This window comes from Salmo salar, chromosome 20 (genome assembly GCF_965601325.2).
Source record: "Salmo salar chromosome 20, fSalSal1, whole genome shotgun sequence".
NCBI classification, from domain to species: Eukaryota; Metazoa; Chordata; class Actinopteri; order Salmoniformes; family Salmonidae; genus Salmo; species Salmo salar.
In genome coordinates, this window is record NC_138310.1 from 86542140 (window position 1) to 86614228 (window position 72089).

Genomic DNA, 72089 nt, shown 5'->3' on the forward strand with positions numbered 1-72089 from the left:
GATGCAAATTTCTGTTTGAAAAAGCTAGCCTTTGCTTTCCTAACTGCCTGTGTATATTGGTTCCTAACTTCCCTGAAAAGTTAAATATCACAGGGGCTATTCAATGCTAATGCAGTACGCCACAGGTTGTTTTTGTGCTGGTCAAGGGCAGTCAGGTCTGGAGAGAACCAAAGGCTATATCTGTTCCTGGTGCTTAATGGATAGCATGAGAATTTAGAACATGCTTAATAGATAGCAATGAGAATGTAGAACATGCTTAATTGATATTATGAGAATTTACAACATGCTTAATAGGAAGCACTGAGAATTTAGAACATGCTTAATTGATATTATGAGAATTTACAACATGCTTAACAGATTGCACTGAGAATTTAGAACATGCTTAATTGATATTATGAGAATTTACAACCTGCTTAATAAATAGCACTGAGAATTTAGAACATGCTTAATATATAGCACTGAGAATTTAGAACATGCTTAATAAATAGCACTGAGAATTTAGAACATGCTTAATAGATAGCACTGAGAATTTAGAACATGCTTAATAGATATTATGAGAATTTAGAACATGCTTAATAAATAGCACTGATAGTTTAGTACATGCTTAATAGATAGCACTGATAATTTAGAACATGCTTAATATATAGCACTGATAATTTAGAACATGCTTAATAGATAGCACTGAGAATTTAGAACATGCTTAAAATAGATAGCACTGAGAATTTAGAACATGTCTAATATGTAGCAAGGAGAAGTTACAACATGCTTAATAGATAGCACTGAGAATTTAGAACATGCTTAATACATACAGTTGAAGACGTAGTTTACATCACCTTAGCCAAACACATTTAAACTCAGGTTTTCATAATTCCTGACATTTAATCCTAGTAAATATTCCCTGTTTTAGGTCAGTTAGGATCACCACTTTATTTTAGGAATCTGAAATGTCAGAATAATAGTAGAGAGAATGATTTATTTCAGCTTTTATTTCTTTCAACACATTCCATTTACATTTAACCTCTTGGGGCTAGGTGGGACGCTAGCGTGCCACCCGTGGTGCACTCCATCAACAGCAGGTGCATTTCAAGAGCGGCAAATTTGAATCCAAATAAATGTCAAAATTCAAATTTTTCAAAAATACAACTATGTTACACCATTTGAAAGATAAACATCTCCTTAATCTAACCACGTTTTACGATTTCAAAAAGGTTTTACGGCGAAAGCATAAATTTAGAGTATGTTAGGACAGTACATTTACAAGAGTTGTGTGTAATGTTTTGTCAAGTCAAAGACAGGGTCACCAAAACCATAAAACCAGCTAAAATGATACACTAACCTTTTACAATCTCCATCAGATGACACTCCTAGGACATTATGTTAGACAATGCATGCATTTTTAGTTCTATCAAGTTGATATTTATATCCAAAAACAGCGTTTTACTATGGCATTGATGTTGAGGAAATCGTTTCCCTCCAATAACCGGCAGTCAAGTCAGCGTCACAAATTAAATAATTAAAATTAGAAAACATTGGTAAAATATTATATTGTCATTTAAAGAATTATAGATTTACATCTTTTGAACGCAATCAACTTGCCAGATTTAAAAATAACCTTACTGGGAAATCACACTTTGCAATAATCTGAGCACTGTGCCCAGAAAAATACGCGTTGCGATACAGACTAGACGTCATGTTGGGGAGATCTAAAATCGAAAATACTATGTAAATAATCCATTACCTTTGATTCTCTTCATCAGATGTCACTTCCAGGTATCACAGGTCCATAACGAATGTAGTTTTGTTCAAAAAAGCTCATCATTTATGTCCAAAAATCTCCGTCTCGTTAGCACATGATGTAAGCCAGCCGGACTTCTCGTCATGAACGAGGGGAAAAAATATATTTCCGTTCGTTCAAACATGTCAAACGTTGTATAGCATAAATCATTAGGGCCTTTTTTAACCAGAACATGAATAATATTCAAGGTGGACGAATGCATACTCTTTTATAACGTATTGGAACGAGGGTACCCAACATGAAGTAGCGCGCCAGGTGTCTAATGGGACATCACCGTTCCATGGCTCTTGTTCGGTCAGATCTCCCTCCAGAAGACTCAAAACACTTTGTAAAGGCTGGTGACATCTAGTGGAAGCAATAGGAAGTGCCAAAATATTCCTAAACCCCTGTGTTTTTCAATGGGATACGTTTAAAGTCAATACAACACATCAGGTATCCACTTCCTGTCAGAAAATGTCTCAGGGTTTTGCCTGCCAAATGAGTTCTGTTATACTCACAGACACCATTCAAACAGTTTTGGAAACTTTAGAGTGTTTTCTATCCATATATAATAAGTATATGCATATTCTAGTTACTGGGTAGGATTAGTAACCAGATTAAATCGGGTACATTTTTTTTATCCAGACGTGCAAATGCTGCCCCCTAGACCCAACAGGTTAAGTCATTTAGCAGACGCTCTTATCCAGAGCGACTTATAAATTGGTGCATTCACCTTATAATATCCAGTGGAACAACCACTTTACAATAGTGCATCTAAATCTTTTAAGGGGGGGTTAGAAGGATTACTTTATCCTATCCCAGGTATTCCTTAAAGAGGTGGGGTTTCAGGTGTCTCCGGAAGGTGGTGATTGACTCCGCTGTCCTGGCGTCGTGAGGGAGCTTGTTCCACCATTGGGGTGCCAGAGCAGCGAACAGTTTTGACTGGGCTGAGCGGGAACTGTGCTTCCTCAGAGGTAGGGAGGCGAGCAGGCCAGAGGTGGATGAACGCAGTGCCCTTGTTTGGGTGTAGGGCCTGATCAGAGCCTGAAGGTAGGGAGGTGCCGTTCCCCTCACAGCTCCGTAGGCAAGCACCATGGTCTTGTAGCGGATGCGAGCTTCGACTGGAAGCCAGTGGAGAGAGCGGAGGAGCGGGGTGACGTGAGAGAACTTGGGAAGGTTGAACACCAGATGGGCTGCGGCATTCTGGATGAGTTGTAGGGGTTTAATGGCACAAGCAGGGAGCCCAGCCAACAACGAGTTGCAGTAATCCAGACGGGAGATGACAAGTGCCTGGATTAGGACCTGCGCCGCTTCCTGTGTGAGGCAGGGTCGTACTCTGCGAATGTTGTAGAGCATGAACCTACAAGATCGGGTCACCGCCTTGATGTTAGTGGAGAACGACAGGGTGTTGTCCAGGGTCACGCCGAGGCTCTTAGCACTCTGGGAGGAGGACACAAGGGAGTTGTCAACCGTGATGGCGAGATCATGGAACGGGCAGTCCTTCCCCGGGAGGAAGAGCAGCTCCGTCTTGCCGAGGTTCAGCTTGAGGTGGTGATCCGTCATCCACACTGATATGTCTGCCAGACATGCAGAGATGTGATTCGCCACCTGGTTGTCAGAAGGGGGAAAGGAGAAGATTAATTGTGTGTCATCTGCATAGCAATGATATGAGAGACCATGTGAGGATATGACAGAGCCAAGTGACTTGGTGTATAGCGAGAATAGGAGAGGGCCTAGAACAGAGCCCTGGGGGACACCAGTGGTGAGAGCACGTGGTGCGGAGACAGATTCTCGCCACGCCACCTGGTAGGAGCGACCTGTCAGGTAGGACGCAATCCAAGCGTGGGCCGCGCCGGAGATGCCCAGCTCGGAGAGGGTGGAGAGGAGGATCTGATGGTTCACAGTATCAAAGGCAGCAGATAGGTCTAGAACATGGGTGTCAAACTCTGGGGTAATTATATTTGGCCCGCGAGACAATACCAAATTACTATTAGAGCTGGCCCGCCGGTATTATACAGCGCATTCACCGCTAATACTACGAATCCCATAATGCTCTCCTGTTGTTTTCGCGCGCCAATCAGGACAGGACCCAGAAACGCCCTCTCCTCTGTGACAGTAGTCATAGCAACATAGACGCTACAACTGTCAGCGCGCTATCCCTTCCCAAAAATGGTGAAAAGAAAGGCAGAAAACAGGAGCTTTCTGGACAAGTGGGAGGCAGAATATCTGTTTACATATGTAAAAGACAAACCTGTTTGTCTTGTTTGTGGAGTCAACGTGGCTGTAAGTAAGGAGTACAACATTAGACGACACTATGAAACGAAACACCATGACAAATACAAGGACCTGGACATGACTCAAAGGAGCCAGAAAGTAGAGAAGATGAAAATAAGTTTGGTTTCACAACAGAATAGTTTAGCCGGCGATTTGCCGACTTCGATGTCCAGAAATGTAGGTTTGAACTGCTTAGTAATCCCTTCGCAGTTGATGTGGAAAATGCACCAACCAACATCCAAATGGAGCTGATTGAACTCCAGGGCAACGACACGCTGAAGTCAAAGTATGATGCTGTGGGCGCCGCACAGTTTCCACGGTTCATCCCTGACACAATGCCTCAGCTCCGCACGCAAGCTGCTCAGATGCTCTCCATGTTCGGCAGCACTTATCTATGCGAGCAACTTTTCTCCTCGATGAAGATGACCAAAACAACTCACAGGAGACGTCTAACTGATGAACACCTTCGCTCGATACTGAGGATTTCTTCAGCTCAGAGCCTGAGCCCAGACATTGATGAACTAGCATCCAAGAAGAGATGCCAGGTATCTGGCTTGGGCACATCAGATTAGATCAGTGTGCAATAATTAACGTTTTCTTTGTGCACTTTTTCTTGCTACAAGGCATGGGCTTGAATGGTTGATTGATTTATTATCATTTTATTTGTAAAATTATTAGCCAGTGGAAAAAGTTTATTTTGGTATTTAAATCAGAAGGCTGCAAATAGAAAAGAGGCATACGATTTTTATTTAAATTTTATTTATTTAATAAATGAATGCCATTGATGTGTTTTTTCATTTGAAATTCGATTTTGCATGTCTCCACTATTAAATGATATATTGTATGGTAATAAGCGATGCTTGTTCCATATTCAATGTTAAAGCAAAACTTGTTTGGGTCCATATTAAAAGGTTCATTTGTTCAATGTTGGCCCGCGACTTTGTTCAGGTTTTACATTTTGGCCCACTGGGTATTTGAGTTTGACACCCCTGGTCTAGAAGGATGAGAGCAGAGGAGAGAGAGTTAGCTTTAGCAGTGCGGAGAGCCTCCGTGACACAGAGAAGAGCAGTCTCAGTTGAATGCCCAGTCTTGAAACCTGACTGATTAGGATCAAGAAGGTCATTCTGAGAGAGATAGCAAGAGAGCTGGCCAAGGACGGCACGTTCAAGAGTTTTGGAGAGAAAGGAAAGAAGGGATACTGGTCTGTAGTTGTTGACATCGGAGGGATCGAGTGTAGGTTTTTTCAGAAGGGGTGCAACTCTCGCTCTCTTGAAGACGGAAGGGACGTAGCCAGCGGTCAAGGATGAGTTGATGAGCGAGGTGAGGTAGGGGAGAAGGTCTCCGGAAATGGTCTGGAGAAGAGAGGAGGGGATAGGGTCAAGTGGGCAGGTTGTTGGGCGGCCGGCCGTCACAAGACGCGAGATTTCATCTGGAGAGAGAGGGGAGAAAGAGGTCAAAGCACAGGGTAGGGCAGTGTGAGCAGGACCAGCGGTGTCGTTTGACTTAGCAAACGAGGATCGGATGTCGTCAACCTTCTTTTCAAAATGGTTGACGAAGTAATCCGCAGAGAGGGAGGAGGGGGGGGGGGGGGGGGAGGAGGATTCAGGAGGGAGGAGAAGGTAGCAAAGAACTTCCTAGGGTTAGAGGCAGATGCTTGGAGTTTAGAGTGGTAGAAAGTGGCTTTAGCAGCAGAGACAGAAGAGGAAAATGTAGACAGGAGGGAGTGAAAGGATGCCAGGTCCGCAGGGAGGCGAGTTTTCCTCCATTTCCGCTCGGCTGCCCGGAGCCCTGTTCTGTGAGCTCGCAGTGAGTCGTCGAGCCACGGAGCAGGAGGGGAGGACCGAGCCGGCTTGGAGGATAGGGGACAGAGGAAATCAAAGGATGCAGAGAGGGAGGAGAGGAGGGTTGAGGAGGCAGAATCAGGAGATAGGTTGGAGAAGGTTTGAGCAGAGGGAAGAGATGATAGGATGGAAGAGGAGAGAGTAGCGGGAGAGAGAGAGCGAAGGTTGGGACGGCGCAATACCATCCGAGTAGGGGCAGAGTGAGAAGTGTTGGATGAGAGCGAGAGGGAAAAGGATACAAGGTAGTGGTCGGAGACTTGGAGGGGAGTTGCAATGAGATTAGTGGAAGAACAGCATCTAGTAAAGATGAGGTCAAGCGTATTGCCTGCCTTGTGAGTAGGGGGGGAAGGTGAGAGGGTGAGGTCAAAAGAGGAGAGGAGTGGAAAGAAGGAGGCAGAGAGGAATGAGTCAAAGGTAGACGTGGGGAGGTTAAAGTCACCCAGAACTGTGAGAGGTGAGCCATCCTCAGGAAAGGAACTTATCAAGGCGTCAAGCTCATTGATGAACTCTCCAAGGGAACCTGGAGGGTGATAAATGATAAGGATGTTAACCTCTATGGGCTAGGTGGGACGCTAGCGTGCCACCCGTGGTGCACTCCAACAACAGCAGGTGCATTTCAAGAGCGGCAAATTTGAATCCAAATAAATGTCAAAATTCAAATTTTTCAAAAATACAACTATTTTACACCATATGAAAGATAAACATCTCCTTAATCTAACCACGTTTTACGATTTCAAAAAGGTTTTACGGCGAAAGCATAAATTTAGAGTATGTTAGGACAGTACATTTACAAGAGTTGTGTGTAATGTTTTGTCAAGTCAAAGACAGGGTCACCAAAACCATAAAACCAGCTAAAATGATGCACTAACCTTTTACAATCTCCATCAGATGACACTCCTAGGACATTATGTTAGACAATGCATGCATTTTTAGTTCTATCAAGTTCATATTTATATCCAAAAACAGCGTTTTACTATGGCATTGATGTTGAGGAAATCGTTTCCCTCCAATAACCGGCAGTCAAGTCAGCGTCACAAATTAAATAATTAAAATTAGAAAACATTGGTAAAATATTATATTGTCATTTAAAGAATTATAGATTTACATCTCTTGAACGCAATCAACTTGCCAGATTTAAAAATAACCTTACTGGGAAATCACACTTTGCAATAATCTGAGCACTGCGCCGAGAAAAATACGCGTTGCGATACAGACTAGACGTCATGTTGGGGAGATCTAAAATCGAAAATACTATGTAAATAATCCATTACCTTTGATTCTCTTCATCAGATGTCACTTCCAGGTATCACAGGTCCATAAAGAATGTAGTTTTGTTCAAAAAAGCTCATCATTTATGTCCAAAAATCTCCGTCTTGTTAGCACATGATCTAAGCCAGCCGGACTTCTCGTCATGAACGAGGGGAAAAAATATATTTACGTTCGTTCAAACATGTCAAACGTTGTATAGCATAAATCATTAGGGCCTTTTTTAACCAGAACATGAATAATATTCAAGGTGGACGAATGCATACTCTTTTATAACGTATTGGAACGAGGGTACCCAACATGAACTCGCGCGCCAGGTGTCTAATGGGACATCATCGTTCCATGGCTCTTGTTCGGTCAGATCTCCCTCCAGAAGACTCAAAACACTTTGTAAAGGCTGGTGACATCTAGTGGAAGCAATAGGAAGTGCCAAAATATTCCTCAGCCCCTGTGTTTTTCAATGGGATAGGTTTAAAGTCAATACAACACATCAGGTATCCACTTCCTGTCAGAAAAAGTCTCAGGGTTTTGCCTGCCAAATGAGTTCTGTTATACTCACAGACACCATTCAAACAGTTTTAGAAACTTTAGAGTGTTTTCTATCCATATATAATAAGTATATGCATATTCTAGTTACTGGGTAGGATTAGTAACCAGATTAAATCGGGTACATTTTTTTTATCCAGACGTGCAAATGCTGCCCCCTAGCCCTAACAGGTTAAGCTTGAAACGGCTGGTAACTGTGACAGCATGGAATTCAAATGAGGAGATAGACAGATGGGTCAGGGGAGAAAGAGAGAATGTCCACTTGGGAGAGATGAGGATTCCAGTGCCACCACCCCGCTGGCTCGATGCTCTAGGGGTATGCGAGAACACGTAGGCAGACGAGGAGAGAGCAGTAGGAGTAGCAGTGTTCTCTGTGGTAATCCATGTTTCCGTCAGCGCCAGGAAGTCTAGGGACTGGAGGGTAGCATAGGCTGAGATGAACTCAGCCTTGTTGGCCGCAGACCGGCAGTTCCAGAGGCTGCAGGAGACCTGGAACTCCACGTGGGTCGTGCGCGCTGGGACCACCAGGTTAGAGTGGCAGCGGCCACGCGGTGTGGAGCGTTTGTATGGCCTGTGCAGAGGGGAGAGAACAGGGATAGACAGACACATAGTAGACAAGCTACAGAAGAGGCTACGCTAATGCAAAGGAGATTGGAATGACAAGTGGACTACACGTCTCGAATGTTCAGAAAGTTAAGCTTACGTTGCAAAAATCTTATTGACTAAAATTACGAAAATGATACAGTACTGCTGGCTGGTGGAGTAGGCTAGCTAGCAGTGGCTGCGTTGTTGACTTTGAACGTGTAGCTGGCTAGGTAACCTCGATAGTTTCAGTACTACCCCTTGTCATGATACAAAGCAACTTTGTAGCTAGCTAGCTAACATAACACTAATCAAGACGTTCCTTGTAATGTATTTAGTTTCTACAATGCTGCTCGCGGTAATAGTTGGCTGGGTTAGGAAAAATGGCGTCGCGGGGGACGGAAATAGCTGGCTAGCTGACCTCGATGGCTGGCTAGCTAACCTCGGTAATTACTAAACTACACAATTATCAAGCTATGACAAAGACAACTAAGTAGCTAGCTAGCTAACACTGCACTAGTCAAATCGTTCCGTTGTAAAGTATTAGTATCTACAGCGCTGCTAGTCGGTAACGGTTGGCTAGCTAGCAGTGGGTTAACCTCTCTGGGCTAGGCGGGCCGAATTCGTCCCACCTACGTAACAGCCACTTTAAGCCTGTGGCGCGATTTTCAAAACCTTAAAAATCCTATTACTTCAATTTCTCAAACATATGACTATTTTACAGCTATTTAAAGACAAGACTCTCGTTAATCTAACCACACTGTCCGATTTCAAAAAGGCTTTACAACGAAAGCAAAACATTAGATTATGTCAGAAGTGTACCAAGCCAGAAATAATCAGACACCCATTTTTCAAGCCAGCATATAATGTCACCAAAACCCAGAAGACAGCTAAATGCAGCACTCACCTTTGATGATCTTCATCAGATGACAACCCTAGGACATTTTGTTATACAATACATGCATGTTTTGTTCAATCAAGTTCATATTTATATCAAAAACCAGCTTTTTACATTAGCATGTGACGTTCAGAACTAGCATAACCCCCGCAAACTTCCGGGGAATTCGCTAACATTTTACTAAATTACTCACGATAAACGTTCACAAAAAGCATAACAATTATTTTAAGAATTATAGATACAGACCTCCTCTATGCACTCGATATGTCCGATTTTAAAATAGCTTTTTGGTGAAAGCACATTTTGCAATATTCTAAGTACATAGCCCAGGCATCACGGGCTAGCTATTTAGACACCCGGCAAGTTTAGCACTCACCATAATCATATTTACTATTATAAAAGTTTGATTACCTTTTGTTGTCTTCGTCAGAATGCACTCCCAGAACTGCTACTTCAATAACAAATGTTGGTTTGGTCCAAAATAATCCATCGTTATATCCGAATAGCGGCGTTTTGTTCGTGCGTTCCAGACACTATCCGAAATGGTAAAGAAGGGTCGTGCGCATGGCGCAATTCGTGACAAAAAAATTCTAAATATTCCATTACCGTACTTCGAAGCATGTCAACCGCTGTTTAAAATCAATTTTTACACCATTTTTCTCGTAGAAAAGCGATAATATTCCGACAGGGAATCTCCTTTTCGGCAAACAGAGGAAAAAAATCACAAAGGCGGGGGCGGTCGGGTCACGCGCCTAAGCCCAGTGTCCCTTGATCGGCCACTTGAGAAAGGCGATAATGTGTTTCAGCCTGGGGCTGGGATGACGACATTCTGTTTTTTCCCGGGCTCTGAGCGCCTATGGACGACGTAGGAAGTGTCACGTTAGAGCAGAGATCCTTAGTAAAAGATAGAGATGGAAAAGAAGTTCAAGAAATGGTCAGACAGGCCACTTCCTGTAAAGGAATCTCTCAGGTTTTGACCTGCCATTTGAGTTCTGTTATACTCACAGACACCATTCAAACAGTTTTAGAAACTTTAGGGTGTTTTCTATCCATATGTAATAAGTATATGCATATTCTAGTTACTGGGTAGGAGTGGTAACCAGATTAAATCGGGTATGTTTTTTATCCAGCCGTGTCAATACTGCCCCCTAGCCCTAACAGGTTAATGATGACTAGGTGTGTTGACTAAGTCTGGCGCCGCGTCGCGGCTGGCTACACTCAAACTACACAATTATCTTAGATACAGAGACAGCAAAGACAACTATGTAGCTGGCTAACTAACACTAACACCACACTAATCAAGTCGTTACATTGTAATGTAATAGTTTCTGCAGTGCTGCTAGTCGGTAGAAGTTGGCTAGCTAGCAGTGATGACTAGCTAGCTAGCAGCTAGCAGTGTTGACTACGTTAGGAGGATGAAGATAGCTAGCCTCGATATTTACTCTAATTACTCTAAACTACACAATTATCTTTGATACAAAGACGGCTATGTAGCTAGCTAAGAAGAATTGCTCAGATCAAACAAATCAAGCCGTTGTAATGTAGTGAAGTGTAATATTACCTGTGGAGCGAAGCGTAGTGCGACTGCTCGCTCCAAACCACATTCCCAGTGGGTCAGAAGTTTACATACACTCAATTAGTATTTGGAAGCATTTAATTGAAATTATTTAACTTGGGTCAAATGTTTCGGGTAGCCTTCCATCCGCTTCCCACAATAAGTTGGGTGAATTTTGGCCCATTCCTCCTGACAGAGCTGGTGTAATTGATACAGTTTTGTAGTCCTCCTTGCTCGCACAAACTTTTTCAGTTCTGCTCACAAATTTTCTATAGGCTTGAGGTCAGGGCTTTCTGATGGCAACTCCAATACCTTGACTTTGTTGTCCTTAAGCCATTTTGACACAACCTTGGAAGTATGCTTGGTGTCATTGTTCATTTGGAAGACCCATTTGTGACCAAGCTTTAACTTCCTGACTGATGTCTTGAGATGTTGCTTTAATATATCCACCTAATTGTCCTTCCTCATGAAGCCATCTATTTTGTGAAGTGCACTAGTCCCTCCTGCAGCAAAGCACCCCCACAACATGATGCTGCCCTGCCGTGCTTCACGGCTGGGATGGTGTTCTTCGGCTTGCAAGCGTCCCCCTTTTTCCTCCAAACATAACGATGGTCATTATGGCCAAACAGTTCTATTTTTGTTTCATCAGACCAGAGGACATTTCTCCAAAAAGTATGATCTTTGTCTCCATGTGCAGTAGCAAACCGTCGTCTGGCTTTTTTATGGAGGTTTTGGAGCAGTGGCTTCTTCCTTGCTGAGTCCATATAAGACTCGTTTTACTGTGGATATAGATACTTCTGTACCTGTTTCCTCTAGCGTCCTTTGATCTTGCTCTGGGATTGATTTGCACTTTTCGCACCAAAGTACGTTCATCTCTAGGAGACAGAATGCGTCTCCTTCCTGTGCGGCGTTTCGGCTGCGTGGTCCCGTGGTGTTTATACTTGTGTACTATTATTTGTACAGATGAACGGAGTACCTTCAGTCATTTGGAAATTGCTCCCAAGGATGAACCAGACTTGTGGAAGTCTTGGTTGATTTCTTTTGATTTTCCCATGATGTCAAGCAAAGAGGCACTGAGTTTGAAGGTAGGCCTTGAAATACATGCACAGGTACACCTCCAATTGACTCAAATGATGTCAATTAGCCTATCAGAAGCTTCTAAAGCCATGACATCATTTTCTGGAATTTTCCAAGCTGTTTAAAGGCACAGTCAACTTAGTGTATGTAAACTTCTGACCCACTGGAATTGTGATAAGTGAAATAATCTGTCTGTCAACAATTGTTGGAAAAATGACTTGTGTCCTGCACAAAGTAAATGTCCTAACCAACTTGCCAAAACTATAGTTTGTTAACAAGACATTTGTGGAGGGGTTGAAAAACGGGTTTTACTGATCACAACCTAAGTGTATTTAAACTTCAGACTTCAACTGTAGCACTGATAATTTAGAACATGCTTAATATGTAGCACTGAGAATTTAGAACATGCTTAATATGTATCCCTGAGAATTTAGAACATGCTTTATAGATAATGATAATTAATGATAATTTAGAACACGCATAAGATTTCACACTTAAATGATTGAACACAGTACTTGTGAATAGGATGGCACAGCAAATATATTTCAAAACGTGAACACAGCAAATGTGAGAGGAAAAAGGAAGCTCTTTGGCACCAGGACACACAAACACAAACACACACACAAACACACAAACACACATACACATTCTGTACACGCACACTAATAGCGACATCGTCAGCACAATTAAAGTGATTAACTTCATTGTCACAGCCACTCTTTAATTACATGCAATTATATTCCACAACAACCTGCTGTCAATGGTACAGCTCAGAAAACACAAAGCTTAAAGGAAAAAAATGTCTCTCTCTTTCTTCTATTTCTTCTCTCTCTCTTTCTCTCTCTCTCTATTTTTCTTCCTTCCTTCCTTCCCTCCCTCCCTCCCTCCCTCCCTCCCTCCCTCTCTCTCTGTCTCTCTCTTTCTCTCTGTCTGTCGTCTGTCTTTTTTTTTCTTTCTTTCTTTCTTTCTTTAATTCTTTCTTTCTCTCTTTCTCTCTCTCTCTCTCTCTCTCTCTCTCTCTCTCTCTCTCTCTCTTTCTCTCTCTCGTTCTGTCTCTCTCTCACTTTTTCTCTCTCACTCTCTAACCATCTCGCCAATCCATTTAGCCACAATTAATAAAATAATTTATAGTACAGTATGATGTAATATCTGTCTGAATGGGTCCATCAGATGTTGTTGAAGAACAGATACTGTATCTCCTGTACTACACATTACCTTCAATAACATCACCCTCATAGGCTTTCTCAGCAATTACCCCCAATTACCTGCTCCCCAAGTTATCCTCCAATAACAAGTCCCAATTAACCCCTCCTGCCCCTTCCTCCCTACAAGCACCCCCTGGTGGCTGTGTGCTTGTTTTTTAGCCGGGGGCTCATTTCTCCCTATATCAGCAGCTCCCCTTCTCTCCTCTTCCTCTCCCTCTTTCACTCTCACTCTCTGCAGGAGATGCCAGACTGACAGACACTCATCCTCTCTCTCTCTGTCTGTCTGTCTGTCTGTCTCACCAGGATAAGGTTTACTGTTGCCAGGTAGAGCAGAGGTAGAACAAGGTTTTGTGTTTATATCACTGTTGTTTCAAATGTCTGCTTACAGGTGGCTGTGGTGTATGGTGTACATTTTCATTGATAGCACTTTTTGATCATGTCATTCTGTCTACAGAGTGTTCTGTCTGCAAGGTCTTGGTTTGGTCTCTCTCCAACAGGTGACGGAACTCTCCCAGTCTTCGGCCTTGTCTCTCTCCAGGTGATGAGCCTGTGTGGCTGGCTTTGGCTGCTCTACTGTCTCCATGTCCCTAGGTGTGTCTGGGGTCTGGATGGAGGTGGAGAGGGGGCTTGTCGGCTGGTAGCTAAGCCCGTCTCCGGCAGTGTTTATCGGGCAGGAGATGTGGTCATTGGGGGCCTGTTCCCCATCCATGTGGAAGCCCCTCCACCAGAGCAGGAGTTCAGGAGCATTAAGGGAAATTCTACCTGTACAATGTATGCAGCTTGTGTGATAACAGCTTTTTGTCATTGTGTTTTCACTTGAAGGTAATGTGTATTCAGTTACCATCTATCTCTCCATTTCTTCCTTTCTTCCATCTGTCAGTTTCTACCAGCGTGCTTACCGTTGGCTCCAGACTATGATCTTTGCTGTGGAGGAGATTAACCGTGACCCAGCCCTCCTGCCTAACCTCACCCTGGGGTTCCTGGCTGCTGACACATGCCTGTCAGAGGGCACCACCCTGGGGGCAGCCCTAGCCATGGTGACCGGCAAGGAGGCCTCCGTGGTGGGCACAGAGTGTGTCACAACCCCCGAGGTTCCTGTCATCATCGGGGATGCCCGCTCCTCAGCTTCCATCGTGGTGGCACAGACCCTCGGGCCGTTTGATTTACCCATGGTGAGGCAGGGGTTGGACAACAGACTGGGTTGGGATGAGATGGTGACTCTCTTACACAGTACAATTCAATATTTATCTCGATTACACGCACATTTACTTAACATTTACTTACCATGTCTGTCTCTTTTTTAAATTCTAATTCTCTCTGACTCTCTCTGTCTCTCTCTCTGTTCTCTCCCAGGTGAGTTACTTTGCCTCCTGTGCGTGTTTGAGTGACACCTGGAGATACCCCTCATTCTTCCGTACAGTACCCAGCGATGCCTTCCAGGCTCGAGGCATGGCCAGGCTGCTTTATCAGCTGGGCTGGGTGTGGGTGGGGCTGGTGGCAGGGGATGATGACTATGGCAAGTTTGGGGTTCAGCTGCTTCTCCAAGAGCTCCAGGGATCTGGGGTGTGTGTCGCTTACTCTGAGGTCATCCCAAAGGTACGACCTCACTCTGATGATCTGACAGTATACTCTCTCTATTGCTCTGTCTTTCTCTCTGTGTTTTACTCTGACTTCCCCTCTCTTCTAATCTAACAGAAACTCTCTCTCTGATTTTCTCTGACACCCTTCCCTCTCTCTCACTGATGGTCATCACCGTAGGTAGCGTCTCAGAGACGTATCAGGTACATCGTAGACACCATCAGAGGATCTACTGCCAGAGTGGTGGTGACATTTGCTATCACAAAGGATGCACATGTGAGCAGCTACTGGTCAGAGTGTTGTTAATGATTTGTTACAAAGATGAAGCAGTGACCTTGTGTCTTACCATGTCTTGATGCCCTTTATAGACACATGCATTTCCAAATTGATAATCATGCATTTCAGCTTGAGTATCTTGATCTTTTTAACAATTTCTTTCTCCAGGCACTGATGGAAGAGGTTGTCCGTCAGAATATTACAGATAAGCAGTGGATTGCCTCAGAGGCCTGGGTCACTGACTCTACTCTCTCCTCCCCTGAAAACCTGCCCTCTCTTGCTGGGACCATTGGATTTGCCCTGAAGAAAGCCAACATTCCCGGCTTGGGACCTTTCCTAACACGCCTCCATCCAGATGGGAACTACCAGAAGTCCGACCCCTTCCTGAGGTTATTGTGGGAGGAGATGTTTGGGTGTTCTCTGGGGGTTGACCTCAGCATGACCCAGTCGTCAAGGCGACAGTGTACTGGGTCAGAGGTCATAGGTGAGGGAGACTTTACACCTACATTTCAGTTTTATGTCCAGATTCCCAATGTTATCTCAGTTAAATATTGTGTCAATCCTAGGTGAGGGGGAGAGCCAGTATGCTGACGTGTCTCAGCTGAGAGCCAGCTATAATGTGTACAAGGCTGTGTACGCCATCGCCTACGCCATACAGGATATGGTGGCCTGTCAACCAGGGGACGGAGTCTTTAATGGTGGACAGTGCCCTGATATCAGGAAGCTTCAGCCCAGCCAGGTGAGAATAACATGTTGATCTGTTTTCAAGTTAACAACACTAATGTTTCCAGTCAGGATACAGTGAAAACACTTTGTAAGGTTTGAGTTCTAAAGAACCAAAGCCACAACTGGTTCTAACTCTTCATCCTGTTCCAATGCCCTTTTCTCTTTGAGATTGTTCGTTATCTGAGGGGAGTGAACTTCAGTACTCCTGTGGGGGAATCTTTCCACTTCGACATGAATGGAGATCCGCCTGCCTCTTATGACATCATCAACTGGCATGTGACCCCCGAGGGGACGGCAGAGTTTGTCCAGGTCGGACATTTTCTGTCCTCTGAGGGATCAGGCGGCCAGATTCACATCGACATGGATAAAGTGGTGTGGGGTGGGGGCAGCGGAGAGGAGGTGAGAACTGTTCAGTTTGGAGTGTGTGTAATGATGATGTTAATAGCAATGATTATGATGATGATGACGAATTTGTCCTCTCCCCCCTCTGGTAGGTCCCTGTGTCTGTATGCAGTGCTGACTGTCCCCCTGGTACCAGGCATGCAGTACAGAAGGGGAAGCCTGTGTGCTGCTTTGACTGTCTGTCCTGTGCTGAGGGAGAGATCAGCAACACAACAGGTAGTCTATCTAGGGTTCTGATTCCAATTCATATTTTTCCTCAATCCTGACTGGTCCTGATTTGGACACCTCATTCTTCTTCCTTCTCTATCAGGGTCAGATGAGTGTATTAGGTGTCCAGAGCGGTTCTGGTCCAACCCTGATCGTACAGCCTGCATCCCCCAGCTGGTGGACTTCCTCTCCTACAGCGACACCATGGGTGTCATCCTGTCTGTCATCTCAGTTTCTGGGGCAACACTCACAGCCGGTGCCCTGGCCACCTTCCTCTACCACCGTCACACGGCCCTGGTGAGTTGAATCATATGATCATATATAGAGGTACTGGACAGAGATGAGATTGTGTCATATAAAGATGTGATTTCTGACATCCCTCAGTCTAATTTATCTTTCTCTGTCTCGTTCCAGGTGAAAGCCAACAACTCTGAGCTCAGCTTCCTGCTACTGCTGTCGCTCAACCTCTGCTTCCTGTGTGCGCTGGTTTTCATTGGCCAGCCGAAGCCATGGACGTGCATGCTGAGACACACCCTGTTTGGTATAAGCTTTGTGTTCTGCATCTCCTGTCTGCTCAGCAGGACTGTGGTGGTGCTGGTGGCCTTCAGGGCCACTCTGCCTGGAGAGAACCTGATGAGATACTTCAGCCCCACCCAGCAGAGGATGGGTATCTCACTCTGCACACTCATCCAGGTGAACATCTAGTTTTTACTATATTCTATGGGATTTGAAATGCCCAGTGCATTCAAAAACTTGATTTTCCTTTGTTTTATATATTCTTCCACACTATGAGTTTGGAATAATACTGTGAAATTGTGTGAATGATGATAATGCCCTTTTAGTGTAAGCGTTGGTGGAAAAAGTACTCACTAGTCATACTTGAGTAAAAGTGAAGATACCTTAATAGAAAATGACTCAAGTAAAAGCGAAAGTCACCCAGTAAAATACCATTTGAGTGAAAGTCTAAAAGTATTTGGCTTTAAATGTACTTAAGTATCAAAAGTAACTGGAATTGATGAAATGTACTTAAGTGTCAAAAGTAAAAATAAAAGTAAAAATCATTTTAATTTTCCTTATATTAAGCAAACCAGACGGCACAATTAAAAAACAGATATATTCACGGTTTGCCAGTGGCACACTCCAACACTCAGACACAATTTACAAACTAAGCATTTGTGTTTAGTGAGTCCACCAGATCAGAGGCAGTAGGGATGACCATGGATGTTCTCTGTTTAGTGAGTCCTCCAGGATCAGAGGCAGTAGGGATGATGTGTGTCAATTTGACAATTTCCCTGTCAAAATGTAATGAGTACTTTTGGGTGTCAGGGAAAATGTATGGAGTAAAAAGTACATTATTTTCTTTAGGAATAAAGTGAATTAAATATGAATAGTAAAGTAAAGTACAGATACTCCAAAAAACTACTTGAGTAGTACTTTAAAGTATTTTAACTTAAGTACTTTACCCCACTGAGTGTAAGTGATGTTTGAAAAGAAGGCTGAAATTCCAGTCTGTTTTGGTAGGATGGAGTTTTGGACTGCCTGGTGACATCACCAGATGGTAAATTAGTTCATCATTGAAAGGGAAAGAGGGATACCTAGTCAGTTGTACAAAGAAATTCCTTCAACTGAAATGTGTCTTCCGCATTTAACCCAACTTCTCTGAATCAGAGAGGTGCGGGGCACTACCATAATCGACATCCACGTCTTCGGTGCCCGGGGAACTGACAGTGTTTTAACTACTTCGCAGATATGAAACAAACAGACAATCATAATATCAGTCACAAATGTCAAATTCCCAGTTTATGCTTCAAAACCATCTTAGGTTCTATTTTACAAAAAATTCCATTACATAATGTAAGGCATTGTGGGCAGAATAGACGGATGCAGTTCAATGTATGATTCATTTAATTCAACAATATATTTCTTGGTAGTCCAAAAATATTGCTATCAGCTTGTAATTCGCAGCTGGCCTGGTACATTGTTTGCTGCCTCTCCACCCATTCGGGATGCACTGTTTCTGTTTCAATGACTCAATATTTTTTACAAAAACGGAGGACTGTAAGTAAGGCTGGGAATGTCAATACAATCAAACTAGCAAGGGCAATGATCACAAGTCAGTCATAACGTAGCTAATAGACTAGCGTACGTATTAAACACAATACCTGCTGAACGAATGGGACACACAAGCCAGTCATCTACTTTCTGAAGTTACAGCCTGATTCGCTCCCATCGGTGAATTCAACTTCAATTTGGCTGCTTTTGTTTGTCAGGTTTACAGCACGCAGCGGAGGGAAAGTGTACAGACACATTCTACCGTCCTAGCTAGGCTACTAGAATGGTGCAGTCTGGCTTCTGTTTTTATTAAAGCTTGGCAATAACCAAAAAAACTACCTGCAACAAAACAACATGCAAAGGAGAAACATGTAGGCCTTTTACAGAAACATTGAGCAGTAGCCTCAGTGGGCTACTCAACTACAATACATTTTGATAGCACCATACAGTGATGCTGCCTTCGACCGCACTGGTGATCCATGCTATGTAAAATAAGGATAAACATCTTTTAAGTTTAAAAGTTACAACAAACCTATAGCTATGTTTCTGTTATTTGGAGTGATTAAATACTTTTTGATTATGCACATCTACATATTATGCACATCTGCAAGCATAGCAGCGAAGGCTGGACAAATATTTTTTTTTGTTCTTTTGTTTTAACATGTTAAAATAATATATACAGCATCCTATGTACACTGAACAAAAATATAAACGCAACATGCAACAATTTTAAAGATTGTACTGAGTTACAGTTAATATAAGGAAATCAGTCAATTTAAATAAATTCATTAGGCCCTAATCAATGGATTTCACCTGACTGGCAATGTTAGTCATTAAAAAAGGTAGGGGAGTGGATCAGAAAACCAGTCAGTATCTGGTGTGACCACCATTTGCCTCATGCAGCGCGACACATCTCCTTCACATAGAGTTGATCAGGCTGTTGATTGTATCCTGTGGGATGTTGTCCCACTCCTCTTCAATGGCTGTGGGAAGTTGCTGGATTTTGGCAAGAACTGGATCTTGCTGCCATACACGTCAATCCAGAGCATCCCAAACATGCTCAACGTATGCAGGCCATGGAATAACCGGAACATTTTCAGCTTCCAGGAATTGTGTATATTCCTTGCGACATGGGGCCGTACATTATCATGCTGAAACATGAGGTAATGGTGGCGGATGAATGGCACGACAATGGGCCTCAGCATCTCATCACACAAATTGCCATTGATAATATGCAATTGTGTTCATTGTCCGTAGCTTATGCCTGCCCATACCATAACCCCACCGCCACCATGGGGCACTCTGTTCACAATGTTGACATCAGCAAACCACTCGCCCACACGACACCATCTGCCCGGTACAGTTGAAACCGGGATTCATCCGTGATGATCACACTTCTCCAGTGTGCCAGTGGCCATCGAAGGTGAGCATTTGCCCATTGAAGCTGGTTACGATGCCGAGCTGCAGTCAGGTCAAGACCCTTGTGAGGACGACGAGCACGCGGATGAGCTTCCTTGAGACAGTTTCTGACATTTTGTGCAAAAACTATTCAGATGTGCAAACCAACAGTTTCATCAGCTGTCTGGTTGGCTGGTCTCAGATGATCCCGCAGGTGAAAAGCTGGATGTGGAGGTCCTGGGCTGGCGTGGTTACACGTGGTCTGTGGTTCTGAGGTCAGTTGGAAGTACTGCCAAATTCTCTAAAACAACGGCTTATGGTAGAGAAATGAACATTCAATTCTCTGGCAACCGCTCTGGTGTCTATTAATTGTCGAAACGCATGGCCGCTTTCCTACTCTATATAGCTATAGAATTTTCACAAATGCCTTACTTTACATCTTTCCCAAACATTCTATGAATTCATGAAAACATGAAAATGACCATATCTAAGTGCTTACATGTCAGAAAATGTATAAAAAAAAGGTGCCATATTCTTCCTGGGGCTGTATGCGAACAGATTTTAATAAGATTTAATGTTGCTAAAATGTTGTCAGTTCCAATTTAACCTCTATGGGCTAGGTGGGACGCAAGCGTCCCACCCGTGGTGCACTCCATCAACAGCAGGTGCATTTCAAGAGCGGCAAATTTGAATCCAAATAAATGTCAAAATTCAAATTTTTCAAACATACAACTATTTTACACCCTTTGAAAGATAAACATCTCACGTTTTCCGATTTCAAAAAGGTTTTACGGCGAAAGCATACATTTAGAGTATGTTAGGACAGTACATTTACAAGAGTTGTGTGTAATGTTGTGCCAATTCAAAGACAGGCGTCACCAAAACCATAAAATCAGCTAAAATTATGCACTAACCTTTTACAATCTCCAACAGATGACACTCCTAGGACATTATGTTAGACAATGCATGCATTTTTAGTTCTATCAAGTTCATATTTATATCCAAAAACAGCGTTTTACTGTGGCGTTGATGTTCAGGAAATCGTTTCCCTCCAAAATACGGCATTCAAGTCAGCACCACAAATTAAATAATTAAAATTAGAAAACATTGGTAAAATGTTATATTGTCATTTAAAGAATTATAGATTTACATCTCTTGAACGCAATCAACTTGCCAGATTTAAAAATAACCTTACTGGGAAATCACACTTTGCAATAATCTGAGCACTGCGCCCAGAAAAATACGCGTTGCGATACAGACTAGCCGCCATGTTGGGGAGATCTAAAATCGAAAATACTATGTAAATAATCCATTACCTTTGATTCTCTTCATCAGATGTCACTTCCAGGTATCACAGGTCCATAACGAATGTAGTTTTGTTCAAAAAAGCTCATCATTTATGTCCAAAAATCTCCGTCTTGTTAGCACATGATCTAAGCCCGCCGGACTTCACTTCATGAACGAGGGGAAAAAATATATTTACGTTCGTTCAAACATGTCAAACGTTGTATAGCATAAATCATTAGGGCCTTTTTTAACCAGAACATGAATAATATTCAAGGTGGACGAATGCATTCTCTTTTATAACGTATTGGAACGAGGGTACCCAACATGAACTCGCGCGCCAGGTGTCTAATGGGCCATCATCGTTCCATGGCTCTTGTTCGGTCAGATCTCCCTCCAGAAGACTCAAAACACTTTGTAAAGGCTGGTGACATCTAGTGGAAGCAATAGGAAGTGCCAAAATATTCCTCAGCCCCTGTGTTTTTCAATGGCATAGGTTTAAAGGTAATACAACACATCAGGTATCCACTTCCTGTCAGAATCTGTCTCAGGGTTTTGCCTGCCAAATGAGTTCTGTTATACTCACAGACACCATTCAAACAGTTTTAGAAACTTTAGGGTGTTTTCTATCCATATATAATAAGTATATGCATATTCTAGTTACTGGGTAGGATTAGTAACCAGATTAAATCGGGTACATTTTTTTTATCCAGCCGTGCAAATACTGCCCCCTAGCCCTAACAGGTTAAACTGACACTCAAATAAGTACCACCGGCCATACCAAGGATCATTTAACTATTTTAGGACTTTGAACTTTAGGTATGAAAAAAAAAAGATTCATAAATGGAAAAAAATGAATTTTGTTTTAAGGTGTCTGTCCTATATCTGAGAGATATAAGACACATCAGGAAATTATACATATTTGTTTTTACCCATGTAAAACATGTTTAAGGCACTAAACTACTTCCATATATACTTCCATTAATTTTTTAGACTCATACCGGGCTACCTTCAGACGAGTCTTGTGAGGCTTGTAGGAGTCCTAGAGCAAAACAACCAACATATACTGTACGTGTTTGGTTATATAAGTATGTAGCCCACACTGTTCGGACGCTACATGCAGAAAGAAGTTGGCAACTACAGACAGAAGATGGCAGATCGGTGGTACAGGCTTCAGAAGAGTCCCGTGATGCTACAGACATTTTCGTCATTATCAGGGTGTCTCACGGTCTGGCAATCACCACTGTAGCTCGGCCACCTTCCACTGCAGATGCGGACAGCCGCCATTGGGCGGATGCTGTGGATTGTGATTCAGCCTATGAAATCAAACAGATAGCTTAAACAGATGGATTTTGATGGGGATTTTTTTACATTTCCACTGGGGGAGAGGACGTCAACTTTGCAAGACCATAAAGATAGAGAGTTCCAAATCTCTCTGCCAATAACAACTCGTTTTCAGTTTTCCCCTCCCCACTCAGACCACTCCCAGATAGTCCTAGCTAAATTCTTGTATGATAAATTGCTCATTGCTAAGAAGCTATTTAAAAAAAACTTACCCTTTAATTGAAAACAATCACACCTAATTGTTACCCGGAAAGGATTTGAGATTTTTTTTTAAACGGCTTCATTGGACCTTTAATTATTTCCTTCAGTTGCTAGGTTTCCATCCAATTGGCGACAGATTTTCATGCGAATATTCAAAGATCTGCATAAAGAAAATATGCCCATTTTCCCATCAGTGGCGTTTCCACCAAACAGACTTGTCGATGATAAAAATTAGTGGGAGATGATGTAGTGCACACAACATGTACTTTTTTAGTTTAAATTTCATGTAGCGAATAAAAGTTTAATGTTCAATGTGTTTCCATGCTTTTTCAACTCTACTGATTGTTTTATCCAAAACTGTTGAGTTAAATAGCAGTGTGCACCACTCTGGTCTTGGTACGTGAGCCCTAGCCAACAGCTCCCAGACACAGTGCCGGTAGGCTGTGTGTGTAGGGTGGTCTACGTGATGAGATTATTATGGAAAATATTATTTTTATTTGGTAAATGTCAGTCAAGCATTGATCATCATCTCACCAGAATAAGACCGTCAACATTTATTGGAAAGTAGCATCAAGCTCATACCGTGCACTTTCACCACCCTGTGAAGTTCATCAGAACTTATTTCAACTGTATCCTAATAAACTGTATGGAGGACCACACTCATTGAGTGACTCCAAGATTACTTTGATAATGACAGTTATTAGATACATTTTTGCGCATCAAGGTGTTTCCTCCACCATTCATTTCTCAGCACAAAAATATCCAACCATGTCGAATTAACAATTTATCTGTCGGGATTTATAACATTGTGCTGAAACTTCCTGTTTCCATCACATCTGTCGTGATTTTTACAAACGGTATAACTTTACTCAAATAAAAACTGTGGATGGAAACGTCATTACTGACCATATCATTTGTTATTATGGTAACTGTAACTTGCGTTTTCCTTCCACCTCCGTTCCCTTCCACAGGTGCTGATCTGTGTACTGTGGCTGGCCCTAGCTCCACCCCAACCGGCTGAGAGGGGAGGCAGAGAGGGTCGTGGGCCGAGGGTGGTCCTGGAGTGTGAGGTGGGCTCTGTGGTTGGTTTCTCTCTGGTGCTGGGCTACATCGGCCTTCTGGCCTCCCTCTGTCTCCTCTTAGCCTTCCTGGCCAGGAAACTCCCAGACAACTTCAACGAGGCCAAGCTCATCACCTTCAGCATGCTGATCTTCTGTGCTGTGTGGGTGGCCTTCATCCCTGCCTACGTCAGCTCTCCTGGGAAGTACACAGTAGCTGTAGAGATCTTTGCCATCCTGGCCTCCAGCTTTGGGCTGCTGTTCTGTCTGTTTGCTCCAAAATGTTTCATCATCCTCCTGAGACCAGAGAGAAACACCAAGAAACACATGATGTCCAAATAGAAACCACCAAGAAACACATGATGTCCAATTAGAAACCACCAAGAAACACATAATGTCCAATTAGAAACCACCAGAAATACATGATGTCCAATTAGAAACCACCAAGAAACACATGATGTCCAATTAGAAACCACCAAGAAACACATGATGTCCAATTAGAAACCACCAAGAAACACAGGATGTCCAATTAGAAACCATCAAGAAACACATGATGTCCAATTAGAAACCATCAAGAAACACATGATGTCCAATTAGAAACCACCAAGAAACACATGATGTCCAATTAGAAACCACCAAGAAACATGATGTCCAATTAGAAACCACCAAGAAACATGATGTCCAATTAGAAACCACCAAGAAACACATGATGTCCAATTAGAAACCACCAAGAAACACATGATGTCCAATTAGAAACCACCAAGAAACACGATGTCCAAATAGAAACCACCAAGAAACCGATCTCTATTGACCACAGGAGAGTGCTGTTGTCCCTCCTCAGAGTCAGTTATCTACCACAGGAGAGTGCTGTTGTTCCTCCTCAGAGTCAGTTATCTACCACAGGAGAGTGCTGTTGTCCCTCCTCAGAGTCAGTTATCTACCACAGGAGAGTGCTGTTGTTCCTCCTCAGAGTCAGTTATCTACCACAGGAGAGTGCTGTTGTCCCTCCTCAGAGTCAGTTATTGTAATGAAAGATCCTTCATCTTTTCATTGATGCTCACTCAGCTTTTCCTCTTACACGTCTCTCAGAACTTTCTAGTGTTTGACAGCTTTCCTAATAAAACATGTTTGTGGACTGCAGGTCTTTCACTGCTCAGTCAGAAATCATCTTCTGGCTGCCTCCTAGACCCTGGCTGCACAGCCTGTAGCCCTTCAGGATAACACAGGCCAGACTGATGGGAGGGGCCAGAGTTAATGAAAGGGGCCATGGTGATGAGAGGGACCGGAGTGATGAGAGGGACCGGAGTGATGAGAGGGGCCAGAGTAATGAGAGGGACCGGAGTAATGAGAGGGACCAGAGTGATGAGAGGGACCAGAGTGATGAGAGGGACCGGAGTGATGAGAGGGGCCAGAGTAATGAGAGGGACCGGAGTAATGAGAGGGACCAGAGTGATGAGAGGGGCCAGAGTGATGAGAGGGACCAGAGTGATGAGAGGGACCGGAGTGATGAGAGGGACCAAAGTAATGAGAGGGACCAGAGTGATGAGAGGGGCCAGAGTGATGAGAGGGGCCATGGTGATGAGAGGGGCCATAGTGTCAGTGCTCTCTGCTGTGGCTGTCATCCGATCATTACAATTTCCTCTTCTGGAGCTCCCTCCAGCTATGGAAGGATATGGGGCCCCGCAGAGAGAGGGGGGGGCTCCAGTTATGGAAGGATATAGAGCCCTGCAGAAAGAGAGGGGGGGCTTCCAGTTATGGAAGGATATGGGGCCCCGCAGAGAGGGGGAGTGACTTCTTTTATTGAAGGAAATGGGGCCTGCCATGCCAAATAATGTCCCCCAGCCAAAAAGTGTTCCTCCTCCCCGTGTCACCAATGGGATTCGATAAACTGTTAGAGTCCGTTGCTATATCAAAGGTGTGATGACCTAATGATTAACATTTTGGAGGTCATTTTTACAGCCTAAATTACATTCTTTTCACCCCCACTATGCAAACAAGTCTGATTTCCGTGACAATTTGGCTGTTTAAACGAGTTTTGTTTTGCTAATAAAATGAAAACATTACTTTAAACTACTTTTGTGTGCCTTGTTAACATTACAACAACATGCAATCCATGTCTTAAACGTTGCTACGTTTCAGAAATGGCAAAGAAAACATGTAATCTGCTTGACACATTAAAGTTACTTACCTTACAGGTCACAATGTCAGCTAATTTCCACTCCATTCATATGGAAATCCATTTGATTCATACACTGGCTTGTCTGGCTGTCATGTTTATATTTAATTTACACTGAAATATTATAATTTCACTAGTCCTCTATTATGATTCATTTTTTTCTATTTTGCATAGCTCATTAGTACACCCTTGTGGTTGAATATGTATCTATCGTCGGTCCTAGGATACAACAATGAACAATGTGGAACTAATAAATAGCCTCAAAGGATACCTTAGAACTTACAATAATGAACACCTTGTGAAACAGCTGTGAAAACCAACCTGCCAATATTTAAGATTTCAATACATGAACTTTTGTCACGTTTGTATAAGGATCGGGAGACAGGTGTAATAATGGGTAATAGCGTTTTTTATTGACCCAAATTACAGCGTGCCATGTAAAAGGCACAGGGACAAAGACCAAATAAACATGGATACAAAACACAGGGTTGAAACCCAAACAAAAGAGCAAGGAGTACCTCGAACAAATACCCGGGACGAGACCTGTAATACATACACGGGACGAGACCCGAAAACACAAGCGGACAATGACACACTACAGGACGAGACCCGTAATCATATATGCACCATCCAAACGGCACGAAAGCCAAAACAACACAGCACAGGTACTCACAGGCACAGCGGACATTGGAACAATAATCGACAGCCCAATGGAGAAACATTTATACAAATACAGTCAAGGGGGAATGGGAACAAGGTGTGCGTAATGATCCAGTTCAGTTCCTAGAAGGCCGGTGACGTAGACCTTTGAAACTGGTGCACGGAAAGAGCAACAGTACCGGAGGGATCCGTGACAACTTTGACATTTTTTTGGTACAGGTGTATCATTCATTTATTTTTTGTACACTCACATGGCAATCATAGACTAAAATACCTTATTCTGGTGTCTGGAATATAGAGGAGGGGTGGGGGATTCTGTTTGTCACTTTGTTCTCAACAGGCAGCCAGTCTCTGAAAGGGGACTTGAAGACGGAGACTACAAAGTCCAGCCACTGCTGCTCTCTTTGTTCTGAGTTTTTTCAGTGCTAGTGTTTTTAGTTCATCTGTGTATCTCACATATTATGTGCCAAGTATGATAGAGCAAGAAAACTTTCTTAGCAGATAATGACAACATGACAACGGGATAACTCCCAGTGGGCTCGGACAGTCGGTGGTCCTAAAGTCATTTGGAGGTAAATTGAAGAGGTACATTTTTATGAGCTCAGCATAACTACCATTTCTTACTTTCTCAAATGTCAACCAAAGCTTAACATATTTTGTCTATTAGGCTTCACTGAAGTGTAGGGCGTCAGGGCTTTCAGTGGTCGACTGTCCAACTGCTCCAACTGAAGAAGATTGTTAGCTTCTCCAGTTGACCCTAACACGGAACCCAAACCGAATGTGCGCGTGCGCCATCGTGCGCTATCATGCATACATTTATTTTGTCCCCCTTCACCAAACGCAATCATGACACGCAGGTTTAAATATCAAAACAAATTCTGAACCAATGACATTAATTTGGGGACAGGTCGAAAAGCATTAAATATGTATGGCAATTTAGCTAGTTAGCTTGCACTTGCTAGCTAATTTGTCCTATTTAGCTAGCTTGCTGTTGCTAGCTAATTTGTCCTGGGATATAAACATTGACTTGTTATTTTACCTGAAATGCACAAGGTCCTCTACTCCGACAATTAATCCATACAAAAAACGGTCAACCGAATCATTTCTAATCATCTCTCCTCCTTTGAATTTATATGGTGATTGACATCTACACTTTCATAGTATTACCACGACTACTGGCAAAACAGTTCGTCTTACAATCACCCACCTGGGTATAACCAATGAGGAGATGGCACGTGGGTACCTGCTTCTATAAACCAATGAGGAGATGGGAGAGGCAGGACTTGCAGTGCGATCTGCGTCAGAAATAGGAATGACTTCTATTTTAGCCCTTGGCAACACAGACGCTCGTTGGCGCGCGCAAGCAGTGTGGTTGCAATATTTGAATAACATATATTCCTACATTTATTTTGCAACGTTCGCACATGCGACGCAAGCGGTGTAGTCAGGGTATAAGAAGACCCGAGGAAGACAGAGAATCTGAAACTAGCTTCCGGTTATCTTGTGTGCAAATGCAAATAGTTATTATCTGAGATTTTTTATATTCACCTTAACAGGTGACCACAGCTAGCAGTGAAAGAGCTGCGAGGTTACCCAGATCTCGCCTTCCGTTCGTCCTTCTTCTAAACCAAGTAATTTGCCCGGATGTCGAAACACTTGGTCCCCTTCTTGATTCTCCTTCAGTAACTCTCCTTCTGTTTCTCCTGCGCCCTGTCCATGTTCAGTCTCACCTTGATTGATGACAGTCAGAAATGTAATTATATTTCATCTTACAAATATATTTCTTAAATATCTCTTGGAGGGCCAGAAAATAAATTAACAGCGTACAATAATGTTTACCTGGTCAAAAACCTCCACATCCTTCTCAGTCCGTGCCTGAAGGTGGTCCTCGAAGGCATTTTGATCTGGATCAACAACTTCCACCACATTGGGTGTGGTTTCAGTGATCTGAAAGTACATTATACAAAAATAGCAATAGACAAACAACAACACTAAGTCAATCACACATTTGAAATACTACAGTATATGCAATAATTGTATATATAATTGCATTGTTTACCTCAGTCAACAGCTGCGGCTCCCGTCCGTACTCGATAGAGGCCTGGATGCTGCTGTTGCGGGCAAAGAGAATTACCTTCAGGTTGTTCTCCCACCGTTCCTGATACCCGTCAGTGGACTTGCCCATACAGTCTTGGGGGTCTGGAGGAGGGGGTAGGAAAGTCATATCTATTGAAAATGTAAGATATTGAAATATGTCTGATTATGTAGCATGGAAAAACAAAAACTATTGTAAAAAATAAATAAAACAAACCATAGGTGACAGAATATAACCTGTAACATCTGTACCTTGTTCCAGCGTTCATGACCTCGGTTACTCAAGATGACCTCAGGAGAACCGTGGGTGTTGAAGATGTCCATCACTGCCCTGGAGGTGGCTTCGCCAGTCTCGTCCTTGATGGTGATCATACATATCAAAAATCAATTTTTGGTTCCAAGCAACCTTTTTAACAGGTTGCTTACAGAAGGGAATTTAGAGTTAAGCACGTACTCTTCCTTTACTGACCTTAATGGGTATTGCCTCCACCCATTTGGTAAAGTGATTGGTCTCCGGTAGACACCAGCTGTTGCCATTCCTGGATTTCATGAAGGGTCCAATGAGGTCCACCCCTAACATTTAAAGAGAGAGTTTACTTTATTTGTACCTATATCTGTGTTATACAGTATGCAAATGTTCCTATTTGTAAGGATACTGACCCACAAACACATTCTACTGTAGTGTCTCATAGAGGAGGTCTGTACTGCAGTGTCCTTATAGCAGATGTCTGTAATGTAATGTCCCTATAGAGGAGGTCTGTACTGTAGTGTCCTTACAGAGGAGGTCTGTACAGTACTGTAGTGTCCTTACAGAGGAGGTCTGAAATGTAGTGTCCCGATGGAGGAGGTCTTTACTGTAGTGTCCCTGTAGAGGAGGTCTTTACTGTAGTGTCCCTATAGAGGAGGTCTTTAATGTAGTGTCCTTATAGAGGAGGTCTGTAATGTACTGTCTTATAGAGGAGGTCTGTACGGTAGTGTCCTTACAGAGGAGGTCTGAAATGTAGTGTCCCGATGGAGGAGGTCTTTACTGTAGTGTCCCTGTAGAGGAGGTCTTTACTGTAGTGTCCCTGTAGAGGAGGTCTTTACTGTAGTGTCCCTGTAGAGGAGGTCTTTACTGTAGTGTCCCTATAGAGGAGGTCTTTAATGTAGTGTCCTTATAGAGGAGGTCTGTAATGTACTGTCTTATAGAGGAGGTCTGTAATGTAGTGTCCCTATAGAGGAGGTCTGTACGGTAGTGTCTTATAGAGGAGGTCTGTATTAGTGGTCTTATAGAGGAAGTCTGTAATGTAGTGTCCTTATAGAGGAGGTCTGTAATATAGTGTCTTATAGAGGAGGTCTGTATTGTAGCGTCCCTATGGAGGAGGTCTGTACAGTACTGTAGTTTCCTTATACAGGAGGTCTGTACTGAAGTGTCACTATAGAGGAGGTCTGTACTGAAGTGTTCTTGTAGAGGAGGTCTGTACTGCAGTGTCCTTATACAGGAGGTCTGTACTGAAGTGTTCTTGTAGAGGAGGTCTGTAATGAATTGTCCTTGCAGAGGAGGTCTGTACTGTATGGTCCTTGTACAGGAGGTCTGTACTGTAGTGTCGCTATAGAGGAGGTCTGTACTATATGGTCCTTGTACAGGAGGTCTGTATGTAGTGTCAGTATAGAAGAGGTCTGTACTGTAGCGTCCTTGTAGAGCAGGTCTGTACTTTAGTGTTCTTATAGAGGAAATCTGTAATATTGTGTCCTTTAGAGGAGGTCTGCATTGTAGTGTCTTATACAAGAGGTCTGTAATGAAGTGCCCCGATGGAGGAGGTCTGTTCTGTAATGTCCTTGTAGAACAGTCCTTTGTAGAGGAGGTTTGTACTTGAGTGACGTTATACAGGAGGTCTGTACTGTAGTGTCCCTATAGAAGAGGTTTGTACTGGAGTGTACTTGTAGAGGAGGTCTGTACTGTAGTGTCCTTGTAGAGGAGGTCTGTACTGTAGTGTCTTTGTAGAGCAGGTCTGTACTGTTGTGTCCTTGTAGAGCAGGTCTGTACCGTAGTGTCCTTGCAGAGCAGGTCTGTTCTGGAGTGTCCTTGTACAGGAGGTCTGTACTAGAGTGTCCTTACTGAGAAGGTCTATAATGTAGGGTCGTAGTAGAGGAGGTCTGTACTGTAGTGTCCTTGTGGAGAAGGTTTGTACAGTAGTGCCCTTGCAGAAGAGGTCTGTTCTGTTTTGTCCTTATAGAGTAGGTCTGTACTGTAGTGTCCTTGTAGAGTAGGTCTGTACTGTAGTTTCCTTGTAGAGCAGGTCTCTACTGTAGTGTCCTTATAGAGAAGGCCTGTAATTTTTTTGTCCTTGTAGAGGAGGTATGTACTGCAGTGTCCTTATAGAGGAGGTCTGTAATTCAGTGTCCTTGTAGAGGAGGTCTATACAACAGTGTCCTTGTTGAGGAGGTCTTTACTGGTGTCGTTGTAGAGGAGGTCTGTACTGTACTGTAGTGTCCTTATAGAGGGGGTCTGTACTGTAGTGTCCTTATAGAGGAGGTCTGTACTGTAGTGTCCTTGTAGAGGAGGTCTGTACTGTAGTGTCCTTATAGAGGAGGTCTGTATTGTAGTGTCCTTACAGAGGATGTCTGGTCTGTATTGTATTTATAGCAGACGTCTGTAATGTTTTGTCCATATAGAGGAGGTCTGTACTGCAGTGTCCTTGTAGAGGAGGTCTGTACTCTAGTGTCGTTGTAGAGGAGGTCTGTACTCTAGTGTCGTTGTAGATGAGGTTTGTACTGTAGTGTCATTGCAGAGGAGGTCTGTACTGGAGTGTCCTTGTACAGGAGGTCTGTACTGTAGTGTCCCTAAAGAGGAGGTATGTACTGTTGTGTCCTTGTAGAGGTCTGTGCTGTAGTGTCCTTGTAGAGGAGGTGAATACTGTACTGTAGTGTCCTTTATGCGGAGGCCTGTTCTCTTGTGTCATTGTAGTGGTGGTTTGTACTGTTGTGTCATTGTAGAGGAAGTCTTTACTGTAGTGTCCCTAAATAGGAGGTATGTACTGTAATGTCCTTGTAGAGTAGGTCTGTACTGTAGTGTCCTTGTAGAGCAGGTCTGTACTGTAGTGTCCTTATAGAGGAGTTCTGTAATGTAGTGTCCCTGTATTACCAGCCAGGCCTTTAATACAGTAAACATTCTGAGTGGTCTTCCAGCCAAGCCTGTAATACAGTATACATTCTGAGGGGTGTACCAGCCAGGCATTCTGAGGTCTGTACTGTAGTGTAATTCAACGGCTCATAAATTCAACAGCTCAGACACGAAACGTATGTGGCAGGGTCTACAAGAAATCACGGACACCGACGTCACACTTCCAGACAAACTAAACACCTTCTTTGCCCGCTTTGAGGATAATACAGTGCCATTGTCGCGGCCCACTAACAACGACTGCGCCCCCCCCACCTTCTCCTTGGACGACATGAGTAAAATATTTAAACGTGTTAACCCTCGCAAGGCTGCTGGCCCAGACGGCATCCCTAGCCGCATCCTCAGTGCATGCCCAGACCAGCTGGCTGGTTTACGGACATATTCAATCTCTCCCTTTCCCAGTCTGCTGTCCCTACATGCTTCAAGATGGCCACCATTGTTCATGTACCCAAGAAGGCAAAGATAACTGAACTAAATGACTTCCGCCCCGTAGCACTCACTTTGTTATCACGAAGTGCTTTGAGAGACTAGTCAAGGATCATATCACCTCCACCTTATCAGCCACCCTAGACCCACTTCAGTTTGCGTACCGCCCCAACAGGTCCACAGACGATGCAATCGCCATCACACTGCACGCTGCCCTATCCCATCTGGACAAGAGGAATACCTATGTAATAATGCTGTTCATTGACTACAGCTCAGCTTTAAACACCATAGTACCCTACAAGATCATCATCAGGCTGGAAGCCCTGGGTCTCTACCAACCCTGTGCAACTGGGTCCTGGACTTTCTGATGTCAACAAAACAAAGGAGATGATCGTGGACTTCAGGAAACAGCAGAGGGAGCACCCCCCTATCCACATCGAAGGGACAGCAGTGAAGAAGGTGGAAAGTTTTTAGTTCCTCGGCGTACACATCACAGACAAACTGAAATGGTCCACCCACACAGACAGTGTGGTGAAGAAGGCTCAACAGCGCCTCTTAACGAGAGTCTTGTCTTTAAAATGGTGTAAAATAGTCATATGTTTGAAAAATTGAAGTTTTTGCATTTTTGAGGTATTTGAATAACGCGCCACGGGATTACACTGGGATTACACTGAGTAGGTGGGATGCAAGCGTCCCACCTAGCCCATAGAGGTTAAAATCACACTGCCATTTTCAAAGCAACTAGCATGCATCACAAATACCCAAAACACAGCTAAATGCAGCACTAACCTTTCACAATCTTCATCAGATGACACTCCTAGGACATCATGTTACACAAAACATGCATTTTTTGTTCGATAAAGTTCATATTTATATATAAAAACAGCATTTTACATCGGCGCGTGACGTTCAGAAAATATTTTCCCTCAAATGCTTCCGGTTTATCAGCGCTACAATTTACAAAATTACTATTCGAAAACATTGTTAAAATGTAATATTGTCATTCAAAGGATTATAGATTAACATCTCGTGAATGCAACCGCATTGCCAGATTTAAAAATAACTTTACTGGGAAATCACACTTTGCAATAAACGACGTGGTATGTTCAGAAAAATAGGCTAGGCGATACATATTAGCACCATCTTGGAACCATCTAAAATCAAAAATACTATCGTAAATATTCCCTTACCTTTGATTATCTTCATCAGAAGGCACTTCTAGGATTTCCCAGGTCCACAACAAATGTAGTTTTGTTCGAAAAAGTTAATAATTTATGTCCCAATAGCTCCTTCTTGTTAGCGTGTTCCGAAGGCTACTCATAATGTACTGTAGCGCGTGGGACTTGTCGCCACGAAGAGCAAAAAATATATATTTACATTCGTTCAAACATGTCAAACGTTGTATAACATAAATCTTTAGGGAATTTTTCAACCAGAGCTTCAATAATATACAAGGCGGACGATTGCATTGTCTTACTAAACGTTTCGGAACAAAAGGGTTCCCATGGAACGCCCGCGTCATAGTAGTAATGGCCCTCCCCCTGTGACCAACTTCCCAAGCCTGTCTTTCGGTCAGTTTCTACCATAGAAGACTCAAACCACTTTGTAAAGACTGTTGACATCTAGTGGAAGCCTTAGGAAGTGCTAAATGAATCCTAACTCACGGTGTGTTTCATAGGCAAAGTGTTGAAGGTGATTCCACAAATCAGATTTCCACTTCCTGCATGGAATCTTCTCAGGTTTTTGCCTGCCATATGAGTTCTGTTATACTCACAGACACCATTCAAACAGTTTTAGAAACTTTAGAGTGTTTTCTATCCAAATCTACTAATTATATGCATATTCTAGTTACTGGGTAGGAGTAGTAACCAGATTAAATCGGGTACGTTTTTTATCTGGCCGTGCAAATACTGCCCCCTATCCCCAACAGGTTTTAAACCTCAGAAGGCTGAAGAAATTTGGCTTGTCACCCAAAACCCTGACAAACTTTTACAGATGCATAATCGAGACCATCCTGTCGGGCTGTATCACAGCCTGGTACGGCAACTGCATCGCCCTCAACCGCAAGTCTCTCCAGAGGGTAGTGCATTCTGCACAACACATCACCGGGGGCAAACTACCTGCCCTCCATGACACCTACAGCACCCGATGTCACAGGAAGGCCAAAAAGATCATCAAGGACAACAACCACTCAAACCACTGTCTGTTCACACCGCTACCATCCAGAAGGCGAGGTCAGTACAGGTGCTTCAAAGTTGGGACCGAGAGACTGAAAAACAGCTTCTATCTCAAGGCCATCAGACTGCTAAACGGCAATCAGTAACGCAGAGAGGCTGCTGCCCACATTAAGACCCAAGCACTGGCCACTTTAATAACGGTATCACTAGCCACTTTAAATAATGGCATTTAATAATGCTTACTTAACTTACATTACTCATATCATATGTGTATACTGTATTTTATACCATCTATTGCACCTTGCCTATGCCGCTTGGCCATCACTCATCCATATATTTATATGTACATATTCTCATTCACCCCTTTAGATTTGTGTGTATTAGGTAGTTGTTGGAGAATTGTCGGAACTACTGGAGAAGCACAAGCGTTTCGCTGCACACGCTTTAACATCTGCTAACCATGTGTATGTGACCAATAAAATTTGATTTGATATGATTTGATTTGAAGTGTTCCTCCTTCCTCTACCACGTGGTAATCTCTTCACAGGTCCCTTTAAATCCTGTCTTTCACCTGTTCACCCAGGTGAAAGACAATAAGACCATTCACCAGGGCTCAGTTTCTACTGTTCCCCCTGAAGGACTGATAGTGATACCATGGCCTCCAAAGGGGATCTCTGATGGGGCCTCTAATGGATCCTCTAATTGGGCCTCTAATTGTGCCTCTGATGGGGACTCTAATTTGTCCTCTAATGTGGCCTCTAATTGTGCCTCTGATGGGACCTCTAATTGTCCCTCTAATGGGGCCTCTGGTGGGGCTTCTAATTGGGCCTCTGATTGTCTCTAATTGGGTCACTGATGCTCTTCTGGTGGCATAGAGAGACTTCCTTGACAATGACCTGAGGCCCTGATAGCTTACTGGACCCAGAATGCTTCTACTGAGGCCCTGATAGCTTACTGGACCCAGAATGCTTCTACTGAGGCCCTGATAGCTTACTGGACCCAGAATGTTGCTACTGAGGCCCTGATAGCTTACTGGACCCAGAATGCTTCTACTGAGGCCCTGATAGCTTACTGGACCCAGAATGCTGCTACTGAGGCCCTGATAGCTTACTGGACCCAGAATGCTTCTACTGAGGCCCTGATAGCTTACTGGACCAAGAATGCTGCTACTGAGGCCCTGATAGCTTACTTGACTGTGGCAGTAACTATACCCGTCGTGGTGGTGCTACTGCGTAGTAAGTCTACCCGTTGTGGTGGTGCTACTGCGTAGTAACTCTACCCGTTGTGGTGATGCTACCAGGCAGTAACTCTACCCATTGAGGTGGTGCTACCAGGTAGTAACTCTACCTATTGTGGTGGTGCTACCAGGTAGTAACTCTACCCATTGTGGTGGTGCTACTGCGAAGTAACTCTACCCGTTGTGGGGGTGCTACTGCGTAGTAACTCTACCCGTTGTGGTGGTGCTACCAGGTAGTAACTCTACCCGTTGTGGTGGTGCTACCAGGTAGTAACTCTACCCATTGCGGTGGTGTAACCAGCTGGTAACTCTACCCGTTGTGGTGGTGCTATTGCGTAGTAACTCTACCCGTTGTGGTGGTGCTGCCAGGTAGTAACGCTATCCTTTCCGGTTGTGCTACCACGTAGTAACTCTACTCATTGTGGTGGTGCTACTACATAGTAACTCTACTCATTGTGGTGGTGCTACTACATAGTAACTCTACTCGTTGTGGTGGTGCTACTACATAGTAACTCTACTCGTTGTGGTGGTGCTACTACATAGTAACTCTACTCGTTGTGGTGGTGCTACTACATAGTAACTCTACCCATTGTGGTGGTGCTACTTTGTAATAACTCTACCTGTTGTGGTGATGCTAACACGTAGTAACTCTACCTGTTGTTGTGGTGCTACCAGGTAGTAACTCTACCCGTTGTGGTGGTGCTACCAGGTAGAAACTCTACCCGTTGTGGTGGTGCTACCAGGTAGTAACTCTACCCGTTGTGGTGGTGCTACTGCGTAGTTACTCTACCCGTTGTGGTGGTACTACTGCGTAGCAACTCTACCCATTGTTGTGGGGCTACTGCGTAGCAACTCTACCCGTTGTGGTGGGGCTACTGCGTAGTAACTCTACCCATTGAGGTGATGCTACTGCGTAGTAACTCTACCCGTTGTGGTGATGCTACTGCATAGTAACTCTACCCATTGAGGTGGTGCTACTGCGTAGTAACTCTACCAATTGTGGTGGTGCGACCAGGTAGTAACTCTACCCATTGTGGTGGTGCTACTGCGTAGTAACTCTACCCGTTGTGGTGGTGCTACCAGGTAGTAACTCTACCCATTGTGGTGATGCTACTGCGTAGTAACTCTACCCGTTGTGGTGATGCTACTGCGTAGTAACTCTACCCATTGAGGTGGTGCTACTGCGTAGTAACTCTACCAGTTGTGGTGGTGCTACTGCGTAGTAAATCTACCCATTGTGGTGATTCTTCCACGTAGTAACTCTACCAGTTGTGGTGGTGCTACCAGGTAGTAACTCTACCCATTGTGGTCGTGCTACTGCGTAGTAACTCTACCCGTTGTGGTGGTGCTACCAGGTAGTAACTCTACCCGTTGTGGTGGTGCTACCAGGTAGTAACTCTACCCGTTGTGGTGGTGCTACCAGGTAGTAACTCTACCTGTTGTGGTGGTGGGTGGTGCTACTGTGAAGTAACTACCTGGTGGTGCTACTGCGTTGTAACTCTACCCATTGTGGTGGTGCTACCAGCTTGTAACTCTACCCATTGTGGTGGTGCTACCAGGTAGTAACTCTACCCGTTGTGGTGGTGTCAGTAGTTGCTAGGAGTGGTGGTAGGAGTCAGGCGCAGAGAGCAGAGGTAAGGAACTTTGTGTTTATTCCAACAAAACCGGCGTGAAACACGTAGTAACTCTACCTGTTGTTGTGGTGCTACCAGGTAGTAACTCTACCCGTTGTGGTGGTGCTACCAGGTAGTAACTCTACCCATTGTGGTGGTGCTACTGCGTAGTATCTCTACCCGTTGTGGTGGTGCTACTGCGTAGTAACTCTTCCCATTGTGGTGGTGCTACTGTGTAGTAACTCTACCCGTTGTGGTGGTGCTACTGCGTAGTATCTCTACCCGTTGTGGTGGTGCTACTGCGTAGTAACTCTACCCGTTGTGGTGGTGCTACTGCGTAGTAACTCTACCCGTTATGGTGGTGCTACTGCGTAGTAACTCTTCCCATTGTGGTGGTGCTACCAGGTAGTAACGCTACACTTCGAGGTTGTGCTACTGCGTAGTAACTCTACCTGTTGTGGTGGTGCTACTGCATAGTAACAATACCCGTTGTGGTGGTGCTACCAGGTAGTAACTCTCCCCTTTGCGGTGGAGTAACCAGGTAGTAACTCTACCCGTTGTGGTGGTGCGCCTGCGACGTAACTATACCCGTTGTGGTGGTGCTACTGCGTAGTAACTCTACCCATTGTGGTGGTGCTACTGCGTAGTAACTCTACTCGTTCTGGTGGTGCTACCAGGTAGTAACTCTACCTGTTGTCGTGGTGCTACTGCATAGTAACTCTACCCGTTGTGGTGGTGCTACCAGGTAGTAACTCTGCCCATTGTGGTGGTCCTTCCAGGTAGTAACTCTACCCGTTGTGGTGGTGCTACCAGGTAGTAACTCTACCCGTTGTGGTGGTGCTACCGGGTAGTATCTCTACCCGTTGTGGTGGTGCTACCGGGTAGTATCTCTACCCGTTGTGGTGGTGCTACCGGGTAGTAACGCTACCCGTTGTGGTGGTGCTACTAGGTAGTAACTCTTCCTGTTGTGGTGGTGCTACCAGGTAGTAACTCTACCCATTGCGGTGGTGCTACCAGGTAGTGCTTTCTACCTGATGTAGAATGTGGTGTGAATGTTTACCGAGGTAGAGGGACAAGGGGAGTGATAGTGTCTCTGGGGGACTCTGTGGTTGAAAGGCAGGGAGAGATGGAGAGAGGATGAAAGGATGGATGGAGGAGGGAGAGATGGGGAGAGAGGGGAGAGATGGGGAGTGGAGGGAGAGATGGGGAGAGGCGGGAAAGATGGGGAGGGGGAGAGGAAGGAGAAATGGAGAGAGAGGAGAGTGATGGAGAGATGAGAGAAACCCACAGTGGGTAAGCAGAAAGTGGAATTTTCCTGTTTTCATTTTAGTGTATGATGAGAAACACACACACACGCACGCACACACACGCACACACTGACTGGGTGACGAAGGAATCATGTAGGGGGTCTGTAAGTTCTGTCAGACAGACTCAATACTAACTCTTCCAGCATGAGTAGACACTACGTAATCTTTATTGGTATTGTTCATATAGACGTGTTTCATTATGACACATTATAAGAACACATACTAATATTAACAAAGTAATATAGTGAAGGTATAGCAGGAAATGAATGTTTCAAACAGAATGGACATTGTCCTGTTGAAATGAATATCAACGAACCCTAAATCACGATAGGAGCATGTTTAAGTTAATATTTGTCCATCATGTGTTTCTTGATGGTTTCTAATGGGACATCATGTGTTTCTTGGTGGATTCTAATTGGACATCATGTGTTTCTTGGTGGTTTCTAATTGGACATCATGTGTTTCTTGGTGGTTTCTAATTGGACATCATGTTTCTTGGTGGTTTCTAATTGGACATCATGTGTTTCTTGGTGGTTTCTAATTAGACATCATGTGTTTCTTGGTGGTTTCTAATTGGACATCATGTGTTTCTTGATGGATTCTATTTGGACATCATGTGTTTCTTGTGGTTTTTAATTGGACATCATGTATTTCTGGTGGTTTCTAATTGGACATCATGTGTTTCTTGGTGGTTTCTAATTGGACATCATGTGTTTCTTGGTGGATTCTAATTGGACATCATGTGTTTCTTGGTGGTTTCTAATTGGACATAATGTGTTTCTTGGTGGTTTCTATTTGGACATCATGTGTTTCTTGGTGGTTTCTAATTGGACATCATGTGTTTCTTGGTGGTTTCTAATTGGACATCATGTGTTTCTTGGTGGTTTCTAATTGGACATCATGTGTTTCTTGGTGGTTTCTAATTAGACATCATGTGTTTCTTGGTGGTTTCTAATTGGACATCATGTGTTTCTTGGTGGTTTCTAATTGGACATCATGTGATTCTTGGTGGTTTCTAATTGGACATCATGTGTTTCTTGGTGGTTTCTATTTGGACATCATGTGTTTCTTGGTGTTTCGCTCTGGTCTCAGAAGGATGATGTAACACTTTGGAGCAAACAGACAGAACAGCAGCCCAAAGCTGGATGCCAGGATGGCAAAGATCTCTACAGCTACTGTGTACTTCCCAGGAGAGCTGACGTAGGCAGGGATGAAGGAGATCCACACGGCACAGAAGATCAGCATGCTGAAGGTGATGAACTTGGCCTCGTTGAAGTTGTCTGGGAGTTTCCTGGCCAGGAAGGCTAAGAGGAGACAGAGGGAGGCCAGAAGGCCGATGTAGCCCAGCACCAGAGAGAAACCGACCACAGAGCCCACCTCACACTCCAGGACCACCCTCGGCCCACGACCCTCTCTGTCCCCCCTCTCAGCAGGTCGGGGTGGAGCTAGGGCCAGCCACAGTACACAGATCAGCACCTGTGGAAGGGAACGGAGGTGGAAGCAAAACGCAAGCACAGTTACCATAATAACAAATAATATGGTCTATGAAGGAAACAATTACATTCCAATAGAATATAGTAAAAACTAGATGTTCACCTGGATGAGTGTGCAGAGTGAGATACCCATCCTCTGCTGGGTGGGGCTGAAGTATCTCATCAGGTTCTCTCCAGGCAGAGTGGCCCTGAAGGCCACCAGCACCACCACAGTCCTGCTGAGCAGACAGGAGATGCAGAACACAAAGCTTATACCAAACAGGGTGTGTCTCAGCATGCACGTCCATGGCTTCGGCTGGCCAATGAAAACCAGCGCACACAGGAAGCAGATCTTGAGTGACAGCAGGAGCAGGAAGCTGAGCTCAGAGTTATTGGCTTTAACCTGGAACGAGACAGAGAAAGAAAATTTAGACATAGTGATGTCAATAATCACATCCTTATATGACACAATCTCATCTCTGTCCAGTACCTCTATATATGATCATATGATTCAACTCACCAGGGCCGTGTGACGGTGGTAGAGGAAGGTGGCCAGGGCACCGGCTGTGAGTGTTGCCCCGGAAACTGAAATGACAGACAGGATGACACCCATGGTGTCGCAATAGGAGAGGAAGTCCACCAGCTGGGGGATGCAGGCTGTACGATCAGGGTTGGACCAGAACCGCTCTGGACACCTAATACACTCAACTGACCCTGATAGAGATGGAAGAAGAATGAGGGGTCCTAATCAGGACCAGTCAGGAGTGAGGAAAAATATGAATTGGAATCAGAACCCTAGATAGACTACCTGTTGTGTTGCTGATCTCTCCCTCAGCACAGGACAGACAGTCAAAGCAGCACACAGGCTTCCCCTTCTGTACTGCATGCCTGGTACCAGGGGGACAGTCAGCACTGCATACAGACACAAGGACCTACCAGAGGAGGGAGAGGACAAAGTCATCATTATCATCATCATTGCTATTATCATCATTATTACACAGACAGACAGGCTCGCTGGGCCCCTCTGGGGACTATGTCAGGAATATGAAAAAACAAATATCTCAATTTCAGTATCATGTTCCCCCTGAGTGGCTCAGCGTTCTAAGGCACTGCATATCAGTGCAAGAGGTGGTACTACTGTCCCTGGTTTGAATCCAGGCTGTATCACATTCGGCAGTGATTCAGAGTCCCATAGGGCGGTGCACAATTGGCCCTGCATCATGCCGGGGTTGTCCGTCATCGTAAATAACATTTGTTCTTAACTGACTTGCCTCATTAAATAAAGGTTAAATTACATTTATTTTTTTCATAAAAGATGTCGATGACAGAGGTTTCTGTCTGAGATAACATTCCCTGTTATTAATTTGGTCTTCTTTATGTCTTTCTCTTTCCTGTATGTCTGCCTCAGGGTGAAAAACTCAATACATTTCTCACACACACTCACTCACTCACACACTCACACACTCACACACTCACACACTCACACACACACACACACACACACACACACACACACACACACACACACACACACACACACACACACACACACACACACACACACACACACACACACACTCTCCTCTCTGCCTCAGTGAAACTAAACTGAACAGTTCTCACCTCCTCTCCGCTGCCCCCACCCCACACCACTTTATCCATGTCCATGTGAAACTGGTCGTCCGATCCCTCAGAGGACAGAAAATGTCCGACCTGGACAAACTCTGCCGTCCCCTCGGGGGTCACATGCCAGTTGATGATGTCATAAGAGGCAGGCGGATCTCCATTCATGTCGAAGTGGAAAGATTCCCCCACAGGAGTACTGAAGTTCACTCCCCTCAGATAATGAACAATCTCAAAGAGAAAAGGGCATTGGAACAGGATGAAGAGTTAGAACCAGTTGTGGCTTTGGTTCTTTAGAACTCAAACCGTTCAAAGTGTTTTCACTGTATCCTGACTGGAAACATTAGTGTTGTTAACTTGAAAACAGATCAACATGTTGTTCTCACCTGGCTGGGCTGAAGCTTCCTGATATCAGGGCACTGTCCACCATTAAAGACTCTGTCCCCTGGTCTACAGGCCACCATATCCTGTATGGCATAGGCGATGGCGTACACAGCCTTGTACACATTATAGCTGGCTCTCAGCTGAGACACGTCAGCATACTGGCTCTCCCCCTCACCTAGAATTGACACAATATTTAACTGAGATAACATTGGGAATCTGGACATAAAACTGAAATGTAGGTGTAAATTCTCCCTCACGTATGACCTCTGACCCAGTACACTGTCGCCTGGACGACTGGGTCACGCTGAGGTCAACCCCCAGAGAACACCCAAACATCTCCTCCCACAATTCCCTCAGGAATGGGTCGGACTTCTGGTAGTCCCCGTCTGGATGGAGGCGTGTTAGGAAAGGCCCCAGGCCAGGAATGTCAGCTTTCTTCAGGGCAAAACCGATGGTCCCGGCAAGAGAAGGTAGGTTTTTCGGGGCGGCGATAGTAGAGTAGGTGACCCAGGCCTCTGAGGCAATCCACTGCTTATCTGTAATGTTCTGACGGACAACCTCTTCCATCAGGGCCTGGAGAATGAAACCGTTAAAAAGATCAAGATAGTCAAGCTGAAATGCATTTGGACATTTTTTTTTGACCTTTATTTAACTAGGCAAGTCAGTTAAGAACAAAATCGTATTTTCAACGACAGCCTAAGGGTTAGGGGTTAGAACGACAGATTTGTCCCTTGTCAGCTCAGGGATTTGAACTTGCAACCTTCCGGTTACTAATCCAACGCTCTACCCACTAGGCTACGCAGATGCCCCAATGATTACGTCTATAAAGAGCATTAAGACATGGTAAGACACAAGGACAAATCGTTAACAATACTCTGACCAGTAACTGCTCACCCCTGAATGACCCGTGAATCCAACAAATGCCACCACCACTCTGGCAGTAGATCCTTTGATGGTGTCCACGATGTGCCTGATCTGTCTGTTAGATGGTACCTTGGGGATGAATATCAGTGCGAGAAAGGGTAGAGAGTCAGAGAAAATCAGAGAGAGTGTTTCTGTTAGATTAGAAGAGAGGGGGAGTCAGAGTGAAAGAGAGAGAGAAAGATGGAGCAAAAGAGAGAGTATACTGTCAGATCATCAGAGTGAGGTCGTACCTTGGGGAGGACCTCAGAGTAAGCGACACACACCCCAGATCCCTGGAGCTCTTGGAGAAGCAGCTGAACCCCAAACTTGCCATAGTCACCATCCCCTGACAACAGTCCCACCCACACCCAGCCCATCTGACGCAGCAGCTTGGCCATGCCCCGAGCCTGGAAGGCATCGCTGGGCACCGTACGGAAGAATGAGGGGTACCTCAAGGTGTCACTCAAACACGCACAGGTGGCAAAGTAACTCACCTGGGAGAGAAGAGAGAGAGAGAGAGAGAGAGACAGAGAGAGAGACAGAGAGAGAGAGCGTGAGAAAGACAGAGAGAGAGAGAAAGAGCGAGAGTCAAGGATAATTATAATTTGTAAGAGGCAGAGAGCAGAGGGAGAAGGAAAGTAAACGTTAGAGAGGGAAATCTGGATAGAGAATTAAATGTAATGTGAAAAGATTCATCATCTCATCCCAGCCTGTAATCCAACCCCTGCCTCACCATGGGTAAATCAAACGGCCCGAGGGTCTGTGCAATCACGATGGAAGCTGAGGAGCGGGCATCCCCGATGATGACAGGAACCTCGGGGGTTGTGCCACACTCTGTGCCCACCACGGAGGCCTCCTTGCCGGTCACCATGGCTAGGGCTGCCCCCAGGGTGGTGCCCTCTGACAGGCATGTGTCAGAAGCCAGGAACCCCAGGGTGAGGTTAGGCAGGAGGGCTGGGTCACGGTTAATCTCCTCCACAGCAAAGATCATAGTCTGGAGCCAGCGGTAAGCACGCTGGTAGAAACTGACAGATGGAAGAAAGGAAGAAATGGAGAGATAGGAGGTAACTGAATACACATTACCTTCAAGTGAAAACACAATGACAAAAAGCTGTTATCACACAAGCTGCGTACATTGTATAGGTAGAATTTCCCTTAATGCTCCTGAACTCCTGCTCTGGCGGAGGGGCTTCCACATGGATGGGGAACAGGCCCCCAATGACCACATCTCCTGCCCGATAAACACTGCCGGAGACGGGCTTAGCTACCAGCCGACAAGCCCCCTCTCCACCTCCATCCAGACCCCAGACACACCCAGGGACATGGAGACAGTAGAGCAGCCAAAGCCAGCCACACAGGCTCATCACCTGGAGAGAGACAAGGCCGAAGACTGGGAGAGTTCCGTCACCTGTTGGAGAGAGACCAAACCAAGACCTTCCAGATAGAACAATCTGTAGACAGAATGACATGAATAAAAAGTGCCATCAGTGAAGATATACACCATACACCACAGCCACCTGTAAGCAGATGTGAAAAAACAGCGATTGACACACAAAACCTTGTTCTACCTCTGCCCTACCTGGCAGACAGACAGACAGACAGAGTTGAGAGGATGAGTGTCTGTCAGTCTGGCATCTCCTGCAGAGTGTGAGAGTGAAAGAGGGAGAGGAAGAGGAGAGAAGGGGAGCTGCTGATATAGGGAGAAATGAGCCCCCGGCTAAAAAACAAGCACACAGCCACCAGGGGGTGCTTGTAGGGAGGAAGGGGCAGGAGGGGGTTAATTGGGACTTGTTATTGGAGGATAACTTGGGGAGCAGGTAATTGGGGGTAATTGCTGAGAAAGCCTGTGAGGGTGATGTTATTGAAGGTAATGTGTCGTACAGGAGATACAGTATTTGTTCTTCAACAACATCTGATGGACCCATTCAGACAGATATTACATCATACTGTACTATAAATTATTTTATTAATTGTGGCTAAATGGATTAGGGAGATGGGTAGAGAGTGAGAGAGAAAGTCAGAGAGAGACAGAGAGAGCGTGAGAGACAGAGACAGAGATAGCGAGAGAGAGCGAGAGAGAGACAGAGAGAGAGAGAGAGAGAGAGAGAGGGAGAGGAGAGAGAGATTAATAGAGAGAGACAGAGAGAGACAGAGAGAGAGAGAGAGAGAGAGAGAGAGAGAGGGAGAGGAGAGGAGAGGAGAGGAGAGAGAGATGAATAGAGAGAGATAGAGAAGAGAGAGATGGATAGAGAGAGAGAGAGAGAGAGAGACAGAGAGAGAGAGACAGGGAGAGCGAGAGAGAGACAGCGAGGGAGAGACAGCGAAAGAGAGAGGGAGAGAGAGAAGTCATGCAGAAGAACAACTCCTGACTTTTTATAACTTTCTGGTTGTTAAGAGTGAGATTAACATGACAAAATTAGCAATAAATATATAAGTTATTAAATTGAACAACTGAAGATCAACACAGGAGGAAAAGACTGACAGAGAGACCAATCTTAATCGTGCTAGCTAGCCAAATTCAAATCTGTTAGCTAGCTTACCATCTAACTCCAACTGTTTACTGGTGGTAACCATAGCAACACCAGCAGCAGCAGAGACTGAGAGTCTTTCCCCCCCTTTTTTTGAATTTCCAGCAGAAATCAAATCAGAGTGTCAAGTCCTGACCATAGAAAGCTGATATTTTTTATGGTAGAGTAGGTCATGGTGTGACAGGGGGTTTTGTCTAGTTTATATTTTCCATGTTGTTTTTTTTGGGATGATCTCCAATTAGAGGTCATCGTTGTCTCTAATTGGGGATCATATTTAGTAGTTGTTTTTTCCGCCTGGGTTTGTGGGAGATTATTTTGAGGTAGTGTATGTTGCTCCCCTTCGTCACGGTTTGCTATTTTGTTTAGTAGTTTATTTGTATGTCTTGCATAGTTTCACAGTTTAAATAAAATAAGGAACGATACACAAGCTGCGCCTTGGTCTTCCTTGAACGACGAACGTGACAGAATCTCCCACCACAAAAAGACCAAGCAGCGTGCGTTTACGGGGAAGACAAGTTGGACATGGGAGGAAATCTTGGACAGGAAAGGAACCTCCAGCGACGTCCCCCAGTCCGGAGCCTCCAGCGACATCCCCCAGTCCGGAGCCTCCAGCGACGTCCCCCAGTCCGGAGCCTCCAGCGACGTCCCCCAGTCTGGAGCCTCCTGAGACGATCGGCAGTCCATAGTCTCCAGCGACGATCAGCAGTCCGGAGTCTCCAGCGGTGGTCTGCAGTCCAGAGTCTCCAGCGGCGGTCAACAGTCCAGTCTCCAGCGGCGGTCTGCAGTCCAGAGTCTCCAGCGGCGGTCTGCATTCCAGAGTCTCCAGCGGGGGTTACCAGTTCAGAGCCTCCGGCGATGATCCACGGTCCGGTGACACAAAAGCGGAGGGATCAGCTGGCACAGCGGGGGCTAAGCCTCGAACCGGAGCCGCCTCCAATGCTGGCAGATAACCAGGATAAGAGGGTTCTTCGTTCCGCACCAGAACCGCCTCCGATGCAGGAGGATCCGTGGGATGAGAATGTTCTTCGTCCTACACCAGAACCGCCACCGACATTAGACACCCACCCTAACCCTCCCTTTTTGTTGTTGTTGTTTCAGGTTTTGCATTCGGAGTCTGCACCTTTGGGGGGGGGGGCACTGTCACGTCCTGAACATAGAAAGCTTTTATTTTCTATGGTAGAGTAGGTCAGGGCGTGACAGGGGGTTTTGTCTAGTTTATATTTTCTATGTTGTGTGGTTCTAGTTTCTGTTTTTCTATGTTGTTTTTTGGGGGATAATCTCCAATTAGAGGCAGCTGGTCGTCGTTGTCTCTAATTGGGGATCATATTTAGTAGTTGTTTTTTCAACCAGAGACTGAACGTGACACAGAGAAGGGAAAAATCAATTTTAAACACAGAATTCTGAGGGAGAACCCGGATACTTTCTTTGCCGACTGCTAACACAACAGGACTGTTACAAACCTGTTACTTTACACAGACCACACTACTGCCTGGCATACAGCTGTAACCAGGCATTTCAGCTATACGACAAAGAAAGGCATCTACAAGGGAAGGCAAAACCACATTTTTGAGGACAGCGAGAAGGACCAGGAAAACATGTTTCTGATGGTAAACATGTACCAGAACGGCACTGTCATGGTCCAGGGCAGTGACGCTGCACTCAGCTCTTTTGTGCAGGACTTCCAAACCCTAAGGAAATAGCAGTATCCAAAAAAGACAAGGACAGCCCCCCGAGCTCTCTCCTCAGGCACCCCAACAGCACGAGCCCAGGCCCAGACCTACACCCACACAACAGGTCTATCCTCCCCCCTACCTGCCTACAACCACCAGAGTCAAGACCACCATCAGCCTGCTGAGATACAGGCTCTCTCTGTTAGAGTTAGAGGTATGGGTTACTGAGCTAAAGGAGCAGCCCCTCAGCTACACCACCTCCAGCCCAGACACAGAGCTTCTACAGGACCAGATCAACCAGTGCAGGTCCCAGCTGAAGATCTCTTTCCGGGAGCTGAGAGAGAGCCTTACCACAGCGCTTGAGGAGGTAAAAGACTTCCCTCCTTCTACACAGGCCCTGTGTACCCCAGCCCCAGCCCGTAAACCATCTACTCTGGTAAAACCCACTGAGGTGGCCATCCTCATTGACCAAAATGGGAAATTCATCCAAGAAGATAAACTCTTCCCCGACCACAAGGTGTCCAAAATATGGTGCCCAAAAATGCAGGATGCACTCCACATCCTGTCCCAGCCTGACATTGACACACCAGGCCACATTATTATTCACACTGGCACCAACAACCTGCGAGAGGAGCAGGAGAGAGCAGGCAGCCTGGTGAACAGAGTAAGAGAGAGGGCCTCTGAGTGGTTCCCCCAACTCCCACATCATCATCTCCACTCTACTGCCCCGCAAATACTTTAATCCCTTTAATCTCATTGAGTGAGATTAAACAGCTCCTTCAATACTTCTACACTCAACTGCACTAGACTGCACTAAACACGCACACACACACGGACACAAGCACACACAAACACACACACACACACCTATTGTACTAAAAGTTTACTTGTTCAATTAATAGGAATATGCTGGGCTTCTAGGCAGAGTTGCAAAGAAAAAGTAATATCTCAGACTGGCCAATAAAAATAAAAGATTAAGATGGGCAAAAGGACACAGACACTGGACAGAGGAACTCTGCCTAGAAGGCCAGCATCCCGGATTCGCCTCTTCACTGTTGATGTTGAAACTGGTGTTTTACAGGTACCAGTTGAGGACTTGTGAGGTGTTTGTTTCTCAAACTAGACTCTCTAATGTACTTGTCCTCTTGCTCAGTTGTGCACTGGGGCACTCCTACTCCTCTTTCTATTCAGAAAAAACAACCGTTTTCAGCTGTGCTAACATAATTGCAAAAGGGTTTTCTAATGATAAATTAGCCTTTTAAAATGCTAAACTTGGATTAGCTAACACAACGTGCCATTGGAACACAGGAGTGATGGTTGCTGATAATGGGCCTTTGTACGCCTACGTAGATATTCCATAAAAAGATCTGCCGTTTCCAGCTACAATAGTCATTTACAACATGAACAATGTCTACACTGTTTTTCTGATTAATTGTGTGTTATTTTAATGGACAAAAAATGTGCTTTTCTTTCTGAAACAAGGAAATGTCTAAGTGACCCCAAAAGTTTGAACGGTAGTGTATATACACTGCTCCAAAAAATAAAGGGAACACTTAAACAACACAATGTAACTCCAAGTCAATCACACTTCTGTGAAATCAAACTGTCCACTTAGGAAGCAACACTGATTGACAATACATTTCACATGCTGTTGTGCAAATGGAATAGACAACAGGTGGAAATTATAGGCAATTAGCAAGACACCCCCAATAAAGGAGTGGTTCTGCAGGTGGGGAACACAGACCACTTCTCAGTTCCTATGCTTCCTGGCTGATGTTTTGGTCACTTTTCAATGCTGGCGGTGCTTTCACTCTAGTGGTAGCATGAGACGGAGTCTACAACCCACACAAGTGGCTCAGGTAGTGCAGCTCATCCAGGATGGCACATCAATGCGAGCTGTGGCAAGAAGGTTTGCTGTGTCTGTCAGCGTAGTGTCCAGAGCATGGAGGCGCTACCAGGAGACAGGCCAGTACATCAGGAGACGTGGAGGAGGCCGTAGGAGGGCAACAACCCAGCAGCAGGACCGCTACCTCCGTCTTTGTGCAAGGAGGAGCAGGAGAAGCACTGCCAGAGCCCTGCAGACCTCCAGCAGGCCACAAATGTGCATGTGTCTGCTCAAACGGTCAGAAACAGACTCCACGAGGGTGGTATGAGGGCCAACGTCCACAGGTGGGGGTTGTGCTTACAGCCCAACACCGTGCAGGACGTTTGGCATTTTCCAGAGAACACCAAGATTGGAAAATTCGCCACTGGCTCCCTGTGTTCTTCACAGATGAAAGCAGGTTCACACTGAGCACGTGACAGACGTGACAGAGTCTGGAGACGCCGTGGAGAACGTTCTGCTGCCTGCAACATCCTCCAGCATGACCGGTTTGGCGGTGGGTCAGTCATGGTGTGGGGTGGCATTTCTTTGGGGGGCCGCACAGCCCTCCATGTGCTCGCCAGAGATAGCCTGACTGCCATTAGGTACCGAGATGAGATCCTCAGACCCCTTGTGAGACCATATGCTGGTGCGGTTGGCCCTGGGTTCCTCCTAATGCAAGACAATGCTAGACCTCATGTGGCTGGAGTGTGTCAGCAGCTCCTGCAAGAGGAAGGCATTGATGCTATGGACTGGCCCACCTGTTCCCCAGACCTGAATCCAATTGAGCACATCTGGGACATCATGTCTCGCTCCATCCACCAACGCCACGTTGCACCACAGACTCTCCAGGAGTTGGCGGATGCTTTAGTCCAGGCCTGGGAGGAGATCCCTCAGGAGACCATCCGCCACCTCATCAGGAGCATGCCCAGGCGTTGTAGGGAGGTCATACAGGCACGTGGAGGCCACACACAATATTGAGCCTCATTTTGACTTGTTTTAATGACATTACATCAAAGTTGGATCAGCCTGTAGTGTGGTTTTCCACTTTAATTTTGAGTGTGACTCCAAATCCAGACCTCCATGGTTTGATAAATTGGATTTCCATTGATTATTTTTGTGTGATTTTGTTGTCAGCACATTCAACTATGTAAAGAAAAAAGTATTTAATAAGATTATTTCTTTCATTCAGATCTAGGATGTGTTGTTTAAGTGTTCCCTTTATTTTTGTGAGCAGTATATAATATATAACATCATTGTTTTTGCGTTGATCCTATTTATCTCACTCTTAACTTAAAAGTTTGTATTTGTATTTCTTACTGTTCAATTCTTTCTTTTGCAACATGAAATCACTATCAGTTAGCGTGTGGAACATTCAGGGTCTAAACTCATCAGTCTTTGGACTGATGAGTTTAGCACTGAAGTTCAACAAAAATCTTAAAGGTGTTGACGTCATCATTCTGCAGGAGACATGGTGTAACGCTGACATTGTCACTCGCTGTCCCACAGGCTGCAGAGAGGTAATTGTGCCATCACAGAAACACAGCTCTGTCAATAGAGGCAGAGACTCTGGAGGTGTAACGATCGTCGTGCAGGAAGGAAGAAGTGGACCAAGGCGCAGCTGCGAGCGAACTCATGCTATTTATTACAGACTGAAATAACACGGTCAAAACAGAGAATAAACGTATCGCTACTGCTCCAACAAAAAGAGACAACAACCCACAAACATCGTGGGGGGAAAAGGAACTTAAATATGATTCCCCAATCAGAGGCAACTAGTGACAGCTGTCTCTGATTGGGAATCGACAGAACCCAACATAGAAATACGCCCCAAAGCAAGGCTATACCAAAAACATAGAAAATAAATAATAGAAATGCCACACCCTGACCAAAATAGAAGAGTTCACCTGGTCAGGGCGTGACAGTACCCCCCCTCCAACGGTGCGTACTCCCGGCGCACCAACCTAAAGTCTATTAGGGGGGGGGACCCGGGTGGGCGCCTCACCCTCGGTGGAGGCTCTGGCCCCGGGCGTGTTTCTCCCCCTGCCTCCATCCTCGCCCTACCCCTCTGGCCCGGACTGGACCACGGTGGAGCGGCATGCTCAGGCTCCGGAGCGGAGCCGCCGACCGGAACAGGACTGGTCACCGGTGGACCGGACACAGGCCGTGCGGGACTGTGGACATGCGCCGTGGGCCTGGTGCGGGGAACAGGGACGGGCCGGACAGGACCGGGGACACGCACCACCAACCTGGTGCGGGGAGCAGGGACGGGCCGGACTGGCCTGGGGACACGCACCACCAACCTGGTGCGGGGAGCAGGGACGGGCCGGACTGGACTGGGGACACGCACCACCGGCTTGGTGCGGGGAGCCGGGATGGGCCGGACAGGACTGTGGACACGCACCACTAACCTGGTGCGGGGAGCAGGGACGGGCCGGACAGGACTGGGGACGCGCACCACTAACCTGGTGCGGGGAGCAGGGATGGGCCGGACAGGACTGGGGACACGCACCACTGGCTTGGTGCGGGGAGCAGGGATGGGCCGGACAGGACTGTGGACACGCACCACTAACCTGGTGCGGGGAGCAGGGACGGGCCGGACAGGACTGGGGACACGCACCACTAACCTGGTGCGGGGAGCAGGGACGGGCCGGACAGGACTGGGGACACGCACCACTAACCTGGTGCGGGGAGCAGGGATGGGCCGGACTGGAGGCGCACTGGAGGTCTGGAGTGCACAGCTGACATCACCCGTTCTGGCTCAACACCCACCTTAGCCTGGCAAGTGTGGAGCGCTGGCACAGAGCGCACTGGGCTGTGCAGGCGCACTGGCGATACCGTGCGCACCTCTGCCACCCAAGGCTCTTCCTCCACGCTGTCCCTACGCAGGTCCTCCAGGACCTGCCACATCTCTGCCTCCTCCTTCGCCGTTATCCCCCACGAGAGCAGTGGTCTGAGCTCTTCCTCTGCCCTTCCGGACCACCCCATTAGCCCCCCCCCAAAATTTTCTTGGGGGTGTCTTCCGGGCCTCCTCGACCGCCGCCTGCGACTCCTTCCACCGGCTGGCATCACCTCCTCGACCTGGAAATCCTTCGCCTGGGTCCTTTCCCCGACATGATCTCCTCCCAGGTCCAGAACTCCTTTCCCTCGCGAGCCCATCTCTCGCGCTCCTTTTCCTCCCGCTGCTTGGTCCTGGTTTGGTGGGTTGTTCTGTAGCGATCGTCGTGCAGGAAGGAAGAAGTGGACCAAGGCGCAGCTGGGAGCGAACTCATGTTATTTATTACAGACTGAAATAACACGGTCAAAACAGAGAATAAACGTATCGCTACTGCTCCAACAAAAAGAGACAACAACCCACAAACATCGTGGGGGGAAAAGGAACTTAAATATGATTCCCCAATCAGAGGCAACTAGTGACAGCTGTCTCTGATTGGGAATCGACAGAACCCAACATAGAAATACGCCCCAAAGCAAGGCTATACCAAAAACATAGAAAATAAACTATAGAAATGCCACACCCTGACCAAAATAGAAGAGTTCACCTGGTCAGGGCGTGACAGGAGGATTGATCATTTGGTACAAATCCGAACTACAGAATATTTTTGACACCCTCAAAATTGTTAAATATCACATTTGGTTAAAACTGGAAAAAAGTACTTGAACTGACAGAAAAATATGTGTTCCTTTGTGCAATATATATCCAACCCTCAAAATCCCCATATTACTCAGAGGTGATCTTCCCCACCTTTGAGCAAGAGACATGCCATTTCCAGTCCCAGCGAAATGTGCTCATCTGTGGGGACACAAATGCGCACAGAGGAACACTACCTGTCTAATGACTACAAGAGGGGACAGCTTTATTACAGGCCATACTGTTTCTAAATGTCTTAATCTCAGCCAAAGAAACATTGTTCTAAATTCTCAGTGCTATCTATTAAGCTTGTTCTAAATTCTCAGTGCTATTTATTAAGCATGTTCTAAATTCTCAGTGCTATTTATTAAGCATGTTCTAAATTCTTAGTGCTTTTTATTAAGCATGATCTAAATTCTCAGTGGTATCTATTAACCATGTTCTAAATTATTAGGGATATTTAATAGGTAGCAGTGCTTGTAGGTTGTCTAATAGGTAGCAGAGCTATGTAATAGGTAGCAATGCTTGCCTCTCTTTCCACTCTTGATTGTGCACAGGTAAATGACATGTACTCCCTAAAAGACAGCAGTGCACAGCCAGTGAGCGCGCCTTATTCCCTGTATCCCACAGTGCAGACACATACTGTAGCTCTTTGGTGACTGCATGCCAGGGCACAGACCTGTCTTACTTTCCAGGTGTGTGCCCAAACAATTTGAGCTTCTACTTTTAAAAATCCACCTTTCCAGAAACAAGTCTCTAACCGGTGCCGCTTGCTATAGACCACCTTCTGCCCCCAGCTGTGCCCTGGACACCATATGTGAATTGATTGCCTCTCATCTATCTTCAAAGCTTGTGCTGTTAGGTGACCTAAATCGGGACATGCTTAACACCCCGGCAATCGTTCAATCTAAGCTTGATGCCCTCTATCTCACACAAATGATCAATGAACCAACAATAGGTACAACCCCAAATCCGTAAACACAGGCACCCTCAAAGATATCATCCTAACCAACCTGCCCTCCAAATACACCTCTGCTGTCTTCAACCAGGATCTTAGCGATCACTGCCTCATTGCCTGTGTCCATAATGGGTCTGAGGTTAAACAACCACCACTCATCACTGTCAAACGCTCCTTAAAACACTTCAGCGAGCAGGCCTTTCTAAACGACCTGGCCCGGGTATCATGAAAGGATATTGCCCTCATTCCATCAGTAGAGGATGCCTTGTTCTTTAAAAGTGCTTTCCTCACCGTCTTAAATAAGCATGCCCCATTCAAAAAATGTAGAATCATGAACAGATATAGCTCTTGGTTCACTCCAGACCTGACTGCCCTTGACCAGCACAAAAACATCCATTGTGAATAGCCCACGCGATATGCAACTTTTCAGGGAAGTTAGTAACCAACATACAAGGGCAGTTAGGAAAGCAAAGACTAGCTTTTTCAAACAGAAATTTGCATCCTTTAGCACAAACTCCCAAAATTCTGGGACACTGTAAAGTCCAATGAGATTAAGAGCACCTCCTCACAGATGCTCACTGCACTGAGGCTAGGAAACACTGTCACCACCGATAAATCCGCGATAATTGAGAATTTCAACGAACATTTTTCCACGGCCCACAGCAACTTGCCCAAGCCTCCCTCATTTATCCTTCACCCAAATCCAGATAGCTGATGTTCTGAAAGAACTGCAAAATCTGGACCCCTACAAATCAGGCGGGCTAGACAATCTGGACCCTCTCTTTCTAAAATTATCCACCAAAATTGTTGCAAACCCTATTACTAGCCTGTTCAACCTCTCTTTCGTATCGTCTGAGATCCCAAAAGATAGGAAAGCTGCTGCGGTCATCCCCCTTTTCAAAAGGGGAGACACTCTAGACCCAAACTGCTACAGACCTATATCTATCCTACCCTGTCTTTCTAAGGTCTTCGAAAGCCAAGTTAACAAACAGATCACCGACCATTTTGAATCCCACCGTACCTTCTCTGCTATGCAATCTGGTTTCAGAGCTGGTCATGGGTGCACCTCAGCCACGCTCAAGGTCCTAAACGATATCATAACCGCCATCAATAAGAGACAATACTGTGCTGCCGTATTCATCGACCTGGCCAAGGATTTCGACTCTGTCAATCACCATATTCTTATCAGCAGACTCATCAGCCTTGGTTTCTCAAATGACTGCCTCGCCTGGTTCACAACTACTTCTCAGACAGAGTTCAGTGTGTCAAATCGGAGGGCCTGTTGTCTGGACCTCTGGCAGTCTCTATGGGGGTGCCACAGGGTTCAATTCTTGGGCCGATTCTTTTCTCTGTATACATCAATGATGTCGCTCTTGCTGTTGGTTATTCTCTGATCCACCTCTACGCAGACAACACCATTCTGGATACTTCTGGCCCTTCTTTGGACATTGTGTTAACTACCCTCAAGATGAAATTCAATGACATATAACTCTCCTTCCGTGGCCTCCAACTGCACTTAAATGCAAGTAAAACTAAATGCATGCTCTTCAACCGATTGCTACCCACACCTTCCCGCCCATCCAGCATCACTACTCTGGACGGTTCTGACTTAAAATATGTGGACAACTACAAATACCTAGGTGTCTGGTTAGACAGTAAACTCTCCTTCCAGACTCACATTAAGCATCTCCTATCCAAAATTAAATCTAGAAGAGGCTTCCTATTTCGCAACAAAGCATCCTTCACTCATGCTGCCAAACTTACCCTCGTAAAACTGACTATCCTACCGATCCATGACTTAGGCGATGTCATTTACAAAATAGCCTCCAACACTCTACTCAGCAAATTGGATGCAGTCTATCACAGTGCCATCCGTTTTGTCACCAAAGCCCCATATACTACCCACCACTGCGACCTGTATGCTCTCGTTGGCTGGCCCTCGCTTCATATTCGTCGCCAAACCCACTGGCCCCAGGTCATCGATAAGCCTTTGCTAGGTAAAGCCCCGCCTTATCACAGCACACTGGTCAACATAGCAGCACCCACCCGCAGCATGCGCTCCTGCAGGTATATTTCATTGGTCACCCCCAAAGCCATTTTCTCATTCGGCCGCCTTTCCTTCCAGTTCTCTGCTGCCAATGACTCGAACGAACTGCAAAAATCACTGTCGCTGGAGACTCATATCTCCATCACTAGCTTTAAGCACCAGCTGTCAGAGCAGCTCACAGATCACTGCACCTGTACATAGCTCATTTGTAAATAGCCCATCCAACTACCTCATCCCCATACTGTTATTTATTTTTTTCTCTTCTCCATTGCACCCTAGTACCTCTACGTGCACACGCATCTTCTGCACATCTATCAGTCCAGTGTTTAATTTCCATATTGTAATTATTTCGCCACTACTGCCTATTTATAGGCCACGGAAGGAGAGTTATATGGCATTGAAGCTCGTCTGGAAGTTGGTTAACACAGTTTCCAAAGAGGGGCCAGAAGTATACAGAATGGTGTCATCTGCATAGAGGTTAACCTGTTAGGGCTAGGGGGCAGCATTTGCACGTCTGGATAAAAAAATGTACCCGATTTAATCTGGTTACTAATCCTACCCAGTAACTAGAATATGCATATACTTATTATATATGGATAGAAAACACTCTAAAGTTTCTAAAACTGTTTGAATGGTGTCTGTGAGTATAACAGAACTCATTTGGCAGGCAAAACCCTGAGACATTTTCTGACAGGAAGTGGATACCTGATGTGTTGTATTACCTTTAAACCTATCCCATTGAAAAACACAGGGGCTGAGGAATATTTTGGCACTTCCTATTGCTTCCACTAGATGTCACCAGCCTTTACAAAGTGTTTTGAGTCTTCTGGAGGGAGATCTGACCGAACAAGAGCCATGGAACGATGATGTCCCATTAGACACCTGGCGCGCGAGTTCATGTTGGGTACCCTCGTTCCAATACGTTATAAAAGAGTATGCATTCGTCCACCTTGAATATTATTCATGTTCTGGTTAAAAAAGGCCCTAATGATTTATGCTATACAACGTTTGACATGTTTGAACGAACGTAAATATATTTTTTCCCCTCGTTCATGACGAGAAGTCCGGCTGGCTTAGATCATGTGCTAACAAGACGGAGATTTTTGGACATAAATGATGAGCTTTTTTGAACAAAACTACATTCGTTATGGACCTGTGATACCTGGAAGTGACATCTGATGAAGATAATCAAAGGTAATGGATTATTTACATAGTATTTTCGATTTTAGATCTCCCCAACATGACGTCTAGTCTGTATCGCAACGCGTATTTTTCTGGGCGCAGTGCTCAGATTATTGCAAAGTGTGATTTCCCAGTAAGGTTATTTTTAAATCTGGCAAGTTGATTGCGTTCAAGAGATGTAAATCTATAATTCTTTAAATGACAATATAATATTTTACCAATGTTTTCTAATTTTAATTATTTAATTTGTGACGCTGACTTGACTGCCGGTTATTGGAGGGAAACGATTTCTTCAACATCAATGCCATAGTAAAACGCTGTTTTTGGATATAAATATGAACTTGATAGAACTAAAAATGCATGCATTGTCTAACATAATGTCCTAGGAGTGTCATCTGATGGAGATTGTAAAAGGTTAGTGCATCATTTTAGCTGGTTTTATGGTTTTGGTGACCCTGTCTTTGACTTGACAAAACATTACACACAACTCTTGTAAATGTACTGTCCTAACATACTCTAAATGTATGCTTTCGCCGTAAAACCTTTTTGAAATCGTAAAACGTGGTTAGATTAAGGAGATGTTTATCTTTCAAAGGGTGTAAAATAGTTGTATGTTTGAAAAATTTGAATTTTGACATTTATTTGGATTCAAATTTGCCGCTCTTGAAATGCACCTGCTGTTGATGGAGTGCACCACGGGTGGCACGCTAGCGTCCCACCTAGCCCATAGAGGTTAATCACCAGCAGCAAGAGCAACACCATTGATGTATACAGAGAAGAGAATCGGCCCGAGAATAAAACCCTGTGGCACACCCAGAGAGACTGCCAGAGGTCCGGATATAGGTCTATAGAAGTTTGGGTCTAGAGTGTCACCCCCTTTGAAGAGGGGGATGACTGCAGCAGCTTTCCAATCTTTGGGAATGTCAGACATTGCAAAGAAAGGAATCAATATTCACAGAAAGAAAATGCATAGCACTCATAAATGCAGTTATTGGGCCTGCAGTGCATGAGGAACCAATAAAGGACATTGGGAATGTGTCTTACTCATTGATTACTGATAAAAGTTCTGATGTCACGACTGAGAAGCAGGTGGGTGTTCTGATGAAACACCACAGCAATAAACTCTTTCAAATCATAAGCACATTTGGAGGAATAATAATCATTCCAGCTGCTGATTCACTGACCTTTACCAATGCCTTGTTCAAGTTTCTTGATGACAGGAAACTGCATCAGTCTAGCCACAGATGGCAGCACCACAATGTGAGTCAAATACAGCTCCGTCCTGGCAAAGTTTCAAGAACACAATCCGAATAAGGTCTACATTAACTGTGTTTGTCATTCGCTGCAACTATGTGCCTCCAAAGCAGTTCATGTTCTTCCACTAAATGTTGATTATATATGGTGTCACAAATACATGAATGGGTTTCCAATGCCGTCCAGTAACTCTCTAAATATGAGAACATACAGTGCATTCGGAAAGTATTCAGACCCCTTGACTTTTTCAACATTTTGTTACGTTCCAGCCTTATTCTAAAAATGACTAAATCATTTTTTTCCCTCACAAATCTACACACAATACCCCACAATGACAAAGCAAAAATAGTTTTTTAGAAATGTATGCAAATTTCTACAAAATAAAAAAACTGAAATATCACATTTACATAAGTATTCAGACCCTTTACTCAGTATTTTGTTGAAGCACCATTGGCAGCGATTACAGCCTTGAGTCTTCTTGGGTATGAAGAGGGAGTGATGGGGAGTTGAGAGATTCCCACAGTGGGTAAGCAGACAGTGGAATGTTTCTGTTTTCATTTTGGTATACGATGAGGGACACACACACACACACACACACACACACACACTCATACGCACACACACACACACACACACACACACACACACACACTCATACGCACACAGACAAACACACTCACATTCACGCACACACTGACTGGGTGACGAAGGAATCGTGTAGGGGGTCTGTAAGTTCTGTCAGACAAACTCAATACTAACTCTTCCAGCATGAGTAGACACTACGTAATCTTTATTGGTATTGTTCATATAGACGTGTTTCATTCTGACACATTATAAGAACACATACTAATATTAACAAAATAATATAGTGAAGGTATAGCAGGAAATGAATGTTTCCAAATAGAATGGACATTCCCCTGTTGAAATGAATATCAACGAGCGCTAAATCCAAATTTGAGTATGTGTAAGTTAATATTTGGACATCATGTGTTTCTTGGTGGTTTCTAATTGGACATCATGTGTTTATAGGTGGATTCTAATTGGACATCATGTGTTTCTTGGTGGTTTCTAATTGGACATCATGTGTTTCTTGGTGGTTTCTAATTGGACATCATGTGTTTCTTGGTGGTTTCTAATTGGACATCATGTGTTTCTTGATGGTTTCTAATTGGACATCATGTGTTTCTTGGTGGTTTCTAATTGGACATCGTGTTTCTTGGTGGTTTCTAATTGGACATCATGTGATTCTTGGTGGTTTCTAATTGGACATCGTGTTTCTTGGTGGTTTCTAATTGGACATCATGTGATTCTTGGTGGTTTCTAATTGGACATCATGTTTCTTGGTGGTTTCTATTTGGACATCATGTGTTTCTTGGTGTTTCTCTCTGGTCTCAGAAGGATGATGTAACACTTTGGAGCAAACAGACAGAACAGCAGCCCAAAGCTGGATGCCAGGATGGCAAAGATCTCTACAGCTACTGTGTACTTCCCAGGAGAGCTGACGTAGGCAGGGATGAAGGAGATCCACACGGCACAGAAGATCAGCATGCTGAAGGTGATGAACTTGGCCTCGTTGAAGTTGTCTGGGAGTTTCCTGGCCAGGAAGGCTAAGAGGAGACAGAGGGAGGCCAGAAGGCCGATGTAGCCCAGCACCAGAGAGAAACCGACCACAGAGCCCACCTCACACTCCAGGACCACCCTCGGCCCACGACCCTCTCTGTCCCCCCTCTCAGCAGGTCGGGGTGGAGCTAGGGCCAGCCACAGTACACAGATCAGCACCTGTGGAAGGGAACGGAGGTGGAAGGAAAACGCAAGTTACAGTTACCATAATAACAACTAATATGGTCTATGAAGGAAACAATTACATTCCAATAGAATATAGTAAAAACTAGATGTTCACCTGGATGAGTGTGCAGAGTGAGATACCCATCCTCTGCTGGGTGGGGCTGAAGTATCTCATCAGGTTCTCTCCAGGCAGAGTGGCCCTGAAGGCCACCAGCACCACCACAGTCCTGCTGAGCAGACAGGAGATGCAGAACACAAAGCTTATACCAAACAGGGTGTGTCTCAGCATGCATGTCCATGGCTTCGGCTTGCCAATGAAAACCAGTGCGCACAGGAAGCATAGCTTGAGTGACAGAAGGAGCAGGAAGCTGAGCTCAGAGTTGTTGGCTTTCACCTGGAACGAGACAGAGAAATATAAATTAGACTGACTGACGTCAGAAATCACATCCTTATATGACACAATCTCATCTCTGTCCAGTACCTCTATATATGATCATATGATTCAACTCACCAGGGCCGTGTGACGGTGGTAGAGGAAGGTGGCCAGGGCACCGGCTGTGAGTGTTGCCCCAGAAACTGAGATGACAGACAGGATGACACCCATGGTGTCGCTGTAGGAGAGGAAGTCCACCAGCTGGGGGATGCACGCCGTACGATCAGGGTTGGACCAGAACCGCTCTGGACACCTAATACACTCATCTGACCCTGATAGAGAAGGAAGAAGAATGAGGTGTCCAAATCAGGACCAGTCAGGAGTGAGGAAAAATATGAATTGGAATCAGAACCCTAGATAGACTACCTGTTGTGTTGCTGATCTCTCCCTCAGCACAGGACAGACAGTCAAAGCAGCACACAGGCTTCCCCTTCTGTACCGCATGCCTGGTACCAGGGGGACAGTCAGCACTGCATACAGACACAAGGACCTACCAGAGGGGGGAGAGGAAGAAGTTATCATTATCATCATCATTGCTATTATCATCATTATTACACAGACAGGCAGGCAGACAGACTCGCTGGCCCCTCTGGGGACTATGTCATGAATATGACCACAAAAATATCTCAAATTCAGTATCATGTTCCCCCTGAGTGGCTCAGCGTTCTAAGGCACTGCATTTCAGTGCAAGAGGCATCACTACAGTCCCTGGTTAGAGTCCAAGCTGTATCACATTTGGCTGTGATTCAGAGTGTCTTCTGGGTTTGGCTGGGGTAGGCTGTCATTGTAAATGAGAATTTGTTCTCAACTGACTTGCCTAGTTAAAAAAAGAGACCGTTCAGTGTCATGTTGACTTTCTGTCTGAGATACCATTCCCCTGTTATTTATTTGGTCTTCTTTATGTCTTTTTCTTTTCTGAATGTCTGCCTCAGGGTGATAAACTCAATAAATCTCTCTCCATCACTCACACACACACACACACACACACACACACACACACACACACACACACACACACACACACACACACACACACACACACACACACACACACACACACACACACACACACACACACACACACACACAACCACTCCTCTCTGCCTCAGTGAAACTAAACTGAACAGTTCTCACCTCCTCTCCGCTGCCCCCACCCCACACCACTTTATCAATGGCCATGTGAAACTGGTCGTCCGATCCCTCAGAGGACAGAAAATGTCCGACCTGGACAAACTCTGCCGTTCCCTCGGGGGTCACATGCCAGTTGATGATGTCATAAGAGGCAGGCGGATCTCCATTCATGTCGAAGTGGAAAGATTCCCCCACAGGAGTACTGAAGTTCACTCCCCTCAGATAATGAACAATCTCAAAGAGAAAAGGGCATTGGAACAGGATGAAGAGTTAGAACCAGTTGTGGCTTTGGTTCTTTAGAACTCAAACCTTACAAAGTGTTTTCACTGTATCCTGACTGGAAACATTAGTGTTGTTAACTTGAAAACAGATCAACATGTTGTTCTCACCTGGCTGGGCTGAAGCTTCCTGATATCAGGGCACTGTCCACCATTAAAGACTCTGTCCCCTGGTCTACAGGCCACCATATCCTGTATGGCGTAGGCGATGGCGTACACAGCCTTGTACACATTATAGCTGGCTCTCAGCTGAGACACGTCAGCATACTGGCTCTCCCCCTCACCTAGAATTGACACAATATTTAACTGAGATAACATTGGGAATCTGGACAAAAAACAGAGATTTAGGTGTAAATTCTCCCTCACGTATGACCTCTGACCCAGTACACTGTCGCCTGGACGACTGGGTCACGCTGGGGTCAACCCCCAGAGAACACCCAAACATCTCCTCCCACAATTCCCTCAGGAAAGGGTCGGACTTCTGGTAGTCCCCGTTTGGATTGAGGCGTGTTAGGAAAGGCCCCAGGCCGAGAATGTTGGCTTTCTTCAGGGCAAAACCAATTGTCCCGGCAAGAGAGGGCAGGTTTTTCGGGGTGGCAATAATAGAGTAAGTGATCCAGGCTTCTGAGGCAATCCACTGCTTATCTGTAATGTTCTGACGGACAACCTCTTCCATCAGGGCCTGGAGAATGAAATCGTTAAAAAGATCAAGATAGTCAAGCTGAAATGCGTGATTATCAATTAGGAAATTATTGTGTCTATAAACGGCATCAAGACATGGTAAGACACAAGGACACTGCTATAGCTGTGTTACAAATCATTAACAATACTCTGACCGGTAACTGCTCACCCCTGCATAACCCGTGAATCCTACAAATGCCACAACCACTCTGGCAGTAGATCCTCTGATGGTGTCCGCAATGTGCCTGATCTTTCTCTTCGATGGTAACTTGGGGGTGACCATCAGTGAGAGAGAGGGAAGAGAGTCAGAGAAAATCAGAGAGAGACTTTCTATTAGATTAGAAGAGAGGGGGAGTCACAGTGAAAGAGAGAGAGAAAGATTGAGCAATAGAGAGAGTATACTGTCAGATCATCAGAGTGAGGTCGTACCTTGGGGAGGACCTCAGAGTAAGCGACACACACCCCAGATCCCTGGAGCTCTTGGAGAAGCAGCTGAACCCCAAACCTGCCATAGTCATCATCCTCTGACACTAGCCCTACCCACACCCATCTCAGCAGACGCAGCAGCCTGGCCATGCCCCGAGCCTGGAAGGCATCGCTGGGTACCGTACGGAAGAACGAGGGGTACCTCCAGTCGTCACTCAAACATGCACAGCTGGCTAAGAAACTCACCTGAGAGAGAACAGAGTGAGAGAGAGAGAGAGAGAGAGAGAGAGAGAGAGAGAGAGAGAGAGAGAGAGAGAGAGAGAGAGAGAGCAGACAGACAGACAGACAGACAGACAGACAGACAGACAGACAGACAGACAGACAGACAGACAGACAGACAGACAGACAGACAGACAGACAGACAGACAGACAGACAGACAGACAGACAGACAGACAGACAGACAGACAGACAGACAGAGAAAGAGAGAGAAAGAGAGAGAAAGAGAGAGAAAGAGAGAGAGAGAGAGAGAGAGAGATTCAAGGATAATTATAATTATCAGAGACAGAGAGCAGAGTAGAAGGAAAGTAAACGTTAGAGAGAGAAATCTAGATAGAGAATGAAATGTAATGTGAAAAGAGTCATCATCTCATCCCAGCCTGTAATCTAACCCCTGCCTCACCATGGGTAAATCAAACGGCCTGAGGGTTTGTGCCACCACGATGGAAGCTGAGGAGTGGGCATCCCCTATAATGACGGGAACCTCGGGGGTTGTGCCACACTCTGTGCCCACCACGGAGGCCTCCTTGCCGGTCACCATGGCTAGGGCTGCCTCCAGGGTGGTGCCATCTGACCGGCATGTGTCAGAAGCCAGGAACCCCAGGGTGAGGTTAGGCAGGAGGGCTGGGTCACGGTTAATCTCCTCCACTGCAAAGATCATAGTCTGGAGCCAGCGGTAAGCACGCTGGTTGAAACTGACAGACGGAAGAAAGGAAGAAACAGAGCGATAGGAGGTAATTGAATACACAATAGCTTCAAGTGAAAACACAATGACAAAAAGCTGTTATCACACAAGCTGCATACATTGTACAGGTAGAATTTCCCTTAATGCTCCTGAACTCCTGCTCTGGCAGAGGGGCTTCCACATGGATGGGGAACAGGCCCCCAATGACCACATCTCCTGCCCGATAAACACTGCCGGAGACGGGCTTAGCTACCAGCCGACAAGCCCCCTCTCCACCTCCATCCAGACCCCAGACACACCCAGGGACATGGAGACAGTAGAGCAGCCACAGCCAGCCACACAGGCACATCACCTGGAGAGAGACAAGGCCGAGGACTGGGAGAGTTCCGTCACCTGTTGGAGAGAGACCAAACCAAGACCTTCCAGACAGAACACTCTGTAGACAGAATGATATTAACAAAAAGTGCCATCAGTGAAGATATACACCATACACCACAGCCACTTGTAAGCAGATGTGAAAAAACAGCGATTGACACACAAAACCTTGTTCTACCTCTGCCCTACCTGGCAGACAGATAGACAGGCAGAGTTGAGAGGATGAGTGTCTGTCAGTCTGGCATCTCCTGCAGAGTGTGAGAGTGAAAGAGGGAGAGGAAGAGGAGAGAAGGGGAGCTGCTGATATAGGGAGAAATGAGCCCCCGGCTAAAAAACAAGCACACAGCCAGGGAGGGAGGAAGGGGCAGGAGGGGGTTAATTGGGACTTGTTATTGGAGGATAACTTGGGGAGCAGGTAATTGGGGGTAATTGCTGAGAAAGCCTGTGAGGGTGATGTTATTGAAGGTAATGTGTAGTACAGGAGATACAGTATCTGTTCTTCAACAACATCTGATGGACCCATTCAGACAGATATTACATCATTCTTTACTATAAATTATTTTAATACAGTTTTTCTCAATTGCTAAAACACTAAAGCCCATTGGCTGAACAAAGTTCTCAGTTGCCTGGACTCATTTAGCTAATTATGCAGTCTGTTGTCAATACCATAAACCATTTCACATGGTAAAACACAATTTGCAGATCTCACTTAGACTTTTCAGCAAAACTCTAAACACGTTCTCATTCTCAAAACACATTCTGCACTCTAATGCACATGTCATCCATACTGGTAAACACAAGTGGCAACAATCAAATACAAATAGAGAACACATGTCATTGATTGAACACAACTACTCAAAATGGATTTAACCTGTTTCAAATGATGCGACACAACCAATATAAGCCAGTTCAGAGAGCAAACAGGTTGTTGAAGGTGGGAAGGAGAAAGTCTGAGAATGGATAGAAGAAACAATGTGAGAGGACGTATGCGTATGCGAGGTGGGCGACGATGAGGAAGAGGAGGAGGAGGGCAAGAAAGAGGAAGAGGAGGACGAAGAGGAAGAGGAAGACAAAGAGTGGAAATATCTGATGAAATTCGAGCAACAGTTATAGACCATGTTCTTGTCCATGACAATGAGGGAAGCAGGACTTTTGAGCCGATTTGACCCAATTTGAGCCGATTTTCTGTGTCCACCATAGTAAGGACATTCAGAGAAGAGAACAGGTACAGTATACTACTGTATTTTTGTAATTGCAAATTTACTGTACTACACTATATGCAGCTGTTTCAGTAGACATTTGTAAAGTTAATCACTGTATGTATTGTACTGCATGAATATGTTTTGTAACTGTACAACTACTTTTTGTAGAATTGCATGGCTGCCACATGCAGGTGGAAGGACAGCAATATTCACTCGGGAGCAAGAGGCCGTTATAGTTGGCATGGTCCTTCAAGATAATGCAATACGACTCAGAGAAATCCAGGAACGAGTGATACAAGACAACACACACTTCCAGGGAATCGACAGTGGGAGCATTTCCACAATTGACCGTGTCCTCCATCGTAACAGGATGCGAATGAAACAAGTATACAGAGTACCTTTTGAGCGCAACTCACCAAGGATGAAAGAACTGCGAGCTCAGTATGTGCAAGTAAGTGTACATTCAGAAACATTTATTGTAATCCAGATTGTCTACAGTACTAACACATACTATGTGAATGACATTACTCTTCAGTACATACAATGTATGTGAATCAGAAGTGCATATAGTAGGCCTAATTGTACTCTACAGTATAGCACTGTCTCTGTACGACTTACAAAATCCTACATACAGTATATTGTAATTCTACACAGACAATATTTGACTTGGAATCCTTGGACAGACTCCATAAGTTCATCTTTGTCGATGAAGCAGGCTTCAATCTAACAAAGAGGAGAAGGAGAGGCCGAAACATGATTGGACAACGGGCCATTGTAGAAGTCCCTGGTCAACGAGGTGGCAATGTCACAATCTGTGCTGCTATCAGCAACCATGGTGTTCTACATCACCATGTTACACTCGGGCCATATAACACCCAGCACCTTCTAACATTTATTGCCAACCTAAGAGATATTTTATTTGAGCAGCAGGTTCAAGAGCAGCAGGGTCAAGAGCTAAATGAGAATCCCATTCCCACCTATGTGATAGTGTGGGACAATGTCAGTTTCCACCGAGCTGCTCAGGTAAGGGAATGGTTTAACATCAATGGGCAGTTTATGAACTTGTACCTCCCTCCATACTCGCCTTTCCTGAATCCGATTGAGGAGTTTTTCTCCTCTTGGAGATGGAAAGTGTATGATAGACAACCCTACACCAGAGTAAATCTGCTGCAAGCCATGTATTTAGCGTGTGGTGATATAGGTGAGGAATCATGTCAGGGCTGGATACGGCACACAAGAGGCTTCTTCCCCCGTTGCATCAGGAGGCACAATATTGCTTGTGATGTCGACGAAGTGCTCTGGCCTGACCCAGCCCAAAGACAAGAAGAAGCACATTGATCACATGTTTACTCCTTTGATTTTTGTCCCTTATAGTATTGTATACTGTAGTACAGTGCATTGTAGTCTGTATACTGTACAATGGACAAATTGTATGGCCCTGAACATTGTGCTTTCCATTTATTAACAGTACTGACTGCTTAATAGATTTTGACTGGTTGCGGGTTCATATCAACAAAGAACAAGAATTACAGTATCACAGAGACAAAGGACAAGTTTGTGAGATGCAGGGTACAGTAATGTAAAAATAGGGGTACAAGGAGGAGGAAGAACAAAAAACAAAAGAGCAAAGCAGAGTAGTAATTTCTGATCAATTTTGAGCTACTATGGTAGAACATGTTTTCGTTCATCAAAAGACAATGATGGAAAAATATGAATCTTTTTTTAGATTAAAAATGTACTTCTCCCTGAGAATTGTATGTTTTGAACAATGTGTTTTCTATTTTTCGGTGTATTGTTTACTGACTGCTTGAGAGTGTATATCATTTTGATCACTTTGTTTACGATTTGAGAGCAGTGTTTGATTTTGAACACAGGTAAAACTGTTTTGAGGCGAATGTTTCATTTTGCGAGAGGAGTCAGAGGTTATGTAAATAGTGCTTGAAAATGAGGTTTTGTGTTTAATGTTTTCAGGAAATGGAGCAAGGTTTCAGAAATTGTGTTTTAGCAATTGAGAAAAACTGTAATTGTGGCTAAATGGATTAGGGAGATGGGTAGAGAGTGAGAGAGAGAAAGTGAGAGATAGACAGAGAGAGCGTGAGAGAGAGAGAGAGAGAGACAGAGACAGAGAGAGCGAGAGAGAGAGAGAGAGAGAGAGAGAGAGAGAGGGAGAGGAGAGGAGAGGAGAGAGAGATGAATAGAGAGAGAGAAGAGAGAGACGGATAGAGAGAGAGAGATATATATATATATATATATATATATATATATATATATAGAGAGAGAGAGAGAGAGAGAGAGAGAAGTCATGCAGAAGACTTTATAACTTTCTGGTTGTCAAAAGTGAGATTAACATGACTAAATTAGCAATAAATGTATAAGTAATCAAATTGTACAACTGAAGATCAACACAGGAGGAAAAGACTGACAGAGTGAGTTGAAAGACCAATCTTAATCGTGCTAGCTAGCCAAATTAAAATATGTTAGCTAGCTTACCATCTAACTCCAACTGTTTACTGATGGTAACCATAGCAACACCAGTAGCATCAGAGACTGAGAGACTTTCCCCCCTTTTTTTAAATTTCCAGCAGAAATCAAATCAGAGTGTCACATCCTGACCATGGAAAGCTTATATTTTCTATGGTAGAGTAGGTCAGGGCTTTGACAGGGGGTTTTGTCTAGTTTATATTTTCTATGTTGTGTGGTTCTAGTTTCTGTTTTTCTATGTTGTTTTTTGGGGGGAAGATATCCAATTAGAGGCAGCTGGTCATCGTTGTCTCTAATTGGGGATCATATTTAGTAGTTGTTTTTTCCACCTGAGACTCTGAACGTGACACAGAGAAGGGAAAAATCAATTTTAAACACAGAATTCTGAGGGAGAACCCGGATACTTTCTTTGCCGACTGCTAACACAACAGGACTGTTACAAACCTGTTACTTTACACAGACCACACTACTGCCTGGCATACAGCTGTAACCAGGCATGTCAGCTATACCACGAAGAAAGGCATCTACAAGGGAAGGCAAAACCACATTTTTGAGGACAGCGAGAAGGACCAGGAAAACACGTTTCTGATGGTAAACATGTACCAGAACGGCACTGTCATGGTCCAGGGCAGTGACGCTGCACTCAGCTCTTTTGTGCAGGACTTCCCCACCCTAAGGAAATAGCGGAATCCAAAAAAGACAAGGACAGCCCCCCGAGCTCTCTCCTCAGGCACGCAAACAGCACGCGCACGAGCCCAGGCCCAGACCTACACCCACACAACAGGTCTATCCTGTCCCAGCCTGACTTTGACACACCAGGCCACATTATTATTCACACCGGCACCAACAACCTGTGAGAGGGGCAGGAGAGAGTAGGCAGCCTGGTCAACAGTGTAACAGAGAGGGCCTCTGATTGGTTCCCCCAACTCCCACATCACCATCTCCACTCTACTGCCCCGCAAATACTTTAATCCCTTTAATCTCATTGAGTGAGATTAAACAGCTCCTTTAATACTTCTACACTAAACTGCATTAGACTGCACTAAACACGCACACACACATGGACACAAGCACACACAAACACACACACACACACCTGTCATGACGTTGCCCTCTCTCTGGGAACAGGGAGCACAGTTGACCCCCTCCCCCTTGCACCATCCCCCTACCTACCTCTCACTACCAAGGCCCTGGGAAGGCGGTCGTAAAATTCTAAAGGAGAATGTCCTGCCGCATGGCCCATTTGAGACAGAGAGGGGTTTCATAGAGAGACAAAGGAAATTCTTCCAACTCACAGAATTGGGGAACCGAACAACATTTATGTTCTGGAGAAGGTATAAAAGATCGGTGAAGAATCCAGCTACGAACTGGTCCGCTTGGTACAATTTTGTGATACTCATTGGAGACAATAGTACCATATTACCATACTAAGGTTTATATAATAGCCTCAGCCATGGGACTTGCATCTAAATGGTTGTATACAATGATTTAATAAGATTAAAGCTATTTGGAATATGTTGAGAGGCTATGTACTGATGTTAATGTGATAGAATTGTATTTCTGTTCAAAGCTTAACTCCGTCATCGGCACGCCCCCAGGGACACAGACAAGACCTGGCGTCATGAGACAGCCTTTTTCTGTCATTCCGAATAAAACCCCCACCCAGGGTTACTTTTTCAGACTAGGCCTCCACTCCATTACGAGTTGGCCAATAGGTTTGACCATACATTCCTCTACTGAACTTTAACCATACCACGTGGTTAAACTATCGATACAGAATAAGAACAAGTCTTTGATATTAAGTACTAGTCTGCAGCTAGAATTCGGTATCATTGAATGCGAAGACCGACGAAACAACCATTCTATAACGACATTAATGAATGTCACTTTGAAAGATCCATTCTAACCGAGAGATAGAGAGAGAATGCGGATAAAACTCTCCAACAGAACAGAACTCTCCAACAAGGATCCCGACACACACTGAGCGTAAATATATATTGATTGAAATTGTTCCCGAATGAGTGAGCGTTCATGTGCAAAGGATTAGCATATATAACATCATTGTTTTTGCTTTTATCGTATTTATCTCACTCTTAACAACTTAAAAAAGTAAGTATTTGTATTTCTTACTGTTCAATTCTTTCTTTTTGCAACATGAAATCAATATCAGTTAGCGTGTGGAACATTCAGGGTCTAAACTCATCAGTCTTTGGACTGAAGAGTTTAGCACTGGAGTTCAACAAAATCTTAAAGTTGTTGACGTCATCATTCTGCAGGAGACATGGTGTAAGGCTGACATTGTCACTCACTATCCCACAGGCTACAGAGTGGTAATTGTGCCATCACAGAAACACAGCTCTGTCAATAGAGTCAGAGACTCTGGAGGATTGATCATTTGGTACAAATCCGAACTACAGAATCTTACTGATCCCCTCAAAATTGTTAAATATCACATTTGGCTAAAACTGAAAAAAGTACTTGAACTGACAGAAAAATGTGTGTTCCTTTGCGCAATATATATCCACCCCTCAGAATCCCCATATTACTCAGAGGTGATCTTCCCCACCTTTGAGCAAGAGACATGTCATTTCCAGTCCCAGGGAAATGTGCTCATCTGTGGGGACACAAATGCGCACAGAGGAACACTACCTGTCTAATGACTACAAGAGGGGACAGCTTTTTTACAGGCCGTACTGTTTCTAAATGTCTTAATCTCAACCAAAGAAACATTGTTCTAAATTCTCAGTGCTGTCTATTAAGCTTGTTCTAAATTCTCAGAGCTATTTATTAAGGATGTTCTAAATTCTCAGTGCTATTTATTAAGCATGTTCTAAATTCTCAGTGCTATTTATTAATAACCATCTTCTAAATTCTCAGTGCTATCTATTAACCATGTTCTAAATGATTAGGGTATATCTAATAGGTAGTAGTGCTTGTAGGTTGTCTAATAGGTAGCAGCGCTATGTAATAGGTAGCAATGCTTGCCTCTCTTTCCACTCTTGATTGTGCACAGGTAAATGACATGTACTCCCTAAAAGATAGCAGTGCACAGTCAGTGAGCGCGCCTTATTCCCTGTATCCCACAGTGCAGACACATACTGTAGCTCTTTGGTGACTGCATGCCAGGGCACAGACCTGTCTAACTTTCCAGGTCTATGCCCAAACAATTTGAGCTTCTACTTTTAAAAATCCACCTTTCCAGAAACAAGTCTCTCACAGGTGCCGCTTGCTATAGACCACCTTCTGCCCCCAGCTTTGCCCTGGACACCATATGTGAATTGATTGCCTCCCATCTATCTTCAAAGCTTGTGCTGTTAGGTGACCCAAATAGGGACATGCTTAACACCCCGGCAATCCTTCAATCTAAGCTTGATGCCCTCTATCTCACACAAATGATCAATGAACCTACAATAGGTACAACCCCAAATCCGTAAACACAGGCACCCTCATAGATATCATCCTAACCAACCTGCCCTCCAAATACACCTCTGCTGTCTTCAACCAGAATCTTAGCAATCACTGCCTCATTGCCTGCGTCCGTAATGGGTCTGAGGTAAAACAACCACCACTCATCACTGTCAAACGCTCCTTAAAACACTTCAGCGAGCAGGCCTTTCTAAACGACCTGGCCCGGGTATCCTGAAAGGATATTGCCCTCATTCCGTCAGTAGAGGATGCCTTGTTCTTTAAAAGCGCTTTCATCACCATCTTACATAAGCATGCCCCATTCAAAAAATGTAGAATCAGGAACAGATATAGCCCATGGTTACTCCAGACCTAACTGCCCTTGACCAGCACAAAAACATCCTTTGCGAACAGCCCACGCGATATGCAACTTTTCAGGGAAGTTAGTAACCAACATACAAGGGCAGTTAGGAAAGCAAAGACTAGCTTTTTCAAACAGAAATTTGCATCCTTTAGCACAAACTCCAAACATTCTGGGACACTGTAAAGTCCAATGAGATTAAGAGCACCTCCTCCCAGATACCCACTGCACTGAGGCTAGGAAACACTGTCACCACCGATAAATCCGGGATAATTGAGAATTTCAATAAACATTTTCTACGGCCCACAGCAACTTGCCCAAGCCTCCCCCATTTCTCCTTCACCGAAATCCAGATAGATGATGTTCTGAAAGAACTGCAAATTCTGGACCCGTACAAATCAGGCGGGCTAGACAATCCCTCTCTTTCTAAAATTATCAGCCAAAATTGTTGCAACCCCTATTACTAGCCTGTTCAACCTCTCTTTCGTATCGTCTGAGATCCCAAAAGATTGGAAAGCTGCCGCGGTCATCCCCCTTTTCAAAGGGGGAGACACTCTAGACCCAAACTGCTACAGACCTATATCTATCCTACCCTGTCTTTCTAAGGTCTTCAAAAGCCAAGTTAACAAACAGATCACCGACCATTTCGAATCCCACCGTACCTT

The 72089-nt window shown here is 44.9% G+C and overlaps 3 protein-coding genes across 3 annotated transcripts; 1 reads left to right on the forward strand and 2 right to left on the reverse strand.

The window, feature by feature from the left end:
• Positions 1-4290: 4290 nt before the first annotated feature.
• LOC106581467 (extracellular calcium-sensing receptor) lies at positions 4291-25547 on the forward strand. Its single transcript, XM_014163536.3, has 12 exons — positions 4291-4593; positions 13557-13789; positions 13899-14190; positions 14372-14614; positions 14777-14872; positions 15041-15356; positions 15439-15611; positions 15767-15997; positions 16093-16216; positions 16311-16504; positions 16622-16900; positions 23458-25547. The coding sequence occupies exons 1-12, from the start codon at positions 4291-4293 to the stop codon at positions 23884-23886; spliced, it is 2913 nt and encodes a 970-aa protein (XP_014019011.3). The 3' UTR covers positions 23887-25547.
• Positions 25548-39182: 13635 nt separating this feature from the next.
• LOC106581466 (extracellular calcium-sensing receptor) lies at positions 39183-45347 on the reverse strand. The gene is made up of 13 exons (XM_045704232.2): positions 45314-45347; positions 44353-44411; positions 43908-44140; positions 43507-43798; positions 43025-43267; positions 42789-42863; positions 42128-42443; positions 41873-42045; positions 41487-41717; positions 40675-40798; positions 40387-40580; positions 39991-40269; positions 39183-39870 (listed from the first exon to the last, which is right to left on the reverse strand). The coding sequence occupies exons 1-13, from the start codon at positions 45345-45347 to the stop codon at positions 39442-39444; spliced, it is 2682 nt and encodes an 893-aa protein (XP_045560188.2). The 3' UTR covers positions 39183-39441.
• A 13502-nt stretch (positions 45348-58849) lies between these two features.
• On the reverse strand, positions 58850-67701 carry LOC106581465 (extracellular calcium-sensing receptor). The gene is made up of 13 exons (XM_082966123.1): positions 67668-67701; positions 64165-64223; positions 63720-63952; positions 63319-63610; positions 62642-62884; positions 62406-62480; positions 61898-62213; positions 61643-61815; positions 61257-61487; positions 60489-60612; positions 60201-60394; positions 59805-60083; positions 58850-59683 (listed from the first exon to the last, which is right to left on the reverse strand). The coding sequence occupies exons 1-13, from the start codon at positions 67699-67701 to the stop codon at positions 59255-59257; spliced, it is 2682 nt and encodes an 893-aa protein (XP_082822249.1). The 3' UTR covers positions 58850-59254.
• Between the last annotated feature and the right edge of the window lie 4388 nt (positions 67702-72089).

Coding starts and splice junctions, on each gene's coding strand:
- LOC106581465 (XM_082966123.1), bottom strand. CDS start 67,701: ATGGTTACCATCAGTAAACAGTTGGAGTTAGATG. Junction 63,953..64,164: donor CCTGTCTATCTGTCTGCCAG/GTAGGGCAGAGG, acceptor GTCTCTCTCCAG/GTGATGTGCCTGTGTGGCTG. Junction 60,613..61,256: donor GTGGGGGCAGCGGAGAGGAG/GTGAGAACTGTT, acceptor CCCCTCTGGTAG/GTCCTTGTGTCTGTATGCAG.
- LOC106581467 (XM_014163536.3), top strand. CDS start 4,291: ATGGAGCTGATTGAACTCCAGGGCAACGACACGCTGAAGTCAAAGTAT. Junction 4,594..13,556: donor CATCCAAGAAGAGATGCCAG/GTATCTGGCTTG, acceptor GTCTCTCTCCAG/GTGATGAGCCTGTGTGGCTG. Junction 14,191..14,371: donor GGCCGTTTGATTTACCCATG/GTGAGGCAGGGG, acceptor GTTCTCTCCCAG/GTGAGTTACTTTGCCTCCTG.
- LOC106581466 (XM_045704232.2), bottom strand. CDS start 45,347: ATGGTTACCACCAGTAAACAGTTGGAGTTAGATG. Junction 44,412..45,313: donor TAAACAGTTGGAGTTAGATG/GTAAGCTAGCTA, acceptor CACACTCTGCAG/GAGATGCCAGACTGACAGAC. Junction 42,046..42,127: donor TACTGGGTCAGAGGTCATAC/GTGAGGGAGAAT, acceptor TGTCAATTCTAG/GTGAGGGGGAGAGCCAGTAT.